Source organism: Gossypium raimondii, chromosome 8 (assembly GCF_025698545.1).
Source record: "Gossypium raimondii isolate GPD5lz chromosome 8, ASM2569854v1, whole genome shotgun sequence".
NCBI lineage: Eukaryota > Viridiplantae > Streptophyta > Magnoliopsida > Malvales > Malvaceae > Gossypium > Gossypium raimondii.
In genome coordinates this window covers 29,114,148-29,186,236 of record NC_068572.1, presented here as the reverse complement: position 1 = coordinate 29,186,236, position 72,089 = coordinate 29,114,148, and the positions used below count along the sequence as shown (strand labels likewise).

The following is a 72,089-nucleotide window of genomic DNA, read 5'->3' as shown; positions in this document are numbered from 1 at the left end:
CAATTTCGCTATACATGCAAAATATGAAAGACAAAAATACAAAAGACATAATAGTGAAATGTGATATTAACTTTATTTATTTATTATCATTCAAATAAATAGAAAACAATTATATGTTTACTGCAATATGGGCACATTTCCTAATAACCAAATCTTATTCTAATGGATGAAACATTCTAAATCATCCCATGGAATCCTGGACAATCATGTTACATACCATGAGAACGCCCAGGTTTGATGGATAGCTTAGACTCCAGATAACCTCTATACATAACGTGAAAATACTCAAATTTGGCGGATACCATAGAATTTAGATAACGTCCATACATAGAGTAGACAAACTCAAGTCTGGCGAACTCTTAGACCACTTATAATTACGAATACGTCAAGTTCTCTGTACTGATGAGCTACTATGACGGATTCACTCTTCAAAAACGCTGCTGAGAACTCATTCAGGAAATACCCCTGAGGCAAAATCATATTTCTCCACAAAGGCAGTTAACCATATTTCGCCTCAATGGCATTACATAATAAGCCACAAAGGCATCACAGATCACGAAGGCATCACAGAATACACCATAAAGGCATCACATAATTGACCTTATCGTACTGCTTTTCTAGAAAGTTCCATGGCCATAATCTTTCCACAAATTTATTTCATGATCAATCATTCTGGTTAGCATTATAGCTACCCCATCGGAGGCTACACAATAAATCTCCATTTTCACATTGATCTGCCTGTCCGGTTAGCAATGTACTTGTCCTACCGGAGGCAACACAAATGGTTCTCTTTCTTACCTTTTTACATAAATCAGAATTATTTGGCATTTTGCATTTAACACTGAACAAAATTACATAGATTTCATTCATACCCTTGATAGAGAAGACAGCAATGCATGAACAACCATTGTAAATTAACATGCATGAGTCAGGTTAAAGACTCACCTAAAACTCACCTTTACCTCGGCTCGAAGTTCCTGTTCTGATAGTCCTACTAGAACCATCAGCAGCAACTGCTTAAAAGATCATAGAACTTCCATTAAAACTCCATTTGTAGACAGTTTTACCAACATATCAATTTCATGTGACCTCGATGTAGGGCCTCTCACTCCCACTCTATTGTTATTATGACTTATAACAACCCTATTCTTCAGAAATCTCAACATGTAGAATTATTGAACTTGCTAGGAGATTGAAACATTCACTACTTAAACCAAACATCCAATCCTAATGAAGAAAAAGAGATTGTTTAGGTTCAGTTCCCCTTTAGTGGATCTTGACAAGTGTCAAATGCATACTGAAATTTTCCCTTAAATGCCTTACCAAAATCGGGAAAAAATTATAAAAGGAAATCCATATGCAAATATTGTTTGACTAGTCAAGTCCATTTAGTTGACTCTTAACCAATGTCACTGCAGGGCCCACTTGCATAGTTTTCGAGTAAACCGAGCGTACCGTACCCCTGGTGATAACTCATATGTGGAATATTTTTAAAAACACTTTAGTCTCCTACAATTTTCTCATACACTTAATAGGCGCTTCTTACTAAGCCAAAACTCTGAGGCATACTTTTCATTTTTCGTACTCTTTCTTCAATTGAAGAATACCTCGAGATGAAAACTTTAGATACTTTCATGAGTGGATACTTTATGTGCCAAACTTTAGCTTGCCCGAAGTCTGTAAAATGGCAGACTATACTACCATAGTACTCTAAAACAAGTAATGTACATGCGTACTGAACCTTTTTCCTAAGTCTGTATATGTTGGGGTGTGACATGATGCCATGGAGTCTTTCATCCATGGTTTTACCCATCATACCTTCCTGCTATAGCATCTTTCATCTATAGTCTTACACCGTATACTTTATACTAGATTGTCACAGCCTCTCTCATATATAGTCTTACACCATATACGGTCCTTACAGTGTTGCCCCGAAGGACTAGTTGATACCGTCGTCGCGGTAAATACCATTCCATAATTTCATTTCCCAATCAAATCCTCTCTCTCTAAGCTTAATTCTTAAACACCGCACTATTCCTTCCGCAAGGTTTGGAGATTCACCCGAGGCGGTAACTAATGGGTTCTTTCCCCATTCCCTTCTTGACTTTATCTAACCCCTTGAGGTTTACCCATAACCATGTAATGCATGCTTATCTCATCTTATTTCATGTTTATGAAACCATGGCATGCCCAAATAGCGTAGACCATAATAGTAGGTTTGGAGTTTGGAACTCACTTGAAACTTCATCGTTCCCATAGCTTATTCCTTCTCTCGAACACCAGAGCTTCCATTCTCCAGAAAATAGCTTACAACAAAAAATCTAATGGTTAAACTTACGTTACATCTTAAAAACTTAAGCTTTCATAGCATGCAGAACCCTTAAATCAGTTCTTGAAACTCCATAGCTTCATTTTTTAACTTTTACGCATACAGAAAGGCTAAGAACCTTACCTATTTTATGGTTTCCCTACTTTTCCAACTTTATTCTTGTGAAGTCTGCTCTATTCTGAACCTTCCATGGTTATTCATTCTTCAAGCTACCGAATAAGATAAAGAACGAGAGAAATTGGACAAGGTTGGAAAGAAAAATTATCCTTGAAAGTCAACTCCCAGTTATTTATAGCCCTTCGTACGCTAGTTCCAATCCTATGAGAGTTGTATAAGGCTAATTATGATGTCTCTCATTTAGAAACTAATTGATTCCATTCTAAACAAACTAAAATTGGACCTCAAGTATGTGCAATCCGGTTTCTAGCTTTCCAGTTTCTTCAATAAGGCTGCCAACTTATGATATTTTTTTCAATTTTGTCCTCCAATTATTTCAAGTTTCTAAGTTAATTGGAAATAGGATGTTACAGAATCATTCCCTGTTTGGTCACATATGGAAAGAACACCCAAAATCTAGGATCCACTCGGATGTAAGCTTAGAGTTTTCGCTTGTTGAAACCAACAAGAAATCATCACCCTTGTCATCGATCAAATTAGCAATAGCTAAATCTTCCTCGTTGCTCTCAGTAGCCCTTTTATTTCATAGTTTGTAATAATCTACCTTGATGTGACCTAACTTCTTACAATTGTCTTGCTTTCTTGATGCTACCAAAACTAAGGCTTACCTATTTGACTTGTTATCCAAAACAAACTCATTGTCGAATTTGTCTTTGCTCAATAGATGACCTTTCACATCCTCGAACGAGAGATTTTCTTTGCCATAAATCAGAGTCTCCTTAAAAGATTTGTATGAAAGGGGTAAAGAGCACAATAATAACATAGCCTAATCTTCATCGTCAATCTAAACCTCAACATTCTTTAAATCATTCAAAAAAGTAATAAATTAACTAATGTGACCTTTAAGGTGCTCACCTTCGTCATGCAAAACGTCTACAACGGTTGTTTCAACACCAATCGATTAGCTAGAGGTTTTGTCAAGTAAAGGGTTTCTAACCTTTTTCACAGGGTGTATGTCGTTTTCTCCATCAACACCTCCTGCAATACATTATTCATGAGGCACAATTGAATTGCAGATATGTCATTCTCATCAAGCTCTTCCCATTTTGACTATTTCATATTTGCGGGTTTCTTCCCTGTAATGACCTTTTTCAAACCATTCTGTATCAGTATTGCCGTCATCTGAACTTACCACAGATTGAAACTTGTGATGTCATCGAACTTCTCAATGTTAAACTTTGTTGCTGCCATCTCTGAACGGGTTGAATGCGGAAATCGACGAAGCTCTGATACTAGTTTGTTGGGGATAAACCTGATTAAGCAACGAACAAGTAAAATAACAAAGAAATTGAAAAGATCGAACACAAATATGTTACGTAGAAAAACTCCTCTAAAAAGGATAAAAAACCATGGGCAAAGATAATTTCACTATAATGGAAAAAACGAAGAGTACAAGGATGGAGATAGAACTAAATTCCGAAACTTGAAATAAGAACTCTTAAAATGTAAATACAAAATTCTATGAAAGCTCGTAAAAGCTAATACCTAAATGTGTAATGTGTTTAATCTTTCTAGGGCAGAAAAGTTTCTATTTATAGGCTAAATTCGTAGGTCAAATAATATTAAAATAATCTACACTAATCAGAGTTTGACTGAAATAAATACTCAGAGTTTAACTAGGAGAAGAAAACCGAGAAAATTTCATGACATATCACCAAATGGCGATGTCCCCTGTCATGTCGTCGGGACGTCGTTTATGCTTCTCCCCTGTTTTCGTCCTAACGACATCGCTCTCTGTTTGTGCCCAAATTTGATTGAAATGCAAGACATACTTTACAGAGGCTTCTTGAGCAGAATGTGATTTCTCTCTTGTTTAGCTTTTTTCTCGCTCCGTTTTTTCTAAACTTCTTTTCTCTCTCTTGAACACGAAACCTTGCATAAGCTTTTTTTATTAAAAAAATATTAAAAAGCATTAAAAATAATATTAAAAACATTATAGATAATTTAAAAGTCATTTAAAATGGAATTTATTAACTCAAAACTAAATAAGAATTACTTGAAAACAATACAATGTGAAGGAATTAAAGCTAAAAAAGTATAACAAATATTGGCTGCTCACATGTCTACTTCAATGAACAAATGATTCAATCCCTGGTGGTACTTTAAATTAACTTCTAGTTGTAGTAGAAGCCAATGTTGTCAAACCTGTCGGGTGGATACCACTTTTGGAAATGATAGTAGATACGTTTAATCATTCTGGCCAAGACAGCAAATTCACAACAAATTATCACAGAAGCTTATGAAATCTTGGTGGATTCGTTAACACATGCCGACATAAACTTATCTGTAGCTGAAGCTCCTATTTTAAAGTTATCGTATTTGGATGGATCATGTCTGAGAGAGGCTACTTAGTCAACTTGAATATGAGTCATTATTTTCAATATAAAGAATGAGATATTTTAAAAGTTCATTCATCAGAGAAATAATAATAAATATGCAATAAATCATGAATAATCAAGATTATTTCCATTAATAAACTATTAAACTAAGAGGAAAACTAATCTGATCAGAAAAAATTAACAGTGTAAAATATGGGCTCATCAGATAAATAATAAAACAACCAACAATAATATATATTTTTAAAAATAAAGTTAATATAAATCCTTTGAAAATAACGATTTTGATTTCCGAAGAATTTGTTTGGAATATTTTTCGATTAACATTTTGTTTGAATGATATTTTGTTTTGAATTTTGAAATTTTTAAAATTATCATTTATAGAGAAACTTTTTATTCTGAGAAACAAAAATAGAGAAACTTTTCAACAGCAGAACATTTTATTTGAACTTTTGTAAATGTAAACATTTTGAAAATTTTTATTTAAATTTTATAGATTTTTGAATTTTAACTTTTTTGGAAAACTTTTAGCTTTTAAAATTTTATATATATATATATATATATATATAAATTCTTATGATTTCTATAAATTCAATAGCTGTGGATTTACACGTGTCTATATTTTTCCACCGTCCTATTTGTTTCTTCTTTTTCCATCTCAACGTTTATTAATTAACAGAAATAGTTAATGCTATATTTTAATTTCGAATAGTTAATGCCATATTTACTTGCCTATAGTTAATGCTGATTTTTTTTTGAATTTTTAATATTTTATAATTATTTGTTGACATGATTTATAAGACAAATAGTGACATATCAAGATGAAGTACACATTAATTACAACGCGAGACATCGCTAAAAATTTAATGTTTCACTCAATATTTCTCTTAAAAGTAAATGGACTCTTTTAAAAGATTAATGGTTAAATTTAACTTAAAATAATAATAAATATCAAATTAACAAAATATGTAAACATTGAGAGCTAAATTTACCATTATAATTACGTAGTATACAAAGAATGAAGCTTATAGTAATTTATTTTACTAATAAAGAAATCCATTTCTGTAGTCGTTTATCAAATAAATAAATTGCAATTGGGGAAGAGCAATAAAATTTAGATGTAAGGAAGAAAATGCATTTGATTATTAAACATGTTATTTGTTATTGTTTTAATAACAATTTTGACCAAAATTATAATAGTAGCATTCGGTCAAAATGTAATATATAAGTTTAATTGAAATGTTACATACAGAATGTATCAAAGAATTTAATTAATTAGTTGTATTATTATGGGATAAATGTTAAAATTATAAATTAATTTTAATTTAATGTATAATATTTAATATAATACCGAGAGAATGTAAGATTGATTAAAAAAGAGTCACAGTAAAAAATGTAAAAAAATATTTAAAATCCAAACGTAAAAATCTTATTTCGAAGTTCAATATTATTTGATTTAATAATAATAAGTTTAGATAACATAAACTAGAGGTAGGCCTCATAATGATTAGAATAAGGGCATTAAAGTTATTGTAAATACTAGAGATTGAAACACAGAAATCCAACTCAGAATGTCCAGTTTCCGTGAGATTCCATTTTGGGTGATTTTCAGAGGATGAGAACTCTTAGTCCTTTCCTTCCCCTTCTGATTTTGGCATTTGTGTTAGCAACACTCCATACTTCCAGTTGTCGGCAAATCACCGGGCCTCCCTACCACCAAACGCAACCCAACTTAAGAAGCAAGTACGAGGCTGTTCACGGCGTCTCACATCTACTTGTCCCCGGAGGACCAAGCCCACTGCACAACTGATCACTATTCTTCATTCTTCTCCTCCCTTTCCGTGCCAAAATTTCTGGAATCAGTATTGAAAAGAATGTTTCAATGTGCATGGTATATGCAATAAGCACAGGTTTTGTCTGCCACAGACTGAAAGAACGTATTTCAATAGTACTTCTATATGAATGTTTCAAATTAGAATAAGATCATCACGAAACTAGGCAAAGACAACAATAAGTAACTAGTGCAGCCTGATCAATTGGCGACATCCATATTTAAAACTCAAAATATGAATTTTTTAACAGTATAAGCATAAAAATAAAAAATATTTTCTTATTAGTGTCGTCGATATGTCAGGCGGCACCTTATTATTTTTAATAAAATATTTTTTAAGCAGAAAAAAAATCTCTAATATAATAAAATTTATCGCGTATTGAAATCTGGACTCGTGACTAATTTATTATATCAATTTTTTTCTTTTCAACTTTAATTTTAAAAAATATATAATATAAATATTATATTTATTATTATAAAAAGGGGTTGGGTTGGTCCCCAACCCCCACGCATCTAAGTTAAAAAAAAAACAAAAGAGTTTGAAGCTGCTGCTGTTAAGGTCCCCCTCCGTTTAGCCCCAGGTAAGGTTTGTTTTAATTTATTTTTAGTATAACTAGTTATTTTAATAATAGTTTAGTATTATTAAAGCATGTGATTTTATTAAAATGTTTGTACTTATTTATTATCAAAACAAAAGTATGTTATAATTCTTTTTAGTATAATTAGTTATATTAGTAGATGTTTAGTATTAAGGTATGATATTTGTGGGCAAAACACTAAAAAAAAACCTATTTTTTAAAAAATTTATCGGAATGGGCCCGGTAATAAATTAATTACCGGAATGACCCAATTCCCAAAGCGCCCACGTCGGTAGCGATGTCGAGGGCGCGTGGTGAAAACGCTTCCTCAAGGAAGCGCTTTGCCTACGTGGACCAAAAGCGCGCCTTCAAGGACACATTTTCCTGCCACGTAAGCGCTCCCCTGGGGACACGTTTTGCCTGCGCGTGAACAGTACCAACGGCTATTTTTTTGACCGTTGGTGACTCCCCAACTGTAAAAAAAAACTATAAAACCCCCCATTTCATTTTTTTTCACAACTAAATCCTTTCTCTAATATTCTCTCTAATATTCTCTCAAATTCCTCTCAATTCCTCTCAAATTCCTCTCAAATTCCTATTTAAAAGAGCTTTAATCTTTTAATTATTTTTAAAAAAGTTTTAAATTTTATTTTTTTGAATTTTTTTAAATTGTAAAAATTTGTACGAATTTAGCAATGACCGGAGAATTGATTCGTCTTGATGACAAACACATATTCGTCGAACAAACGAAAATGGTAAGTGTTAAATTTAATTTTTAAATATTATTTAAGATTTTTTTATTTATGTAATTTTAAATAATTATTAATTTTTTATTTTTTATAAAAGTCTATATAGATCAGATATTGCAATGCTATATCCGTAATATGCATGGCCCTCCATCACCGTTAGTAGAGAATTACCTGCGGGAAGCGGGTTTTTGGCACATGGCGACAGTAGGCCGGGGATGCAAGTTGGACCTGAAACTTATCAGTGCGTTGATTGAGAGGTGGAGACCCGAGATGCACACATTCCATCTTCCATGTGGAGAGTGCACTATCACTTTAGAAGATGTCAATCTGCAATTGGGATTATCGGTGGACGGGTACCCAGTCACCGGGTTTGTTCAATCTGGCGATTGGGGAGCGGTATGCTACGAGCTTTTGGGCGCTATTCCAGAGAATATTAACGGAGGTCGAATCGAGATGGGCTGGTTACGAGACACATTCCCGGATCTGGATGATGATTCAACCGAACTAGAAAGAATCCGATATGCTCAGGCATACATTATTCAGATAATTGGAGGTTATCTGATGCTGGACTTGTCACGGAACCTCGTACATCTAAGATGGCTGCTGAAACTCGTTGATTTTAGAGCAGCTGGTGAATTGAGTTGGGGGTATGCTGTTTTGGCCATATTGTACTGAGAGATGTGCGGGGCAACGCAACCAAGTAAAGTGAAAATCGGAGGTTGTCTGTCACTACTGCAGTCATGGGCACGGTTTCACTTTCCATTTTTACGTCCTCGAGTGGACCACTCATATACATTCCCACTTATAACGAGGTAAATTTTATATTAGATTTTACAATTATTAAGTAGATTAAAACTATAATAGTATGCTAAAAATTTATTTAATTAGGTGGAATCATCCAGCAAGTTATGCTGGATTGCCTAGCTCTCTTGAAGATATACGGCTTCTATTAGACCAACAGTCGGAAGCACAAGTAAGTATTAAATAAAATTGACATTTCATCATGAGCTAGTCGATTGGTATTTAGTATTATGTATTATGTATTATGTATATAACTAATATACGCATCATGTTTATATAGTTTCAATGGACACCATACGAGGATTCGACAATTCGCATATACCTCTCGAACACCAGTCACAACTGCATCATTTGGCGATGTAAATTGTACATATAACTCAATATAGGGTGCTCCACTAGCGAGATGAGTCTGCACCATTGCCTCCAAGCTACGAGCACCTTTTATGTCAAACGAGTCATATGTCACCGGATCAACAGAAGAACAAAATCGATACGTAATAGATAGAACTTTCATTAGCGCCGTTCTGAATATTTTACGCCTAATTCTTTTACGAAGTTCTGTCAAATCTATGTTCTGGTTAAAAACCAGTCGCACTGTATTCTCCGATAAAAAACAACACCGTTCTCGGTGTGGCAAACCTCACCACCATAGTAAATAACAACACTAATACGTTCACTTATCTTCAATTTCTATCCTTCTTAGCCTCTCTAAATTTTTTTTCTGGAACTTATGCAATATGAGGGAAAATTTTGCCTTATTTATAGCCTCAGGCCATGCGCTACTGTAGCAAAAGTGCATCCACGTGGGAGCTTTTTTCAGGGGTTACTGTAGCAAAAGCGCGTCCACGTGGGAGCTTCTTTCAGTACTTCTGCTGACAAAGCATCTTGCTTAAAGCGTTTTTGACATTGTTTGCTCAGAAACGTCTACTCGAAATTATTTTTTCAGGGGCTACTGTAGCAAAAGCGTGTCCACGTGGGAGCTTCTTTCAGTACTTCTACTGACAAAGCATCCTGATTAAAGCGTTTTTGACACTGTTTGCTCAGAAACGTCTACTCGAAATTATTTTTTCAAGGGTTACAGTAGTAAAAGCACATCCACGTGGGAGCTTTTTTCAGTACTTCTGCTGACAAAGCATCATTCTTAAAGCATTTTTAACACTGTTTGCTCAGAAACGTCTACTCGAAATTATTTTCTCAGGACCTACTGTAGCAAAAGCGCGTCCACGTGGGAGGTTCTTTAAATTAACAAATATATTAAATTAAGTAACCTTAAACGCCAAAGCCTAATTTATTTGAGTTTTTACTTAAAAACCCTAAACACTAAACCCTAAACTAATTTTTTAAAAAATTATAATTAATTTACTCAAGTAACCCTGAACCCTAATTTACTTGATTTTTCCTTTAAAACCCTTAACTCTAAACCTTAATCTAATTTTTAAATTTTTTTAATTAAATTACTCAAGTAACCCTAAACCCTAATTTAATTGATTTTTTCTTAAAAAACAATAAACATGAAAACTAATCCAATTTTGAAAAATTTATAATTAATTTAATTGACAAGCCCTAAACCCTAATCCCTTATTTATTTAATTTTTCCTCTTAAACTCTGAACTTAAAAACACAAAAACCCTAAAAACCCTAACCCTAACCCTAAACCAATAACCCAAAACCCACCGTAGGAGACACGGGCAAAACGCTTCCTCAGGGACTTGTTTTTCTGCTACGTCCCCTGACATCGCGCTGACGTGGACGCGCTTTCGCGGAAATGGGGCCATTCCGGTAAATAATTATATTTCGGGCCTATTTCGGTAAATTTTTAAAAAAATTGGGCTTTTATAAGTAATTTGCCCGATATTTGTGTTAAAAGGTTAGTACTAATTATTTTGTATCTTTGATTTTTTATATTACAAACACTTGGATGGTCCCTCCCTCCCTCCCCACAGATTAAGGTGTCCCAAAAAAACAAGCATATATTTTTTCTAATAGTATAATTATTATTAATCGTTTAGAATTGTGTTAAAAGTTTAATTTTTCTATAATAATATGTTAACTTTGAAAAAAAATTTAGAATTGTGTTAGTTTAGATATTTGTAATAGTACTATATATTTTTATTTGTTAGTATAGTTAATTTTGTATTGGTTGTAAAAGTGCACTATATATTGTTTAATTGTTAGTACTATTAAAATTGTGTTACTTTAGATATTTCTAATAATACTATATATTGTGTTAAGTCGAATATTAAAGAAAATTTAAATTGTTTTTGTAGATATCAATATGAGTTCTTTAATTACTATAGAAGATCACACAGTTAGAACGATCCATTTACCGGTAAGAGAATGTTCTAATGTTGTACGTATTTTTTTGGCATAGTTGCACGCAATTTTATATTTAATTGTGAGATCTTAACCAATTTTGTAATATAACTAGGGTCTGTACCGCGTGTTAAGGCCACGTGGCCATGGTCCGAGCTACCAATCGGATGCACGGATTATGTCCTACTTAGATGCTACGAGATTTGGATCAGTGGCATTAATCCATGTGTTTGAGTTGAGGGACGACTTAATACCGTCACTAATTGAGCAGTGGTGCCCAAAGACACACACCTTTCATTTACTGTGTAGGGAATACACCATCACACTGGAAGATGTCGCAATGAAATTAGGGCTCCCCGTGGACGGTGATGCGGTAACCGATTCAAGCGACATAGCAAATCTTGCGGCTCTCTGCTATTCTTTGCTTGGACGCTCTCCTAATGATGGTACCGATAAATTTAAGGGTTTAAAAATTTCGTGGCTAAAGGAAAATTTTGAAACATTATCGGATTATGCGACCAAGATGAAGAAGATACAGACTGCTCAAGCCTATATACTACAACTTATAGGGGTACTTGTGCTGGACTCCAATAATAATAGGGTCCACTGGATGTACCTACCTTTACTTAGTAATTTGCAAGGTGCCTATTCATATAGTTGGGGTTCGACAGTACTAGCTACGCTATATCGTGAACTTTGTCGGGCGACAAAGCACAAAATTGTCGATATAGGTGATTGTCTGATACTGCTACAATCTTGGGCGCTATACAGGATGTCATTTTTGGCATCATTGGGTCACCAAGTACATGTGTTCCCACTTGTGAATAGGTAAAAAACAGTTAAACTTGGATTAAGATATTTTTTTCATGAAAATATTTTCTAACAAATTTGGTTTATATTTTTAGATGGTATACTTGTCCAAACATTAGGAAGTTGGAAACACTCATTGTATACCGATAAATAATCGAGGCATACGCTGAGGATGGGGTAATTTAATTTTAAATCCCTAAATTATATTAGTGTTATGTAATTAGTTTTTTTATTAAATTACGTTGTAATTATTATTTTAATCATGTGTTTAATTGTGCAGTTCGTGTGGATACCGTATATCGCGTCGAATGTTGCTTCCGTCATTCCTCATTATCTAGAGCATATGCAATTGTGTGGTGTGTTAACGCACCCATTATCAAGTTTCAAATGGTGGAGTGATATGCCGGAGATCGAGTGCTTTGTCAATTCAGGTGTCATCAACATATTCCGGACATTCCTATACAATTGGGAAAAGATGTCCACAGAATTGGTAAGAAGGGGAAACATGCAAAGAATTGGGCATTAGAGCCTTAAATTAAATAATAATTTGAGAACCTTAAATTAGTTCTCAAGTAATTTCTATACTATAGGAGAAAACATATTCATTTTTTTAATACGACCCATTTCTCTAACTTCATCATTTTCATTCATTTTTGTTCATTTGGTTCTACTTGCAATTCATTTCTGGTTTCAATGAGTTAGTGGAGGGATCGATTGGACATATGTAGTTAGGGCTCTGATAGTTTATGATTAAGTTCCAGCTTTTTGCCTATTAACTATAAACTTATTCAGTCACGAAGTCATTTCATTATAGTATCATGACAGAGCTCTCCTTAATTGCATACCATTACGAAAGCAACTTAATCAATGTTTGTCCAAGGACCTTGTCATATGCATGTTACCCTAATAGGATATCCTTAATCTTTTCAGGAAAAATTCATTCTCCTAATATGATCCTATTTTTTCACACTATTAAGTTCATGTGTGAAGCTATTAATGCATTTATTCAAAATATAACAAAAACTTACTTCAAAAAAATTTAAAACCAAATGTTAACACTAATGCAAAAACTAATAAAATGACTTTAAATGCCACTTGAAAACAAGCTCCTTAAAAGTGAAAATGGCCTAATTTATCATATCAAATTACAACATATCACTAAGCCGCCGCCACCAGCAACTTAGTAGAGATATACTTAAAAGGAGAACATTGATAGCATGATTGGCCATTATGGTCAACACATGACTATCTTTGGCCAGGTAGTGAACCATTACATTGCTACGCCTAGCCTCAACTTACCTTCATGACCACCTACTCTGGTTATTCTTTGTATTCCTACTCAATTGGATATGAGTGACAATACACCACCTTCGCTACCTCAAGCTTATGTGGGATCATCCTCTTCGGTACTAGGAGGGGAGACATCAATGCCTCAAGAACAACCTTCCTAGTTACACCATTTGTCCAAGCATATACAATAGCTACAAGAGCTACTCTTGGATGAACCTCCTCCTACTAATGAGCTTAAGAGAAGAAAGCTTAAAAAGGTTGTTGAAGAAGAAGTTAAGGAGGAGTAGGAGGAGGATGAGTGACCTTTTTCACTTAGTGCTTGAACATTCTTACCTTTCATTTTATATTGTCTTTCCTAGTAGATTAGTTAGTACTTTTATTTCTTTTTAGTTATTTGCTTTAGGCTGCATTTGTTTCACTGAAAATAGATTAATTTTCTAGAAAGTTTGATATTTTCTAGTGTTTGGACAATTCTACGTAAATTATTTTTCGTTGTTAGACGAATTTTCTTGAAATCGTTTTCTAAAAGTTGTTCTTAGTATAACAAACACAACATAAATATGTGTTAAAAAAATTCTAGTAGCATTTTCTTTTGACAATCAAAATTTATTTTGTAATAAGAAAAAATATTATAATAATTAATATCATATATAAACTTAATAATCAACAATGCCTAATTAAAACTTAATTTAAACTACATATATTACATATATGAGAGTGGATAGTGATTCATTAGAGTTGAAAGGGATAAATGAACTAGTATTGTGGCGATGGTGCAGCTTGATTTGCAGTTTACTTAAGGTCAATGGAGGAAAGGGTGGACAAAAAGGATTTCTTTAATATTTTTAGGGTTTTGTACCAATTTCCTTGCAATTTTCTTTTTAGATTCTATTGTAAATACTTAGGTTAATTAGATTTCTAGTAGCTTTGTGTTGTATTTTCTTATATACCAATCACAATTGGACTTATAGAGCAAGTGTAGGAAGATTGTACCTCGGGCAAAACTTCAATTTGAGATCACCATTATTGAGCATTTTTAAACTCAAATCTTTGGTTTTTCCTGCGCTTATTTGATGATGTTGATACGATGGACCTATTTGTAATGGTTGTATTAGAAAGGATTAAGAAGGAGCGGAAATAGCAGCTAATGAGTAATGTGACAAATCGACAAATGCTATGAGCCTAATAACATAAGCCCATTTTACAACAATGGTTAGACCCTTTCCTGATTATTTTCAATGGGCTTAACTCATTAATAAGACCATTTTCATTAACCTTTTCACACCCTTCCCTCTCCCTACCCACAATCGAATTTGCCGCCGGGGAAACAAACGGTTCGACTCGGAGAGGGAGAGATGGTAATGTCACCTGTGGTTAACACGTACCCTTTGTCCAGCTACACCTTTGGTACCAAAGAGCCGAAGATGGAGAAGGACACGTCCGTCGCCGATCGCCTTGCTCGCATGAAAGTCAAGTAATTCATTTTTTCACTTTCTTCATTTTATTCCTTGTATAATTTCATATTTTTCCAGGATTTTTAAAAACCCTAGATAAACCCCAATTTCCCTTTTGGCTCCTGAGAATGCTGACTTGAAGTTGGGTTTTCATGTGCTTAGGGTTCCTTTGTACTATTCTGTTTCAGAAATATGGAAAAGAAAATGAGGAAAAAAGGGCTAATTTTGAATTGCTTTGTGTTGGACTGTTCGAATTAGTTGAGTCGGTGGTCTTCGAAACCCTAGCTGCTTCTCGTTTCTTAGATCATGTTGGGATCTGGGGGCAATATGTAGTTCAAAACCTATTTACTGGTAAAAACCATATAACATTTGAACTGAGATTTTGATTTTGTTTCTCGTATTTTAGACGATGTAAAAGTATTGACTTGGTTTTTGGGTAAGCAAAAGCAAGAAAACCCTTTTTCAAAAAAGAAAACAGGTGCCAATTACTTGAAGAATTTATCATGGATGTCATTAGATTACTTACAGATTGACATGTTGAAACTTTCCTTTACGAGCTTAAGTTAGTAATCGATTTTTTTTATTGGAGTTGCAGTTACATGAAAGAGGGCATGAGAACTAGCGTTGAAGCAATTTTATTGGTATGTAACTGTACCTCTGTTTAGCCATTACATCATAATAACCAACAAGATTTAACCTTATAATGTTTATGCTTCTCTCTCTTTTGCAAAAATGTGTGGTAATGGCTTTCACTCCCACTTTTCTATACACAGTAGTTAGCTCGTACATGTGTTTACATATGACCATGATAGTCAACCTGGAAGAAATTTACAACTATCTTATGTGTATAAAGAGGAATTACATCCTAATACATGAAGGGCCCCTTTTATACGGAATTTATATGTATATTTTAATTATCATTGTCTATGATAATATCTAAAGGAATTAGCATTCTCTTTGGCATTATGAGTTTATCTTGTACTTTTGCTGAACTTACTACTTACCATAATTTTTGTGTGGTTTACAAAAAGTTGGCTTCTAATGATGACCATTTTAATGTTTTTTTATTTTCCCCTTCGATTGCTTATACTACCTTCTCATGCAGGTCCAAGAACATAATCATCCTCACATTCTTCTTCTGCAAATTGGGAACACATTCTGCAAACTTCCTGGTGGACGACTGAAGCCTGGAGAGAATGGTATCATCTTTTAACTATTTTCATATTATGTTGTTCTCCTTACATCGTTTCTGCTGTGCTATTTTGGAGATTCTGTGTCCTTTGTAATACCTTTGCTCTTATGTTTGTTTGGCTTCAGAGATTGAGGGTTTGAAAAGGAAGCTGACCAGCAAGCTTGGCGCTAATTCACCTGCTCTTGTGCCAGACTGGCAGGTACAGATTTTTGTAACTATCTTACTATGATGACTAGTCATGTTTCCTAACAATTTCCATTGATCATTGTAATGGTGTAGCTTGGAAACATTTTCTTTAATTCACATTTCTTTCTGTTCCTTGTTATCTTGTTTCAGATTGGTGAGTGTGTGGCCATCTGGTGGAGGCCCAACTTTGAGACCATAATGTATCCATATTGTCCTCCCCACATCACAAAACCTAAGGTATCGTGTAGATATTGTTGATCTTTTTGTTACTTGATGTTTCTATTTATGACCTGCCCTGTCCTTTCTCAACCTCTGTTATTGATATGATTGCAGGAATGCAAGAAGCTTTTCCTTGTCCATTTGTCTGAGAAAGAGTACTTTGCAGTACCAAAAAATTTGAAACTTCTTGCTGTACCATTGTTTGAGCTTTATGACAATGTTCAGGTAGGCAGTAACCTAATTTTAGTCCATTCTTCAACGGATTTAAGTTTTTAATGTTGTATTGGTTGAGTTGATGAAAATGCGTCTTGATTACAAGATTTCAAAAGTATGGTAAAGGGTAAATGGAAATGAAGAATGGGTGTGTGGCAAATTGCCCGTGGTAGATCATATTATTCATCTGTTTCTTCTCTGAAATTATGTCTGCTTCTAACTGCTAACTTGGTTACCTCTGTCACTTAAATTTCCTTGTTGCTTTTGTCTGAATTTCTACTGCAAGTTGATGAAATGATAAACGGTGGTTTTGCTGCTTGTATTCATTCTAACAAACAGAAGTTAAATGTTGAACAGAGATACGGACCCGTAATATCAACCATTCCGCAGCAGCTCTCTAGATTCCAGTTCAACATGATTACTACATAACTGTGGCGTGGATGTGAAGAGTGAACCTTATCCTTACCTCCCGAGAAAACTTGGAAGGCTGTAGGGTGATGGTATTGAATGAGAGATTTTTTGTGTTACTTGGGGGATACCAAAGTTGACTTGTACGTGACACTTACTTAAACCTTATTCCTAATATCTAGTTAGCTCATGTAGGTCTTTCATTAACAGTGCATTTACAAATATAAAATAACATTATATTTTTTTTATTAAGTTCAATATATAAATGGCTAAAATGATAATTAAACACCTGTAAACAATGCTTATTGGATGGCCCACCCAATTAACTTAATCATCGGTAAAATATTAAATGGGACATTGGATGGTTTTCAGGTTTTTATCCTTCAATTTTTCTAGCAGTGTATAATATTCAATTTATAACTTTTAGCTTACATTTCTAAAAATTGAATATTAAATATCACTATATTATTATGATAACTATAATTGTTGAATCTTGGAACCTATTTATTTCACAATTTTAATCTTACTATACAATTATTTATGAATGTTGCACGTTTTATATTTAATTTTTAAATATTATATTTTAATTATAGTATTTAACATAAAATAATATTTCTTATTTAAAATATTTATATATAGTTCAAATATATTAACTTATCAATTCAAATATTATAATACATTTTTAAAATGATAATTAAAGCATTTTAATATATTCAACATACAATCTAGTTTACTATATATAATTATTCAAAAAACTAATTAATATAATTAACTTTAATATTAATTAAGTGATAGTTAAGATGTTTAACATTCGATTCAAGTAATAACTCTATTTTGCATCAATAAAATTAGCACAAATTTTCTTAAATTTTAAAAATAAACTAATAATTTTAAATTATATTTATCACAATTTTTCCTATATTTTATACTTAGGCTCTACTTGTTTCATTGAAATGGCTTTTGGAAAATATTTTTTGAAAATGAAAAAGTTAATATTTTTAGTGTTATCCATGTAAAATATTTTCCGTTGTTTGGTGATTTCTGAAAATATTTCATAAAAGTTGTTTTCAATGAAACAAACATACATTTGAGATTTTCTTATCTTTTCATTGTTTAATTGAGTTTTTTAATATCTATAAATTTATATTTTACATTGATCTTTGTAAGACAAACATGCCATAAATATATTTGTTATAAAATGTTATAGTGCAATTTTCTTTTAACAATCAATTTATTTTATAATAAGGAAATATTTTGTAATAATCAATTTCATATATAAACTTAATAATAAATAATGCTTAATTAAAACTTAATTTAAATTGTATATATTACATATATGAGAGTACATATTGACACATTAGAATTATAAAGGATAAATGAAGCTAAACATTATTTAAAAGATACTCATATTTATATAATTAAAATATTTATATTTTTATACTTGGTTAAAATATGTCATAAGTCTTTGTAATTTTCAATAAATTTGAAATTTAGTCTATGTACTTTTATTTTGGATTAGTCCTACTTTTAAATATCAAAATTCAAGTTCAGTTATTAGCATTATTAAAACTATTTTGTTAAATTCATGTTAATTATAACTTCATTTTTAGTTACATGAATACCGAGTATTTTTTATTTAAAATGTGACATCAACAAAATTAACAAAAAAGTTTTAACAATGTGAACAATTGGACTTGATTTTCAAATTTGAAAAGTAGAGGACTAAATTCTTGAAAATAAAAATACATGGACTAAATTTCAAAGTTGTGAAGAGTACATAGACTTATGGCATATTTTAACCTTTATACTACAAAAAATTATTATTGCTATATTTATAATATTGTAATAAATATTTATTATTAAAATATTAATATTGAATATTTTTCAATAATATATGAATAATAATATTTAAATTTATTATTGAAATAAAAATGAATTATTAAATAATTTATTAAAATAATAAATTATATTAATAATTTATTATATGATTAGATATAGATAATTAAATATGTATGTTTAATAATATTGAAAATTATAATATTTTATTAATTTTAAATATTTTAAAAATAAAAATTTATTATTAATATAATAATATTAAGTTTGACTTAAGTTAATTTTTATATAAAAATAAAATCACTCATAAAGGAGCTATTTTTTGAAAAATTATTTACGTTTTTCAAAAGGGTAAGTCATTCTACAAGAAAAAAAACTTATTTTCCGTTGACTAAACTGTTCTCCATGAAACAAACACAGGAAATGCAGAAAACATTTTACGGCAGCAAATTTCAGTGAAACAAATGAAGCCTTAGAGTTGTATTCAAGTAATGTAACGGCCCAAAAGTTAGTGGTGTCGGATCGGGGGAGGGGTGTAACAAGTAATAACTTTATTTTAAAATTAGCACAACTTTTGTAACTAATAATTGTAATTTAAGTTCTAATTATTTGTAAATGTGTAATTATTACAACTTTCATTAAATTATAATTATTTTTAAATGTATAATTATCACAACTTCTATTCCATTTCAACTTTTTTAGCTAATAATTCTAAATTTCGATTGAGTCTTAGCTTGACTGGCATCGGCATTGTTGTCAATGTAGGAGGACGTGTGTTCGAGTGTGTTGAAGTGCGTTATCCTCCTATTTAAGGGTTGGAGAGGGGATATGGGTAGTTCTAGACATTATCAAAAAGAGCAGATATGATAATAAATGTGAATTTTTTTAATATTATGGAAAATAAAATGTATTCTCGTCAATTCAAATTTTTTTTCAAAATCATGATTTTATATATATTATAAATAAAATGTATAATTTAAAATTGCCAATGAAACTTTGCCTTAATTGGAAAAGGTAAAGGTCTTGGCTTTTGAGTACCTAAGTTTGAGATTCACTATGCGCAATTATATATATGGGTCTCCGAGTTCCACCATATGTTGTCGTGTATAGGTTTTAATTCAGTTAGTTCTAATTTCAGTTGTTCCAATTCTTAGTCAATCTGTATTGTAATTGTTTAAATCTATACTTCGCTCTAGTTCTTTGTCTGTCTATGTTGTAATAATTTGATTTTATACATTTGTAACACCCCATACCCAACCTAGATGTTATGGTTGGATCAAGGAGATTACATCGTACAAGCAAGAGATACAAACGTTTAGCTTAGAAAGAAACCAACTTCAATGAACATAAAATTTAATTGAACAACTCTTTTGAAAACCCAATGATTTTCCGAAATCACAACTTAATTGGATTGTGTAAAATCAAAACCAATTTACTTGAAAACATTTGTGTACAAAAATATTTTGGGAGAATCTCAATTAGCCTTGCAACAGAAAACCTTATAACTTTTTGTATATAAAATCGCGGTTCATTTTTAGTTATCATAAATTAAACACTCTTGGATGTTTAAAACCTTTGCGTAAAAAAATATGAAAATAATGCTAACGAACTAACCAAAAATTAAAAGAAAATTCACAACAAAATCTAAAAACCCAAAACAGTCCAAAATGTCCATAATGTACAAATAAAAAGAAAAGTCCATAGTGTGTAATCTAAACCATGAAACCTAAGCTCCAGAGTCACCGTCCATTTCTAGGTCGAAGGATTACCTGAAACAAAGCATACAGATCATGAGCTTTAAGCCTAGTATGCAAGATGATCCATATTTTAAGTACATTTATAAACGTATAACAGAACATTTCATAGCATATCTTTCCAAATATTTCATAACGTATCAAAATTTATATGGATTGTATCTTATCATATCATAACATTTCGTGTTATATCGAATAGTAGTATAACATATCAGATCAAATCAGACCATAGCATAACATATCATATCCTACCCCCATCCGCTACACATCATCTCCGTCCAACCAATCACACCATATAGGACTACAAGAGTCCATCCATCCAATCACACCAATATGTGGCAGTGTGCCACGCATATATTTGCAGCTGAGCTGCCATACATAGATTTACGGTCTAGCCGTCATAATTGCAGTATAAACTGCCATATAAAAGTTCCTTCGTCATATCACATCATGCCCCGGAAACACATGCATATCATAATCAAATATCACACATACTTATATCACACAACATATAGCTAGCATATACACATATTTTCATATAGATCATAACATAGTTTATGGTTCATTTATAAATTATCCTACCTAGCATACCTTTAAGTTTATTCATATGTAATTACGTACTAAACTTAAGCTTTTCCGACCTTGTATGATGTTTATGGACCTAAATTTCAAGTCTCTTAAACGCCTTCAATCAAGCTTAAAAACTAGCCAAAATGGCCTACAAGGCCCCGAAAGCTAGCCCGTGTGGTCCACACGGTTTGCAAAATTTCATATGGCCATGTGCTCTACACGGGCTACATAAACACACACGGCCTGACACACGGCCTGTCACATGGCTGTGTAGCACTAGGCAGTTTTGAAAACAACCCCCTATTTCATGATTTATCAAATTTCTAATGAATTTTAAGGTCGTTTTTGTAATACCCCTAACCCGTATCCGTCGTTAGATTAAGGTTATGGAGTATCACCAATCAATTGAAAACTTTAAACATCACAACATTCAATAATTTCAAAAAAAATCATAAACCATTTATTTTTCATATATATTTCATCCCTAAACCGAGCCCTCGAGGCCCTAAAAATCGTTTGGGAGCAATTCGAGACTAATTTGAAACAAAATAAAAAAATCAAGAAAAAGAAGCAAAATTTGAAAATAGGGGACGTACGGCCGTGTGGAACCTCCCAAACTGTGTAACTTTCGAACAAGGGACACACGGCCGTGTCCCAACCCGTGTCTTCATTGGTGTAACTCTCTGAGTAGTGTCACACGGCTATGTCACACGCCCGTGTGCCAGGCTGTGTAACTCTTTAAGTTACCCCACATGCCCGTGTGCGAGGCCGTGTGTTAGGCCGTGTAACTAATTGACTTGCATACAAAAGATCCTCAGATGACACACAAGCGTGTCGCAAGGCCGACTGCCTCACATGCCTAAGTCATACACCTGTGTCTCGGGCCGTGTGAACCCAAAATGATCCATTTCTAACTCAATTTCACTCCCTTATTGAATAAGTACCTACACACTTTCGAAAACACATATGGAAGATGCAATTCAACTTCAAACACACTCAAACCTAATCATACAATCATTCTATGTATCAAACATTTATCAACATTGACACCTCAATATGTTTCATCACTATTCATTCCCAACTTGTAACCACAAACACATTCCTCTATATAAACAACATCCATTTCATTACAAGCTTAAGTTATCTCATAGCATATCATGTCATACTATGACCTATCAAACATATTTAGGTAACAAATAGGAGATCACAAGTTCAAATGCACAACACATCACAACATATTACTCAAAAGCTAGGCATTCGACATAACAATACATAGGGTCCTAATACATGCCATATACCAAAACTGATAAATTTAGTCTACCAAGATTTCTGGATAGTGTGATTCCTAGTGTTGACCCGACCTTCTTAACCTTCAAAATGTGATCTACAAAATGTACAAATTACAAGTAAGCTTAAATGAAGCTTAGTAAGTTCGTTTAGAAATTAATAAACCTTTCGAATCAACATAGATTTAATCAATATTAAGTGTAGAGATTTCCTATTATACACAACTATAACAGTAATTACAACCAAATTCAGTAGTATAGTATACTCAGTGGGCATTGCTTGATTAAGCTTTTCATCAGTATATCCGTAGATTTATACTCGTTTGAGCTTTACTTAGTATAAAAGTAGAATTTACTCAATTGAACATCATGTAGTATAACAGTAAGATTTGCTCAGTTAAGCCATTCAGTATAACAGTATACTTTGCTCAACTGAGCTTTATTCAGTATAACGGTAAGATTTAACTTGATAGAGCATACTTTCAGTAGATGATACAACATTCATTAAGAGCATATTAACAAGAATGTAAGCATTTAGGAGTATAAATAAACTTACGAACTTACCGGACTGATTTTCAAGAGATTCTAGAGTATATGGACTATTTCGCAGTTTTTTCTTTTCCACAATTATTAGCACGTTCTTGATCTAAAGATAATAATTTCATTCCATCAATTAGAATAACAAAAAAATTTGATCCTTTCATGCAACTAAGTTTTTTGGCAAATTACCTATTTTCCCCTTAACTTTCCATTTTATTCAATTTAGTCCTTAGGCCCTAATCATGCAATTTACTCATTTTTCCTAAACACCCATGATGTCCAAATATTCTATAACTTCATACCAGTCCCTATTTGCAATAATTTTCACGTCAAATACAAATAATTTATCATTTAATCACTTTAGTCCCTAAACATCAAATTCATCAAAAATCACTTTTCAAAATAATCAAATCTATCAACAAAGTTCTATATTTCATCAAAAGCTTTAAGAAACAAATTCATTCATCAATGTCAACTTTTATAACATTTAACAGTTTCACAAATTGGTCATCGATTTAGCTAGACCAAATTGATACGAACTCAAAAACATAAAAATTACTAAAAACGGACATCAATACACTTACCAAATCAAAGCTTAAAATCAAAGTTGAACCCTAGCATTTTATTCCTTTCTTTTCAAAGGAGGCGATGAGAGAATAGTGAATTTCTTTTAATTTTAGGTTTAGTTTAATATATATACTATGACATTTTGTAAATATTTCAACTTTGTTAATTAAGCTTTAATAAATCATTAATTAAGCCTAATTAAACCACTTTATTAAGCATAATCTCAAATCCCACAAACTAATTTTTCATGGTTAAATTTCCTTTTAGTTCCTTGAATTTAATTAACCTTTACAGTTTTTACAATTCAGTCCTTTTTAACTATTAAGCTATCCAAATAATAAAATTTTTCAATCAAAGTTTAATATGACTCTATAGACCCATAAATATAATAATTAAATAATATCTACGAAGTATTTCTTCGAAATTATGGTCTCAAAACCACTGTTTCCTATACCACTGAAAATCAGGTTGTTATAGTTTTCACACACTTGAAGATGTAATTGATCGACCACGCTTCTGAAAATCACAAAACCTACATTTGTTCATTGAATCGCACTAATTAACGAGAAGGAACTTCATAAAAATCATAATCCTCAAACCAAAATTTCAAATTCTAAAACCCAATTTGAGTACTTATCTTTCCGAAACAACACCTAAAATGAAAACTACTCCGTTGGAGCGTCTAACCAAAACACAAGAATAATCGTCACAACTTCAAATGAAACAAACATTATACAATCTCAACCTTGAACAAAGAACGACTAAGAATTCTAATGGCAGAAAATTAACTTGACACTACTTACACTTAGGAAGAAATTATAACTCCACTTCATACGGAACGCTGAAAGATTGGAAAGAAAAAAAGCAAACGTAATGATAAAGAACAAAAATGGCAGCAGAGAAGGAGCAATCTGCACACCCAAAACAAAGGAAAGAAAGAAGAACAAGAACGTCAAAGGAGAGCAAAAAAAAAAAAAAACGTGAAAAGAAAATAAAAGGGAACATGCCAAAAAAGGGGTGAAAATATTATGGGAATAAGGGAGAAGAATAAGGAATAGGATCAAATTAAATTAAATTAGATTTACAACAGATTTAATAGAATTTTAATAAAACTCTAACACCCAACAACACCCCAAAAAAATATTCCACCCTTGCGTATAACAGGATTTAAACTTTAGACCAAGGAGTACGCTGAAGCTTAACCACCGAACCAGCAAACTCATTCTTATTACAACTCAACAAAGAAAATGATTTAAGCTCTAAGGACCAAGCTTAACATAAAGCCATAATTTAATAGAAAAACTCAAAACAAGGGAATCAAACTTGGGACCTAAAACAAACATACAATGCACTTAACTTACGCACCAAAGCACATTATTTGACAAACCAACACATTCAAAAACCCAAAAATTTGGGGCGTTACAATATTATAATTGTTCAGGTATGTAGTTTAATTTAAGATTTAACTCTTTTATACATCATAGTAAGTAATTCTCGTTTATTCTAAAAAATTTTCATATTCTTGTTTTTATACATATAGATTAACATTATATGTATTTTGATTTTATCTATAATATATATAAAAGTATGGGTTTAGAAAATTTTTAAACTAATAAATTTTTTATCTATAATATATCTATTAAGTTCACATTTAAAAACAATTATAATATTTAATTTAGAAATATTTTTTAAATTGAAAGAAAATAGAAGTTGTGGTAATTACACATTTAAAAATAATTAGAATTTAAATTACAATTATTAGTTAAAAGGAATTGTGCTAATTTTAAAATAGAGTTATTACTTGATTAGGACTCCAAGCATAAAATATAGAAAAAAATTGTGATAATTATAATTATAATTTACAATTATTTGTTTAAATTTTTTGACATAAACAAGCGTTGTGCTAATTTTATTGATGTGAAATAGATTTATTACTTGAATATAATTCTAAGTATCTTAATTATAACTTAATTAATATTAAAGTTAATTAGTTATTATTTTGAATAATTTTACTTTGTGTTAATCACATAAAGTAAAACTATATTGTAGGCTGAATATTTTAATTATTATTTAAAACTTTTCTATCATAATATTTGAATTAATAAGTTAATATATTTTAATTAGGATAGTATTTGGTACACTAGCAATATATATTTTTATTCCACAAGCAGTTTTAAAAATTGCCGTGTGTATTTTTAAAAAATATTTATTTTTAAATATTGTACTATACATTTATAGGACACTTGTTAACCTTGTGACTTTGTTTGTGGAGGTAATGTACCAAATATTTTCTCTTTTAAATATACTTAATAATTCAAATAAGAAATATTATTTACTCTAATTACTGTAATTAAAAATATAATATTTTAAAAATTAATTAAATATTTTTATATAAAAACTAATTAAATATTAAATGCATAAAATTACATGTAATGCGTGTGACATTAACAATTGAAAATAATAAAATAACTAGTAATTAGTTGGAATTTACTTTACTTAGAAATGTAAAGCTGAATTAAAATATTTTGCTTTGCGTTTTCTACTTATTCTATTAGCCATGACATTTTTTAACAATAGAAATCGATGAAATTTTTAAGAAAAATGATCAATTTTCTCTTTGATTTAATATATAAGGACTAATTTATCTATTTTTTAGTAAAAAGGTAAAATACAATCGACTCTTAATACAAAAACCTTCATATAATATTTTTGCCAATTTTAATGACAAAAGATAGAGATATGTGCAGGGCTACCTACTCCATCACTTTCTCTAGTGCCCATTCGACTCTTAATTTCTTTATTTTTTATTTTCATGAAAAGTATGTTTATATTTTGATAACTTAACTTTAAAGAGTTATAAAAAAAAATTCATCAAACGTTTCATATAAGTCATTGGACAGTTAAAATTGTTACTGTATGGTCTTTTCTATTCATATTGCTTGCACCAATTAAAAGCTGTCTTTTCCCTTCTCCTCTATAATTTAGATTTTTTTTTCTTGAAGCAATTTTAAACTTTATGAATCTGTAAATCAAAATCCAAACAATTTTTTCTCTGATCTTTGACACTAATCGTTAGATTGACTTGGACATAAGGTATGTTTTTCTAGTCATTAATGAATACTAATCAACCGTACCGAACGTCGAATCATCACTTGAAACTCGTTAGCCGGATATTTTTTTTTAAATTCACAACTTAATAATTTAAGTAAAAACTTTCGAATAATTTAATAACTTAAATGAAAACTTTCAAATAATTTTAAAACTAATTCACCAAAACATAAAATTATTAAGTATACCCAAAAATTAAAATTAAATTGGGGTTGAGCTTCAATGGGCTCGCTAGTGTCGGTAACTACCACTCTTCCTTTTAATTAGATCAGCAGTTTGATACAAATAAATTATTACATCAACATTAGGTGAATGAAGATTGAATATGACGACTTTTGTTGACCTTTTTAATGTCTCTAATTAGCTACAGTTTTAATATAATGCTGTGCTGCATGTGTCACATTATTTTTTAATCTCATGTATAATATAATTCATTAGAACCTTAAAATTATTGCAAGACAGTAAATTTGAATGTTCCACTTTTATGGGCAATAATAATAATAATAATAATAATAATAATAATAATAATAATAATAATAATAATAATTCTCTTCAAATAATACTACCTTAAACAATAAATATAGGTATATTTTTAAGGTTTATCGTATGATATCTTACTGAAATTAAATTTTACTTTAGCAACGCATTCTTTTTATTCTAATAATGAAAATGATATTTTATTATACCTTGATTTATTTATAGTGTATATGGAGTTTACTTTAGTAGTATATATATAGAGAGAGTTTCACTATTTTTTTATATATAATGTTTATAACTATTCATAACTAGAAGCATAAACACATTTCAACATGCTCGGACATCATTTTCTTACTTTGATAATAATGTCAATGCAAACCAAATTATGATTCAGTCTATTTTTTTTATAGTTTTCTAATATTTAATAAGTTGTTATTTGACAGGCCAAACTTTTAACTCTAAAAAAATCACCTTTTAATTGGTATTTAGAATAATAAAAACTAAATAAACGATATTTTTCATCCCTTTATTTAATTTAACAAATCTCATGCATATTTAAGTATTGGTTAATATGCTTTTAGTCTTTATTTTATGCTCAAGTTATAGATAGTCATTGTATTCTAATTTGGTCCAATTTAATTCATGTAACATCCTAAACTCGACTTAGATGTCATGGCCAAGTCTGGAGGAGTTGCATTAGTTTGTTTAAGAAAAACCCAGAAGTTTAATCCTAGCTTTTGAAGTCGTGCAATCTGAAATTATCATTTTTAACCAAAATACTCGCGTGTTATTTTGGAAATTACAAAGAGAACTTATTCATTTAACAGAGAAAAACCTTAGTTTGTACTTGTTTAAAAGATTTTGCTTCCAGAGTGTGTTTCGAAAACATAAGTGTGGCAAAACCCTTACGTATATTGGTCAAATCTTTTGCTCAAAAACACTTAACTTACAATAAAATCACTTAATAACTTATTTGGTTTCGAAATGAGAATTTCAGAGATTTAATTGATAAAAAAAAGTGATCTTAATAATTGAAAACATGCAGTTCGCCAATTGGTATATTTTGAAACATTCGTTAGATATTTTCATAAAACCCATTTTGAAATTGCTGCAGAAAATCCTTAGCTTTTTTTTTGTTTTTCGAAAATCGAAATCAATTTTGTTAACTCGTGTGATTTTTTGGTTTTACATTAAAAAAACCCAAAAATCGACGAACAAAACAAAAACCAAAAATAAAGTTTAAAAATAAATTACAGTCCCAAAAGTCCATAAAGGTTAATAATGTAACTATCATACTTAGTTAACCGAGAAATCAATCCGAGCTCTCGCACGCCATTCAGTCCTAAGTCAAACGATTACCTGAAACATATTAAACAAACGAGTGAGTTTGATACTCAGTGTGTGACTTAACCCACAAACATAATTTCTTATGAGTTTTGCATATACAATAATCAAATCGAAATTTTGTATCATATTACATATCAGAGCATATCTTGTAATGTAACAGAGCTTATCATATCACATTTTTAGAAACATATATCAGAACGAAATTTTTATAATGTTATATTTCAGAAACACATATATCATATCAGAATATCATGTTAGACCGGAACAAATATAGACACAGATCCTACCCCCATTCGCTACACACCAACTCCAACTAGCCAATACCAAATAGGACTATAAGAGTCCATCCATCCAATCACACCAAAATGTGGCGATGTGCCACTCATAAATATGTAGCTGAGCTGCCATATAGGAATTTGCGGTCTAGCCGCCATATATTTGCAGTAAAAACTGTCATATAACACTTCCTCCATCATATCATAACCCACCCCATTGTACATGCAAAATCACAATAACATATGTTCATATTACATAGTCAAATAGAAAAGCTTATCAGAACAGATAGCATATTATGTATAACACACATGGTTTACAATATAGTCATGCTTAATTCACGTACCTACTTATAGCAAATCATAACGCATTATTATACTTATCAGAACTTATTTAACACACCTACTACACTTATCCATGTTTGTTTACTGAATCTTACGTTTTTCTGGGCCTACATAATGCCCATGGATCCAATTACTGAGTCCCTTAATCAGACCTCAGAATTGGCTCAAAAGGCCCACATGAGCTACAAGATTTCACACGGCTGTGTGCCCCACACGGCCTACCCATAGGGGTTGCAAAATCACACTCAGTCTACCACATGGCAATGTGGTGTTGGGCAGTTTCGAAAACAACCCCTATTTCGTATTTTTCTCGAGTTTCAAGCGATAAATCGGCTAGTTTCACATAGGTGATGGCAGATTTGATCAGTTGCTCTAGAGGAACGCACGAATCCTACAATCGTTCATCAAACCACACTAATTAGTCCTCAAAAACCTATCCAATATAACACACTTTTACCAAAGTTTCTAGCCTTTAAATTTGAAATTTAAGTTCTTACCACTCAAAAAGCAACGTCCAAATTGAGAATTACTTCGAGAATTACTCCACTAGAGGTATTCGATTTTCACAACCTTCGCCTAAACAAAATCATGAAAACACTTAACAAAGTATAGAACAAAAACTAAAACTAAAACTCAACCTTGAAAATTGAACGAGTTAAAGCTAACAATAACAGAAAAATAATCATCGAAACTTACGCCTTTATTGTCTTCTGATCGAAAACAGAGAGTCAAACGTAATTCATACGACGAACCACTAGCAACAAGAATTAACAAAAGGAAAGAAAGAAACCTCCAAGAAATAAACAGTGAAGAAAAGAAAAGAGAGCAAAGAAAGGGAAAAAAAAAACTGACGCGAACAGAGGGTGAGGGAAATGTGGGAACTTTGGGGAAAAAATAATAAAATAAAATTCCCTATCATTATTTATTTAAAAACTGCCTACTTTCCCCCACTCCATCCCACTAATTTTAATTAGTTACCCTTATCAGAATTTTTCCCAGAATTTAAAACAAAAATAATTCTCATTTAGGCATGTAAGGATTCAAACACAGGACTAAAGAATAGGCTAACACCTTACCACTAAACCAGCAAACTCATTCTATCAAAATTTGTGCAGAAATAAGATTTAAATCAAAAGACTAGGGATATGAGTTGAGCTAAAAATTAACAAAATTCATGGAATATGATTCAAACCCAGAACCTCGCGCACACAACCCCAACACCTACCCACTGAACCAAATTATCTCACTTAACATAATTTCACAATCTTAACTCAAAAATCAGAACGCGACCAATTTTAAATTTTAATAACCTAATTTCTTCTAACTCGATTTTCAGGATGTGATAGTTCATATATTTTTTGAATTTTGAAGTTCCAATCATGACTCAAAAAGTAGCAGTTAATTAAACCCATTAGATTAAATTTTGTTATTGGTCTTTTATTATGCGTAAGTAATAGATTTAGTCCATATCCGCCAATTTGATCATTTTAGTTATATATATATATATTTTAAATTTTGAAATCTTAACAATTAAATCCATTAACTAAAATGATGTAGCTTTTTATGTGTATTATGTGAAAATAACAAGCTAATATAACATTACACATTTTAGTATTTTTACTACATAAGATTTTAACTTAATAGATTTAATGGATTTTGTTTAAGTGAGGAAAAAAATTCAAAATCTAAAATTATAAGGACTAAAAATAATCAAATTAGAGTGTAAGAATTAAATATGCAACTTACCGAATAATTGTACATTAATGAAAACTGCATAAGAAAATAAAAAGAGTTTCAGTCAATAATAATTGAAACTAGAAGTATCTGTTATTGCATAGGTGCATGAAATTAGTGTATTATACGTATATGTTATGTGGGTACGTGCATGCAATTGGAAATTTTGCATAGAAATAAAATAAATAGCTCTTCTAACTCCAAATTAAAGAAATATATACCCATAATTAGTTATTCTCTCCTATTCTAATTAAAGGCTTTTTATCTTTTAAAAAGAGAAAAAAAAAAAAAAAAAAGGAGGTGAAAGGGTTGACATGAGCAATTGTGTAAGTTACTAGGGAGGTCTCGTCATCATCTTTTTTCTTAATATATATAGAGATATAAATCAAAGTGTGATTCGAGAACGCTGACTTAAGCAATAATGGTATAATTTAGCAGTTGGCATGAGATGAAATGGATTAAATTCAAACAATAAAATTTTATTTGTTTAAAGAATTTTGTGGGAATCACACTTCTGTTAAGATCTCCCAGCTAGGCGAACCATCAAGCTATAGCTACCAACAAAAAGATTCTTCAAGCCTTGAAAATAAAAAAGTGTATGATGCCAAAGGCGGATGGTTTGACAAACTATCGGGCATTCTATGGGCCCTCCAAACGACATCTCATTCTGGCACGGCTGAAACATCTTTCAATCTGATGCTTGGTTCCGAAGCTGTGATACCTGCAGTATCATCAGGCTCTTCACTATGAAGACCAAACCAAAGAAATTTGATTCAAGGAAAACTTGGACTTCCTCGAAGAAACCAGGGATCAAGTTGCACTCCGTTTGGCTGTTCGTGCTCAACAAATGGTCAATTTTACAAGACTCAAGTCCACAGCGATTAGTATTCGATGGGAGATCTAGTTATGAGGAATGCAGAAGTATGCCAGCCAGCATGACGAAAAGGAAAATATTGGGAAGGTCCATATCGGGTATCTTGCGTGGTTGGATTTGGGCCTAGCGCATAGAACATGCAAAATTTTTGTCTAAGACAATATAACAAATGAAATATAAAATATTTTTGCCGATGAGGTTTTGCGGTGGAGGGTTTTATGCGTATGTCATGAATAAGTTGTTTCTTTTTCGATTATTTGTGTATTATATTTTATATTAGTTTGATGGTATATTGTAGTTAGTCAGAGGTATTTGCATATATTTTTAAAATACACAAATATTTGATCTGAAACCAAGCAAACAAAAAAATGTGGTAGAGAGGTTGTAAGTGAAAATGGCATGACATACGTAATCATTGGTTGGCATCGTTTCATTTGTTGTCGGCATTCCAATATTATTCTCTATTCCTATAAACTTTCATATTAATAGATTTCTTTCATTTCACCAACCATTATTAAAATATTTTTGGGCTAAAATTTAAAGCGAAGTACATCTTGGCGTTCAATTATATAATGTACCATTTAAGAGGCATGTCAATTAAACTAATCAAATTCAATACAAGTTGAAACACGACAAAATAATGGGATAAACTTTATATGGAGTAATTTATAAAATAAGATTAATCTCATTACAACAATTTTTTAAATTAATTAATTTGATAATAAATGAAAGGTATGTTGTCAAATTTAGCCCTCAACGTTTACAATTTCTTGTCAATTTGACCTTTATTCTTTTTTTTTTTTAGCTAAATTTGACCCTCAACCTTTCAAAAAAAGTCAAATCGTTTTTTAACGAAAATGCTGACTAAAACATTAATTTATTTAACAATATTGGTGTGATAACTTGCATGGCAATCCATGCTTATTTTCATTCTGATATGGCATTATTTGTCTTAAATGTCATGTCAACAAATAATTTTAAATATTTAAAATTCAAAAAATTATGAAAAGTTCATAAAAAAATAGCATGAAGTACATGTAGATTGTCATTTGAGTTGTTATGTTTAAAATTTTTACATTATAGTCAGTTTTTCCGTTAAAAAATAACAATTTAACTCGTTTTGGAGAGTTGATGGTCAAAATTAAACTTTTCTTTTAAAAGGTTGAGGGTCAAATTTAGCTAAACAAATAATGATCAAATTGACAAGATATAAACCTTGAGGGCTAAATTTGCCTTTATGCCTAAATGAAATGAATAACTAAATGAAGTTGTCTTCTAATAGTTCTAATTTAAGTAGCCTTAAATCAATTAATTGTTTGACATGAACAGAAAAATAAAACCCTTAAAATTCACACAACTTTACATTAATACAAGTCACACATGAAACAGTGGATTTTGCCATGCATTGCATTAGCACCGTTTCATATTCTATTATCATTAATGGTGAACCTGGAAAGAAGGTTTGACCCACTAGAGGTTTACGACAAGGGGATCCTTTGAGTCCCTATTTATTTTTGTTATGTGGTGAATGTATCTCATCCCTTATGAGATTGGCAACACAAGAGGGCTTACTGGAAGGTGCAAAGGTATGTAATCGAGGGCCTCTTATTTCTCATTTAATGTTTGCAGATGATAGCATTTTGTTTAGGGATGCTATGAATAGAGGGGCTCATATCATTAAGAGTATTCTTTGTGAGTTTGAAGTATGTTTTGAGCAATGTGTTAATTTTGATAAATCATTTATTTATTATAGCTCTAATGACTCAGACTAGAATAGAATGTTAGTATCCTAGATTCTTAATGTTCGAAGCTCTTCGGATTCTTTGTATTCCCCTTTTACGTATCCCAGATGATGACAACATTGTATGGCGAGGCGAGGCCAAGCTTTGGGTGAATATTTGATGCGTAGTGGGTACAAATTACTTTTACAAGGTATTCATACACCTACTCCTAACTACATTCAAGATGTTTACATATCTTTTTACAAAAAGCTTTTGCTTATAAATCTGCCTCCCAAATTAAAAATTACAAACTGGAGAATTTCTCAAAAAATTATTCCTACTTTTAATAATCTACACTATAAAAGATTGATTGGATCCTCAAGATGCCTCATTGATTGGATCCTCAAGATGCCTCGGATGCTCTGGTGAAACAGAAATTATAGAACATGTTTTTCAAGACTGCCCCACTACAAAAGGAGATTTGGAAACAGTTAAACTTTGCTTGGCCTCAACAATATCAAACTTAGAATATAAGGACTGGATGACATTTATTTTTGAAAATAACTCAGTTTATCAGTGCATAATGGTAGCTTGTATCATATGGGTGATATGGACTACTAGAAACAAAATAGCACATGAAGGAGATCGACCCATAGCTTTAGCTACAACTAGTTTTATTTTAAATTATCTATAGGAGTTGATGGGTTAAATAAGAAATTACCTGCCTGAAGGGTGGAGTTTGAATAATGGAGGCTGCTGGAAAGTCCATATAAGAAAATCAATTTTGACGCTGCTTTTCATATATAAAGGAAAAGATCATGTTCGGGAATTGTAATAAGAGACTCAAACGGGATGGTTTTGGGATCCAAAATTATCTTGAATGACCACATACCTACAACGTTTACTGCAAAAGCACTTGCATGTTTTTAGGCAATTCAAATGGGTCTGTAACACCCTATACCTGACCTGATCAATCGGTTCGGGTATTGAATGTCACAATTAACCCAATTAACTTAACCAAATTTATAAAATTGGTTCATTCATGTACTTACACAATATTAAATTCTAACTCATATCTTACTAGAAATAAATCTTTACAAATTTAATACCATATTAAATCTAACAGATATTTACAATTTTAAATGAAGACTTATATACAAATATTTCCAACTCAATCCCTGAGGCGTGGCCTCAAAGGGGGCCTCTCTTTACGCATGATACAACTACCGCGCCCTTTGCACAAAGTTAGCCATGTCTAGCTTGGTCCACTCACATTGACTTTAATAATTTTGATCCTGCAACCAAGGCAGTTCAATCATAAGTTTAGATGAACTTAGTGATATTCTATGAACTATAAGTACCATATTTCTGAAAACAAGATAAAAACACATAATTTAAAACTCCCTGAGCATCTTAGGGTGTCCCACCGGTTTGTTGGTGTGACCAAAGCCTTAGAATCTTTGAGCCGATCGTTTGGCAGGCTTAGTCTCTAGTTTAAACATAGATGCGCTTTTCCAAATATTAACTTCTTCTGGGATTTGACCCTGTATCGCTTCCTCACTGACATCCATATTAACCTTCATAGTGTGTCTCCTTAAAGATAGTCACATATGCAAGTCATTTAGATTGTTGTCTTCTACTAACGGGCTTGCCTTTGTAATCGCCTCAATGGTGGATCCTTGATATGATCTAATCATTCCATACGAAACTCATTATATGATTACCATATTACCCTGACAACTATCTTCCTTTGACTTATCCCTAGCATAAACCCTTTCTTAAGGGAACCCAATTCCACTATCTTCACCTGTAGTCTTGTAAATGACATTTAGCTGCTCAGTAAACACCCTTTCTTTACGGACTTGTACTATGTAGGACAGCCCTGTAGGATCTTTCCCTTTAAAAACATTTTGCTAAGACATTTCTAGTAGAAGATAGCCCCGAGAGGTTTATCTCTCTCTCAAGTTTCCCCTTGGCAGATTTTCTACAACGAATAGTCAATTTGGGACTCACCTTGCTAGAATAGGCCTGACAGGCCTCCTCGCCTTTAGTTAAATCCCGGTGGATTCTTTATTTAAGAAATTTCGTGGCGAACTTACCCTTCTCAGGTTGCCTCTTACTCGCAAACCCTTAGGACTAGAATCCAATTATTCATCTCACTATTGTACCCAATACCAGTTTACTCGCCAAATACTAGCGAACTCATCTAGTCGAACACTTAAATACTTCCAAGGGAATATCCATTCCATTACATTTATTGCGTTAAACCCGCTTATACCAATTCCTCACAATCATCGAAATCTAGCAGATTCCCTTATTGACATATCTGCATTTCAAATGTTTCTATCAAACTATTTTCTTCTCGTAATTTGGTGGATTCTCTTACTAACCTATTTCTCCGTGTTGCCAGACACGCCAAGATCATTTTATTATGCTACTCATCGTGAGCCAATCCATGATTTACTTTTTTTTGTGTCTTGACAACTTCCTGGTTTAACATCTTGACAGACTTTATAGGCAGCATAGCCCAACTATGGTCTTATGCAATACGACAACACCATGTTTACTGTTCTGGCGGGCTTTATATATTATCATGGTCTAGTTATGGTCTTACACAATATGATTCTGAGGAATTAATAAACCTATTTCGAGGAATCAATAAACCTCTTCCGAGGTCACCTTGAAATACCTATAAACTATTTCCACAATGTCACCTCGAAGGACTAGTTGAGAACCATCGTCACGGTGTCACTCCATAGTGTTGATTGATTGTCGACACGGTCTGGCTCTAGCAAGCCAGTCGATAATTGCCATCGCAGTGTCGCTCTATAAAGTCGATAGATTGTCATCACAGTGTTGCTCTAGCATGCCAGTTGATACCATTCTATAATACCGCCACACTCCCTTGTATCCCCTTATCAATTTGCTCATTCCTCCAATTCGCCAATTATTCCTATCTTCATCTCCTCGCCTAAGTAAATTTCCTCTGTACTCCACATACCATATGAACATGTATTTTAAACAATACATTGTACTAGTTACTATAACATACAATATGTCATTTATCTATTTGTTAATTCATAACCATATAACCGTCAAGAAATAAACTTGCAAGAGTATACACTCACAATATTATGCATTCACAGCCTACTCAACCTCTATGTTCATACACAAACATGTTCTTAGACGCAACTCAAAGAAGACACGAACATGGCTCAAACAAGCAACAAAACATCATCGATCACCCAAAAGTAGAGTATAAAAACTCACATTGCCTCTTTTATCGTCGTCAACTTAGCTTGTCCAAACGCTAGAGCCTCATTCATCCTAACAGCTAAAAATGACAACCATTTATCGATTAAATCGAAGGTATTCAAACCTTAAAGCCTAGAACCCGGTTTACAGAAATTTATTAAGAGTCTTCACCCTTATTTCTCTAATTCACGAGCCTAGAAAGATAAGAAAGCTTACCAGTTTCTCAATTTCTCTGCTTCCAGACTTCAATTCGCATTATTTCTGTTTCATGCAGAGCTCTTTTAACTTCTCCCCTTCTTTAGAAAAACCAAAGAAGACGATGCAAATGAGAAAAAATTGTAAACAGAATTGTGAAGATCTTTTTTTTTTTTGCATGAATGTCCATTCTCTCTCAAATATATATAACTCCCTTACACGGTCTCTTGACCTTTATCAGCCTACCACCGGTAATCATTGTGTCTTCCACATACGGAACCAACCGGTTCCATCCTAACCAAACTAGAATTTAAGCCCAACTAATTGCTTATCAGTCACTAAAATTTTTAAATTTCCCACTAGAGCTCACCATCTTATCATTCTATTCAAATAAATCCTAACTTTCCTTTAAATTTGGGGCATAAGTGAAAATCGGGTGTGATAGGGTCTGAATCTAGGTTTCTAGGAGGTAGAAATTGATGGAGATGCACTCTCGGTAATAAAAAAGCTACAAAAAGACAAAGAAGATAGATTTGAAATTAGTTCCCGCATAAAAAATTTGAAAATACTTTGCACATGTTATAAATTATGCTTTTTAGGCATGCATCGAGAAAGGCAAATGGAGTAGCGCATTCTTTAGTTACAGAAGGTATTAAAAGAGACGATTCAACTTTTCTATTAAATGATTTTTCTCCTTTTTTTGGTTGCGGCGATGGAAAACAATTGGTGGTGGGTGGATCTGCCAAATTAAGCTGTGACGCTTGCCGGATTTAGAAGATAGTCTCTGAAATCATTTGATCTTCAAGAGACAAAGGACAATTTTTCGAAGCTAGGTTTTTGTTCTTTTCATATGCTTCAAGAAAGTTATTTAGCCCGATTTTAGCTGAATTTATTTTTTAATGAGTTAACTGTTTCTTTTTCCCATGTAATTGACAGCCTTCATTTATTGTATACTTTGTAAGTTGTTTTTTATTTAATAAAACCCCAACTGTTTCCACTAAAAAAAGTCACACATGAAACAAACTTACTTGTAGTAAAATTTTAATAATAGCACATTTATTTTTAAATATATACAATCATATATTGAAAATTTTATATTAATAGGATAAGAAAAATAAATAAAAATATTCGCGTGTGAATAGACGGAATAATTAACAAATATGGTGACCGAAATACAATTTTTTTCATGGGTTTTATTCACAATGCAAAAAAAAAGCAAAAACTATCGACTGACTTGAGGATGGGGATGGTCAGATGATGGTGGGAGATGAAGGGATTGAACAAATTGCATGTCGGTATTTTTCGGAGTTGTTCACTTCACAATGTGGAGAAGATAGTATGAGGCTCCTTTCAAGTATTCTGATTCATGTTACTGAAGGCAAGAACAATTTCTTGAGATCTAGATTTACTGAGGAGGAGATAGTGGCGGTCGTAACAGCTCTTTTTTGGTAAAATTAGAATAGTGGTTTCAGGACCACAAATACGTTTTCGAAAGAAAAAATTATTTTTATATTATTTTATGGTCTATAGTATGATATTAATGTCGTATAAAAAAATTTCGTAAAAAATTTTTACCGATTACATGTTTAATTTGATAAAGGACCAAATTGTACAAAGTGCAAAAGTTGAGTTCTAATACCTAAAAGGTTTAAATAGCTATGGAATTCAAAATTTAAGGTCCTTATATGGAAAATAGACCATTAAAAATTCTTAGTGGTTAAGGATGATGATTCATCCATGGAAAATAAAATAAGGAAAATGATGAAATTGGAAAGTGAAATAATAAAAGATAATAAATGATAAAAAAGTAAAAAAATATCATCTTTCTTAAATTAAAAGCATGGAAACCCTAGCCATGGAAACTTAAGCTCAAGCCAACTTATTTTTTTTATTAGGTAAGTATTCTTGCCCGTTTTTAATGATTTTTATATTTCTGAGATCGTAATAGCTTAATCTAGCTATCTCGAGGATTAATTTGCAAAGTTATCAAGGTACTAGGGTTTTTCCATGGATGAACATAGATGAATTATGAAGTTTTATGGTAGAAAATGAAAGGTTGTTAATAGATAAACAACTTTTGTAAAGGGAATTTTGATGAAATTATGATTTAGGGACTAAATTGAAAAGATGTAAATTTTATGGAAAAATTCTAAATTTTATGAAGTACATGGGCTGTAAATTTTACATGTAAAAATTTTCTCAGCTTGGAATAAGGATTAAATTGCATAAATTTCATTTTCGAGCCTAGGGACGAAATCGTCATTAATTAAAAATTTAGAGGCAAAATGGTAATTTTGCCTAAGATGTGAATTGAATTGAAATGAACATGAATTGATGTTAAATTCTTTCATATAGATTCGGATAGACCAAAATCGGAGTTAGAACGAGAAAAAGAAAAAATGTCGGATTTCTAGATTTTACGTACATGATAATTTGCCGAGGTAAGTTCATGTAACTAAATTATGTATATTTATATGTTTGAATTGAGTGTTGTAGATGTGTGGATTGTATAAATGTCTTATGTATGAAAATCAATTACATATCTGATAATACCTGATAAACATTAAGTCTCGTTTGAATAAATGAAATTCGATGGATATAGGATTTTTCGTATTTGTTGTAGTCCTGCATGTGTTGCGGACACACCACAACTCTGACGAGCATCCTGTTATAAACCCTCTCGAGCTTCTCGTTATATGGTTCCTGCAAGCATCCTGATCGATAGTGATTCTGCATGTGTTACGGACTACAGCAGCTCTTTGTAAGCGTCCTATTATATGATCTGTTGTGATCTTGCATATATTGTGGACACAAATGCAGCTCTTTGTGAGCGTCCTGATATAGGCTCTTTGTGAGCTTCCTGATATGGCTCGCTTGAACTTCCTATTATATGACTATCCGGAGCTCCCTGATAATAACTCCTTAGAGTTACCTGTTAAGCTCAATGAGCTTCATGTTTTAAACTCTTATGAGTTTCCTGTTATAGCCCGGATAAACTTCCTGTTGCATGGCTCACATGAGCATCCTGTTCTATGACTCGAGAGAGTTCTTCCTGATTATGTACCCTAATGGGTACCCCTGAATATGAGTTGACGGATTACAGTTTTGTACACTTCGAGTGTACTACCTGTGTATCCATCGATGTTTTCAATGATTCAATGGGCAAAATCCTGACATGAGAAAATATGAACATGAAATTAATTAATACAGGTATCTGTCTGAAATACATGAAAATGATGATACATGATATATGGAAAATACGAGATGATAATTATGAACATGGAATTTGTTTGATGAATATGTTCATCCATGATTATAAATTTGTACATCTTAAGTGTATTACCCGTGTGACACTGACATTTAAAATGATTTAATGGGCAAAGTTCCGACATGAAATAATCTGAACTCGAGACGAATTATTATGAAAATGTATTTGAAATATAAGGATATGATTTGTATATGTTATATGAATACATGATGTGGAAAGTATATGTACATGGAAATCTAATTATTGTTGAGCCCATACATGTTTCTTGATATTTATATGAAATATATGACTAACAAGGGTAATGATGATATGTGTTAGGGCTCGTGATCAAGTTCATTGAATGGGCCTTGTATGTTTATATTAAATTTAAATGAGTGGCAAGTTAATTACCATGTTATACGAACTTACTAAACATTTCAAGCTTACTCTATTTTATTTTTTCCCTGTTTTATAGTAATTTGGAGGCTTGTTGGATTAGAAGCTTGGCAGAGATCACTCACACTATCCATCAGCCCATTTTGGTATATATATATGGTAAATCAATTATGGTTATATTGGCATGTATAGGTTAAATTGACCAAATGATGACATATTAATATTTGGTTGTAATTAGCCATTGGAATGGCTAATGATGGTATGTTTTGATGTATATGTGTATGAGACTATATTATGTTCATATGTGTTGAATGCTTGAGTTGATATACATATTAGGTATAAATATGCTTAAATGAATATTTGACCAATTTGGTAAGTTGGTCACTTGAAAATATAGGATGATATGTCATGCATAAGAATTGGTTTTGGTTTGATTTAAATGTTTTGAATTGGTTTGGAAACGTGTTAAAATGTTAATGTTGGTGCAAGACAAATTTGGGTGAGAAATAAGGCTTCGAAATAGTCTTATTTTGTCCACACGGGCGTGTGTCTTAGTCGTGTGTGACACACAGCCATGCGCACGATCGTGTGGTTTGGCCGTGTGTCCCCTGCATCTTAAAATTTAAGAAATAAAATGCTTTGAATTACTCACACGGGCAGAGACACGGGCCTGTGTCTCACTCGTGTGTGTCACATTGTATAGTACACGGGCGTGTGACTTAGCCGTGTGACCCCTGCACTTAATTTTTGGAAATTAAATTGTCCACACGGCCTAGCACATAGACATGTGGCTGGCCATGTGACCCAAGTCAGAAGTTACACGGGTATGGACATAGGCTGGGACCCAGCTGTGTACCTCACATCGAATGCCCACACGGCCTGACCACACGAGCGTGTGTCCCCTGTACCTAGGAAAAATTTTGAAATTTTGCGAAAAATTTCATGAGTTTTTGGTTTAGTCCCGACTTGTTTCAAATGTATAAATTGGACCTCGAGGGTTTATTTAAGGGACAGTATGATTGAATATGATTGGTTTCGGATATGGATAGTAAATAACATGAATTAATTTTATTTGTTCTATAAACTTCGGTAATGCTTCGTAACCCTATTCATGCGACTGATATAGGTTAGGGGTGTTACAGCGACAATTCGTAGTATGCACCCTACGAAGGCACCTGTGAAAGATGGCATGACGGCTTTTTTACCAAAAATTCTAGTATATAATTGGTACAAATGCTAGTAAGTATTGCTATGATATATTGAATAATGGCAGATCTTTGGTAGAGATCAATTATACTAATATAGTGTTTATTTCAAAGCAGTCTGATCCTGTTAATATGACGCATTTTAGATAGATTAGCCTTTATAATATTTTGTTTTAAATAATTTCCAAAGCAATTGGTCATAGATTATAGATAATCATGCCGTATTGTGTTAATGAGGTGTAAAGTACATTTGTATCGAGGAGGTTGATTGCAGATAATGTATTAATGGCTTCCGAATTACTGCATTCTTTCAAGAAGAAAAAAGGTGGACGAAAAGGATATTTTGCGTTCAATGTGGATATAAGCAATGGGTATGATAGAGTGGGGTGGCATTTGGTTGAAGAGGTAATGCTTAAGATGGGTTTTGTTAAGGCACAAGTTAATTTGGTAATGCAATGTGTAGAGTCTATCAAGTACTCAGTGGTTTTGAATGGTGTACCAAGAGGGCAAATCTCCCCTTCTAGATGACTTCGGCAAGGTGACCCATTGAGCCTTTTCCTATTTCTTTTCTGAAGTGAGAAATTATCAGCTTTATTATGATCATCTTGTCAAGAAGGTTTAGTGAAGGGAGTGAAAGCGAGTCGCTCAAGACCTATAGTATCACACTTATTTTTTTGCAGATAATAGTTTGATTTTTAGGGGTGCATCTTTAATTGGGGTAGTAAATGTGAAAATACCTTGAAAGAATATGCGAGTTGTTCTGGGCAACTAATTAATTTTAAAAAATCCCCTATTTATTTAGCTTGAATGTTAGTGAAGGAAATCGAAATTTAATAGAAAGAGAGTTAGGAGTGAGAAGTTCTATGGATCCTAAGAAGTATTTAAGGCTGCCGATGGCAGTGGGTCGAAACAGAAAATTAGCTTTTCAAAATATTATGGATCGGATTCGAGGTAAAATAAATGGTTGGTGTAATCTATTGTTATCGCAAGGGGGTAAGCCGATTTTTATCAAAGTAGTTTTGTAAGTAATTCCCACATATGTCATCTCCTGTTTTTTATTGCCAAATTCTTTTTTGTGAGGAAATAAATGTAGTATTCTGTCATTACTTATGGCAAATTTCACAGTTAAATTATGGGATTCATGGGAGGGTGGGGGATTGGATTTCCAAAAACTAATGAAGTTTAATATTGCACTTTTGGCCTAACAGGGGTGGCAATTAGTTTGTAATCCTACCTCATTGGTAGCACATGTATTGAAAGCAAAATACTACGAAAGTAGTGAAATTTTAAAACCTGAGTTAGAGAGTCAACCTTCGACTATATAGAGGAGCATTTGGGCAGCTAAGGGGATCTTGTTGAAAGGGAATAGCTGGAAATTTGGTGATGGAAAATCAATACCAATTTGGGATGTAGCCTGGTTTTTTGGAGACAGACCCTACATAATTACTTCACTACAAGTTAATAAGGTAAATTTTTTGGCTGAACTGATTGATGAACATAGTGGGAAATGGAAGGAGAGTGTAATCATTACCACCTTTAATGAACAAGAATTTAGAAGAATACAGAGTATCCCATTGGTGTAGTATGAGCTATCAAACAGGTTGAGATGGGGTCACGAGAAATCTAGAGAGTATACGGTGTGCAATGGGTATCGGCTCTTGTTTCGAGGCTTTCTAGGAACTGAGAATGATTTATACAACGACATAGGTCCAAAGAAACATATATTTTCAGGCAGTTATGGCAAACAAATATGTCATATAAAATGAAAATTACAACATGGAGAATTTTATATAATCATATACCTACTAGATCTAATTTGCATATTAGAAAGCTAGTAAATGATGTTGTATGTTTACGATGTGGAAAGGCGACAAAGACTAGTTCTCATGCTTGTCGAGATTGTCCTTATGCATTTATTGCAATAGCTGGGTATCACGTGGAATTTAAATCAAATCAAAGTATTGAATAGAACTAATTGTAAAAGTACATGTTATGAAGTCAGCTGCATCATGGCCTCCCTATGTCTAGTCGTATAGACAAGTGCAAGCTATCTTGCATCAACTCGGTTAGTGCTTTGACCCGGTGTTCTATGTCTCTGTCCAGCATTACCACCTCTATTCTGACCCTGACCTATTTGAGACTGTTGTCTAGCTCTTTGGTTCTGAGCTCTGCTCTATTTTGGGGCTTGCATTTGCTTATTACGAAGTGGATAATCCTTGATCTTATGATCCAAAGACCTACATTTTAGACATGCGTCCAAATTCCTCAAACACTCTCTTAAATTCCTCTTACCACAAGTAGCACAATTCAGAGTTCTACCTCCATCACCAATGGCTACGTTATTCTGTCGAGGTCTATCGTCTTTGGACCGCTTATTGGGTCGCAGAGCCTGAGCACTAGGACCAACATCTCTCTTAATAAAGACTTTAGTTTATCTTTCCTTTCGCATTCTACACGCTTAACCTTCTCGACTATTAATGTTTTCTCCACCAAAGTTTCAGAAACCCTTTCTTGATGAGGGGTTACCATCACCATCAGTTTATACCCCAATCCATTCTCAAACCTAGCGCACTTATCCTACTTTGTTGCAATCATCCTTGGGAGTAGTAGCTCAGCCTGAAGAAGTCGACTTCATTTTCGGCCACAGACCTATCTCATTGCTTAAGCTTAATGAATTCCAACCTCCGAGCTTCAACATATTTGATACCTACATACTTATTTTGGAAAGCATCTAGAAATTATTCCCATGTCAGCCTCTCCGTCTGAGTACTTCTCATAACAGCCTGCCACCAACGGTAATTCTCATATCTAAGCAGTGATACAGTACCCCTTAATTTTTGCTCAGAGGTACACTCCAAATCATCCAAGATTCTCTCCGTAGCCTCTAACTAGTATTCAGCTATGGTAGGAGTTGTCTCAGAAACGCCTCTAAATAATTTAGCTCCGTTAAACGAAGGCTTTCAGTTATAGTTCCTCGACTACTCTTTCTAGAACAGGCTTCAGCTATTCATTGTACTACCCTAAACATGACTTGTGATACAACATCATCAGTAGGCTCATATTGGTTCTCATCAACAGTAGGTGCGGGTTCAACATGTTCAGCCATTGGATCGGGAGTGCGCATTTGTGACGTAAACGAATCAACTTGGGTCCCTTGACCTTGCTCTCCTTGAGCTCGTATACATCGGGTTCGTACTCGAGTATTCATTTTGCTATCAAATGTATAAGTTTTATATCATTTAAAATCAGCATGTTGATTTGCTTGATAAAACCAAAGTAATGTCTTTGAATTTTTTTGGAATGAAATTATCAGAAACAAAATAGCTTTGAAAAGTCCAAGTTTTGAACATTTGAAGAAAACATTTTACTTTGAAAATGTCGCAGTGGAAAATTTATTAATTCTTATTTGTTGATTAAAAATCGTAGTTTGATTCATTTCATAAATTATTGGATAAGTGGATAAATAGATTTAAGTTTAGTAAAAATGTATTATTGAGTTTGAAATAAAACCATTGGGTCAAAATTGTAATTTTGTTGAAAATCCGTTTTTCATACTGATTTGATAAACCATTTGTTTATAATTATTTTTAAACCAAATCATGTAAAGTATCCAAAATCCAAAATCAATGTCCCATGCTATAGTTTGTAAACAAAAATTAAACAGTCCCAAAAATACCAAATAATAAAGTATAAAAGTTTATACGTAAAATGTCCGAGTACTCCTCCATAAGCCAATCCCATGTCTTAACCTCGTGGGTTGTTTGAAAAGTGAGGAATTTGAAGGGCTAAGCTTTTAAAGCACAATGATAATTCAACATAAAAGAAAATAATATTTAAGCCATACATTTCATAAATATAATAACACTTGTATTTCAACATAATTTCACATATGGCAAGGTGCATAAGAATGTTGATGTAGAGCTTTTTCAGAAATCAGTAAAAGTTTTTCAAAAGCATTCCTACCCATCTCCAGTACACACCAATAAAGAGTTTTCCCAAAATTCGTCCATCTAATAACACTCCACATTGTGGCCAAGCCACTGTATATTGTAGTCAAGTTGCACGTTGTGGTCAAGCCACTGAATACCATAAACAAGCTGCTTATTATGGTTAAACCACTGAATAGCGTTGTGGCCAAGCCACTCAATATCGCAGACAAACTGCACGTTAGCCACTCAATATTGCAGTAAAACTACCAAAGTCATCCTCCTTTCATAATCATCCCAACCCCATGCATGTGATATGACATATGAACAGTATTTTTAGTGGGCATGCTTAACATGCGAATCAGATTTATAATCAATACAGCCAGTATGCTTAACATTTGAATCGGATTTAATTAGTACAGTGAGCATGCTTAACATGCGAATCATATATCAATTATCATAACAGTGGCATGTTTTTTTTATATTTCTCTTCTTCTTCTTTTTCTTCTTCTTCTTCTTCTTCTTCTTATTTTTCTTCTTCTTCTTTGCTTCTTATGTTTCTTTTACTGCCCAACCTAGCTTGGGGTCATTTACACAGTGGAATAATAGGGCAACTAGGTCAGCTTTTCATTACATTTGTAACGAAAAATGGTTAGTAGGATTGATTTGTTATTTTTTAAAACTTGAGTGACTGAATTGAAAGTTAAGTGACTGTTAATATAATTTACCTTTAATTTAATTAATATGTGTTTTATTTTTATATATCTATTAGACAATGGGCATAACCAATGATCTCAAAAGAAAAAAATCCTCAAGACTTTGTATTTTAAAATCAAGTTTATCATGATTTTAGGTTTTTTTAGTCTAATTATTTTATAGGATAAATATGTTTGAAGAAATTCCGTAAACCTTATTGAATCTATTTATTAAGAAAATTTTATATAAAAAGTAATTATACTCTTGTTATTATTTATCTATGTATTTTCTATTTAATTTATTTATTTCTTTATTTCAATCACAAATAATAAAAATTTAATTACATTTTGAAGTTCTATAAAATTAAATGTATTTGACTTTTTCATAAAAATTATGTTTGACATCAATGAAATTAAATAATTTATATTTATATTTAATTCACTTATATATTAATGATAAGATGAATTTATTAAACTTTTTATGTAAATTAATTAGTTATCATTGTTTTAGAAGGTTCTAATAAAAAATTGATTAAAATAAAAATAAAAAAATCATGTGAAAGTTAATATTATAATTAAAATACATTTTAAATGTTTAACTTTATTTGCATAAAATTATTTAAAATTTAAGTAAAATAGAAAACTAAAAAATATAATTATCATTGATAACAATTATTTAAAAAGTAAACTTACTGCTAATATGGCCTTAGCTTAATCGCAAGGTAATTAACGCGAAAGAATTTTAAAATCTTAAAATTGAGTTTCATTTTGTGTATGTGGGTTTTAATCTATATTTATTTTGGTTAATATCTCACCATATTTGAGCATTATATCGATTTATTTTGTTATAGGTATTGTTATAGTTATTCGGATATATTATGTGTAACTATACATGGAACTTCAAAAAAAAAAAAACTTATATATATTAATTGAAAAATACATTATGTTTGATATATGATTATATTAGAACATAATATATTTTAGGATAATGTCGTATTTGGTACTGTACTTTCATAATATTTCCAATGTGGTACTTATAATTTGAAAATGCCCAATGTGATACTTGTACCTTGAAAATTTTCAATGCGGTACTGAACTATCAATATGTGCTTTATTATGGCACCTGATGTTAACACATTTATTGAATTACTAAACCAATAAATGAAAATTTGAAATGTAGTTTTTTTCCCAAATCTTCAAGTCCACATGGTTAATATAAAATTAAGTGAGAACCTAAATAAAACAAAAAAAATTAAATTAAATTAAAATAAAAACTAAACATATGATTAATAAAAAAAGTAAATACTAAACTTATATAAACAAAAACGTTCTCTTTTCCATTTAAGTAAATGGCCATATTCTCCAAAGAGCTTTCCATTTCAAATAATATTTTAATTGGTTTTATAATATTTTTTAATATCCATGAAAGATATTTTTGTATTTACTTATTTTTATTAACCATATGTTTAATTATTTTTTAATTTAATTTAATTCATATTATATTATTTAGTTTTTTCGCAATATTATATTATCTTTGTGGATTGATTATTTAGAAAAATTACGTGTCAAATTTTTATTGGCTGATTTAACAATTCATTAACGATGTTAATACCATATACCATAATAAAACACATATTGATAGTTCAAGCACCAAATTAGACATTTTAAGAAAATACAAATACTATAATAAAGCACATATTGATAGTTCGGTATCAAATTAAATATTTCAAAGTACAAGTACCATATTAAACATTTTATAAAAGTACATGTGCCAAATATTATTTATCCTTATAATTTATAATTTAATTCAATAATAGTTAAAATATTATATTGCAATTGTAACTATATGTATAACTTTAAAAAGCCTAGCATATATTATGTTTAATACATAATTATATTAAAACTTAATATGATTTATAATTAATTTAATTTTGTTGGTGTAGTGGAAAACATTCATAAAATAATTTCTTATACTTATATATATTAATTGAAAACTACATATGATTATATTAGAATACTAGTTTATTATACATGCCATGCATGAGCTAATTTTATTTATTTAATATATAAACAAAAATTTTAGTTAATTAAAATATTTTTAAATAAAATAAATAAATTATATTATAATTTAATACTATTATTAATAAATTTTAATATAAAAAGACATTATTAAATTTTAACTTAATAATCAGATATTTTAGAAAGATTTTTTTATTAAACCTAGGGTGTTTGGTATGAATTCCTTAGAGGTGATCATAGGCCCGGTCGGGTTCGGGTTGGGCTTAACCAAAAAATTATGCATGTTTGTTAGGTCCAGGCCCGGTCCGACCCGAAAAATGGGCCTAAAAATTTGTCCAAGCCCAGCCCGGATAAAAATGCTAAAATTCGAGCCCGACCCGACCTGCCCATATTATTATTTTTATATTATATTAGTTTTTACATAATTTTTAAAAATATATAATACATCAAAAATACTAAAAAAATTAAAATATTTCCGAACAAATTGAAAATAAATTTTAAAAAATATGTATACTTAAATAATACTAAGATAGATGCAACTTAACAAGAAAATGTCTCTAAAATAATAATAAAATTAACAGTAAAATAAGTGTTACACAATATCTAAACAATAACAACGAAATAGTAGCAACATAATATAGAAAATTGTAACAAAATAGGGAGAAAACAACAAGAAAATATCATTAAAATAACAAAAAAATAGCAGTTTTTTCTTTTGTAATTTTGTGAATTTAGGCCGGGCTCGAGCCAAAAATGTCTTACCCGAGGCCTGACCCATTTTTAAAACAAGTCCTATTTTTTTGCCCAAGCCCATTTTTCGGGTCAATATTTTTATCCAAATCCTCCCACTTTTCGGGCGAGCCTTTGGGTCGGGTGGCCCGGCTTATGGGCAAGTCTAGAATTCATAAGGAAAACAATATTTTCTTTTGAACTATGTTACACTACAGTAATAGTCACCCAATTATGGAATGTTACAAAATAATCATTTAATTATTAGTAAATTGTTTATTGTTCACTCAACTATGAAAAGTTACAAAATGGTCACTTAACTATTTAATTATGTCTTTTTTGTCACCCAACTATATTAAAATTTGTAGGTGTTTCCATTTTTACGTTAGTTTGTTAGGATCGAAAAGACAAAATTGAATAATTGAGTGATAATTTTGTAACTTTTATAGTTAGATGACCAAAATGAAAAAGAAAATCTATAATTGGGTAACCTCGTTTATAGTTTACCCTTTAAATTATTATTATAAATAAATTCCACAAGACAACCAGATTTTTGGAAATAATTCCATTTATGAATTATGATAATTTTTAAACTTATTTTATACAAATAAAAATAATTCCAGTTTGGCATAGTAATATATAAAGATTAAATTAATCATTTTAATTAAGTACAAAATGAATTATTCAATTTCATCATACTGTTTGTTTTTTGTCTTCTGGTTTTACATTGATCAGTAGAGATCATTAAAGTAATAAAAAAACACGTGCATTTGTAGCTCAGACTTAAGTGGTCCAACCAATACATAATTAAAGACCTTGTAGTTGTAGGTTAGGTATGAGAAAGTCAATAAGATAGTATTTGTTTCATAAGGTTTTCTTTTTTTGTTTAACGTTTTGGGTGGGCTATTTATTGCTTTTGCTGCTTCTCATACCGACTTCCCGCCTTTCTCTCTTCTTTGTAATAAGTCAAGAAATGGGTTGCAGGCCATGTGAGAAGCCAAAAGCTAAGCACAGGAAGGGGTTATGGTCACCTGAAGAAGACCTAAAGCTCAAAAACTCTGTCCTCAAACATGGCCATTTTTGCTGGAGCTCTGTTCCCATCAATGCAGGTCTGTTTTCTTGTATTCGTATTAACTTCCCTGCAATATTTGTGTAGCTCATGCTTATCACCACCACTATTAATTTGACTTGTTAGAAGCATTCCTTAGCCAATGAATCTGAACCTAAGGTGGTACACTTATTTATTTTATGTGTAATGGTCATGGGATTAAACTTTTTCTACTTTGGTTTGGCTGTCAGTGTCAGTCCAAAATATTCAAGAAATTTCTTGAGTTAAAGACAGCGACTGTTTCTTTCATCGTACCCTGTCCCTGTAAAGTGCAAGTGAGAGAGGGTGATGATGAGTGAAATGACGAAAATAGGGTATGAATTAATATGATAGATGCATGGATATCCAGGATTGCAGAGGAATGGGAAGAGCTGCAGACTAAGGTGGATTAATTACTTGAGGCCTGGATTAAAACGAGGGATGTTTACTCCCCAAGAGGACGACGCTATCCTCTCCCTTCATCATTTGTTAGGCAACAAGTACGTACACTTGTCATTAATTGTGAAGAATTATTATATATATATCCTCAGTTTTACAAGGAACTAACAAAGATGTCTGGTCTTTTTATTGAATAGATGGTCCCGAATTGCACAAAATTTGCCTGGAAGAACAGATAATGAGATTAAGAACTACGGCATTCTTATCTGAAGTAAAGGATCGCAAAAGTTGAAAATGTGGAAGCTCAACACACATCTTCAACCTCAGAATCTAGTGTACTCCCTCAAAACCTTACGGACCAATCGGCAAGCTTTGCTACTGATCAAGCTGTTCCAATGCATTTTGACTTGCCCCAACGAAGCCCACTGCCGAAGCTTTTATTCGCAGAATGGCTATCGCTTGATGAGGAAGGTGGAAGTAAGCAAGCGGCTTACTCTGATGGATATAATCAACTTCCAGCTTCCAGGATCCTTTCATGAATGGTTTTGTATTCAATGAGGGAGGATTTGGCACCGATCTTCAGGATCTGCTAAACGATGCCTCAGTAAACCAATTGTTCAAGTTTGAATCCCAGATTTCAGGGAACGACTTTATTGGTTCTAAGTGGGAATAATAAAGACAGATGTACTGGTTCTTTCTTTCTTTTTTTGTTCAAAACATATTAGTGATTTCAGTATGAATAATGAGGGAATGTACATACAAGGCCAAATCTCCATGGGTGCTACCTTGTGTTTTTTTATTATCAAAAGTACAGATTCAAGATTCTCAATTTCTTTGTTTTAACAGGAAAACTTTAATATTTCTGAAATTTTCATTTAGCTTTTTGTCCTATAAGAAGTGTTTTTATGTGACAAAAAAGGAACTTTATGGTTTCATTGACCTTCTAAAAGAACTCAATCGCAGCACAGTGGGAGTAGTTATGTGGAAGGGGTCAAACTTTGGCTTTTTAACTCTTTTTTGTTTCAAGGAGTACAATTATTACCTTCCTATACTAAAATACATTCTGATAGGATCCACTAGAGAAAAACTCATGCATACCAGTGAAAATCCGAGAGGCTCAGCCATCCTAACATTAACCATATCTGATCAGGCCAAGCTGCCTACTTTTAAGGAATAACTGATCATCAAATATACAGGAAGGTCATAGAAAAAGATGTTGCAAGAGTTTGAGTTTTAAAATGGGTAGGATCGATCGTAGAGGAAGTAGACAAGCTTAGTTAGCCCAAATATTTCAGTAGGTTATGGGCCCATGTTGCTGACAGTTTGTTCGTATGTATCTATTACTTGCTTAGTAAGCTGTCAGTTCGTTCATGAATTTCCCTATGCAAAATTTCGGTAAAGTATCATGAATATCTTGTACTTAAGGGAGGATTGCATTTCGATTTCTCTACAGAAAAAATAGATAAAGTATTCATTATACATTTTGAAATGCGCAAATAAGCCTCAACACGTGGAATATTAATTAAATGGTTAATTATTAATTTAATCCACGAACTATAGTTAAAATATTATTTTAATTTTCTTTTAATTTTTCTTAATAATAATTCTAAAAATTCTAAAATGTGTAACTATAAATTATTAAAATATCAAAACAATATTAAAAATTATGTTAAAAATTCAACAAATTTAGCCCTCAATGTTCACAACACTTGTTATTTTAGTTCTAATTCTAAAAATTCAATAAATTTGACCCTTAATATTTACAAAATTTATCAATTTAGTCCTAACTCTAAAAATAAAATAAAAAATAAAAACAATAATCATTTTTAGCCCTCTATAACCCATTGACTAACCCATGCAAAATATTTAAAAAAAAAAGGAGTACACTCTTTCAAATTACTTGCAAAAGAACTCTAAAAGTTGGGATAAAATACAAAAAAATTAGGGTAAACTACACCAATTGTCCCTAAACTTTGTTTAAAATTACATTTCAATCACCCAACTTTCAAAAGTTACATAATAATCATTAACGTTATCGAATTGTTTTATTTTGGTCACTTGTCTGTTAGCTACTATTAAGAGGATGATGTGACACATGAATTTAAATAGTTAATTACTAATTTAGCCCTTGAACTATAGCTAAAGTTTTGTTTTGATACTTTAAAAAATTTAACCATAATTCTAAAAAATCTTAAAAATTACAGTAAATTTATTTTTAAAATTATTAAAATATTTTTAAAAATAAATCCACTATCAATTTGGTTTATTGTAAATATGTTTTTCTTTAGTTTGATTGTATTTCAACACTCATAAAACCATGATTTTATTGAAATGAGTATTTTAGAATTGCATTGAGAGCGTTTTCAACATATAAGATTAATGTCTCATTGCATTAAATAATTATCATCAAATCGAGAATTTTAGTGAAATGAAAAAGTCTCCCCATTGTTGAAAGATAGCTCCATTTAAAAAATAAAACACATCATGATTCACTAAAAAAGAGTTTTCTTAAATGTAAGTTTTGACTTTAATAAAACTTAATTTGATTTTGTTTTAATGAAAATTTGGCTTTGATTTCTTAAGGAAAAAAGATAACAAAAGATAAAATGGCGACAAAGAAGATGAAGACAAGAAGCTCCTTTCGCCGCTTCTCCACCTCTAGAGACATGTTGATGGTTTTGGGGGTTTTATTTTAAATTAAAATGTCACTTTTTATCTTTTATTTTTGCCCTTAAATTTAAAACATTATTTTCTAAAATTTCAAAACCCATGGAATTCTTGTTCAGAACCTAGAAATTTATATTAAAATTTTCAAAACCTAAAATTTGTTAAACCTAGTAACTTAAAGAATAAAACTTCTTAGTGTATTAAACAATAAGATCTTCAAATAAGAAAGTTTGTAATAGCTCAGGGGATGCGTAAATGAGTAATTGCAATTTTACAATAGTGATAACACACCATCAGGTGATACGAAAGAATAGGAGATACGAAGATGAGCAACTACTAAAGTAAAACAAAGTAAACATTAAATAAATTTCACTGTACCTTTTACTCGGAAGAATGAGCAATGAATATGAAACTAAGCATTAATGAATGCATGAGAAATTTGAAAGAGAGTAATCAAACTTTTAGTCCTTTTTTTTTCTTCTTCAATCAAGTTTTTATTTATTTTTGGCTTCAATCAAACATGGGAAATCTTTTTCATTTTTCTAGGTTTTGTAAAATAGGGAAGAAAGTCTTATAAAAAGATGATGATTTCTGGGTAGATCTAATCATGGGCTAGGCCGATTTCAAGTTAGGCCGATGCAAAATTTTAGGCTTGTTTTTAGGCCTGAGCCCAACTCGAAAAATGAGCTCAAAATTTTGCCTAAGCCTGACCTAGATAAAAAATGCTAAACTCAAGCTTGACCCGCCCGTATTAAAAAATTTTATGTTTTTTTTATATAAAGACAGCTTTAAAAAATATAATACATCAAATGCACTAAAAACATTAAAATAAATGTTTCCCAATAAATTAAAAATATATTTAAAAAATTTTTATACTTAAATAACACTAAGATAGTTGAAACTTAGCAAATAAATGCCTCTAAATTAGTAGAAAAATCAACAATAAAGTAAGAGTTATACAATATCCAAACAATAACAACAAAATAGTATCAAAACAACAACAAACGTCTGGGACAAATTTTTTTAGCCAAATTCGGGTCGGACCTGAGCCAAAAAATTCTTATTCGATGCTCGGCCCGTTTAGAAAAAGAGCCTTATTTTTTGTCCAAGCTAATTTTTCAAGCCTATATTTTTTCCTAAACCTTCCCACTTTTTGGGTGGGATTTTGGGCCTGGGCGAGTGGCTCGGCTCATGATCAAGTCTATTTCTAGGTTTCGACTCGAAAGATTGATAGATTTTTTAAAGTTTTTTTTTTGTAAAACTTTTAGATTTTTTACACATATTTTTAATTTTTTTTAATTTTTTTATTTATAAATTTAATTTTTAAAAATAATTTTTAATAATTTATATTTATTTTTAAGATTATTAAATTTTTAGAATTATTGTCAAATTTTTTTTAAAAAAATCAAAATGATATTTTATGTAACCTCCCCAACTCGGCCTAGACGGTAGACCTGAATTCGGGAGATTACATTAACCACTGAAGTGGCTCAGTCTTTGATGCAGTAGTAAACCAACTAAAAATTCGACAAAGGCAAGTGCACCTATCAATTAATAGTATAGCTACGGTGAACACAGATATCGTTCCCACGAAGACTAAAAGTACTAGTAATTACCATCTTTCTATTATTTAACTGACAAATTGGAGAGTTCGATTAAAATATAATTAACTAAATTATTTAATTAAAGAACACAAGAAAGAACAAATAAGAAAAATAAATGATTAACAACCAAGAAGCAAAACAATACCCAGGAAAGAATCCACATAGATTTTTTCATCTATCTTTATCAATCTGAATTAAACAATTTTTTCACTTAGTATCTTAATCCATAGAAATCCCTAAATTATGCTAATATCTCTTTCAAGACTAAAAGAAACTGACTCTATGTTGATTAATTGAAATTTCTTTCTAATTAAAACCCCTATTGTTGCATTAACTCGATCTATGGATCCCCCTGTTAGATTTGACTCTAATTCGGTAGATTTATGTCGTCCTATTTCTAGGATTGCATGTAACTCCACTCAATTATGTTAGATCTACTCTTAAACAGGGACTTTTCATTCTTCTATTCAAGCACATCAACATGGATTAATAGTCCAAAAATATTAAACCAAGAATTAAGCACACAAAATTGAGAACAAGATCCAAGTATTTATTGCGGAAAACAGAAATCGAAAGACAGAATCCATCTTAGGGTTTATCTCCATAGGTATTTAGAAAATTAGCTCATGATAGCAAATAAAAACATCTCAAAGACAGTATAACCACAAGAAAAAAGAAAACTCATAATAAACTTCAAAAAAAAATCAAAAGGAGACCTTTAATCTTGATGGAAATTTTCTTTAAATTCGACTTCAATGGTGTTTTTCGAGTTGTTTTCTCCAATATCTCTGACGGCTTACTCTCCTCTTCTTATATTTGGTATACATAGGTCTTAGAATGCCCGAAAACCCTAAAAATTGTGTTTTTTTTCGCATTTTCGGAGTTCAGTTCGTAAAATCCACACAGTCTGGCAAATGGCCGTGCGGCAACCTGTGTGGCTCACATAGCTGTGTGTCCAGCTCGTGTGGAATAGCCCAGCCCATATGGCTCCTAAAACTTGCTCCGATTTTTCAATTTTCGCTCGTTTTTTGCTCCTTTTGCTCCTAAATGCTCTCCTAAGTATATAAACATGAATTTAAAAGATTAGGAGCATAAAATTCACCGTTTTAAATCAAATAATCATCCAAAAACGCATTAAGAATTAGGCTAAAACATATTACTTTTGGCATTTATCAAACATCCCCACACTTAAGTGTTTGTTTGTCCTCAAGCAAAACCCACATTCAAGTTAACTTTCTCAATTTGTCATTTTCATCAATAATGTTTCAAGGCAATTCGCAAACAATCATGCAATGGAAATTCAACTAAAAGGACACTAAAGATTCAAGCAATCCAAGAATAAATTTTTAAAGCTAAAAAATGTAGGTGTCTCCCCTTATCAAAATAATTACCTTAAATTCAAAACCAATAAGAATTGACATCCTCGCTAAGATTCACTCAAGCTCTCAAAGTGTTTAGGGTTCATGAAATATGCACTCAACCGTTGAACAAAAAATGTCATTACCATAGGCTTGCTTGAAAATCAAATCTCCACCGCTATAAAATGAGATAACACACCAATCAAGAAGTCTTTAAAATGTTGTAATTAGGTTAAGGGTATGGACAAGGCTTAAATATTAAATGAGAGAGGACTTATGTAGTAATTAGACCATAGTGAATATAGATGGATGGTTAAGGGCTTATAAATTGTTAAAATGTATGTTTGTTAAAAGGGTAAAATTGTAATTAAATAAAGCTAAACTAATGAATAATAAAATCAAAATTTATCATCATCTTCTCTAATGGTTCTTCCACCAAAAATTAAAAGAGAATTCTCCATTTGGAGCTTGAAGGGTTTGGTCATAGTTCCCTTTTGCATGTAAGTCCATTTTGAGCTTATTTATTGTAATTTTTATGTTTGTGAGATCGTTGCAACTAAGTCCAACTAACCTGAACCTTTGTTTTCAAAACTGTTAAAGATTTCAAATTTGATCATTGATGAATCTTTGTTATTCTTGATGTTAATTGATGAAATTGAAGTATTAGTTGTCTATTAGAATTGGTTTATTAAGTGATTTTTATAGTTTTAATTAAAGGATTAAATTGATAAAATATTTAAAATTTCATGGAATTTTTATGACTTGTGAATAATTTTGGACTGTTCTAGCATAGGAAGAAATTTGATTGGCTTGGGAAATTGTGAAATTTGGATAAATTTGAAATTTTGGGATTAGGGACTAATTTGTAATAAGTGTAAAAGTTTAGAAAAATGTGTAAATAATAGAAACTTAAGGGTTTCATGCATTGAATTGAGTTTCTAACATATATGAATTTAATAAATTATATTTAATTACTATATCAATCAAGAACTGAGTCAAAAGATAATAACCGTAGAAAGGGGAAAATTGTGGAGTAGTCCCTGCATATTAACCGAAAGTGGATTGTAGATAAGTTGATAGTATAAATAAATATTTATATTTATTTATAACTTGTGTTAGTATGTTTTGGTTCAATTGTAATTGATGTTGAATTACGTTATTAAGTTCTTAATTTTAAAATGGTTACAAATAAGTACAGGTGAGAAAATGGATATCTGATATTGTTGATCCTTGGGATAATATGGTTATATGATATTTAAATGACTTTAAATGATTGATACCATATGTACGAGTGTGTTTCTAGAAGTGCTTCTGAATTATAATTGTATAAACTTTGTTAAAATGCCCATTTGAACGTAGTAAACGCTTACGATACGACTGACATGCCAATAGGGCTTGAACGCGCGCTTGTACGGATTTGCACTTTGATGCCTCTATCTTCACTTCGATGCCTCTGTTGTGCATCATCGATGCCTTTTGTGTGGTGTAGTTTCCCGAGTATCAGAGTCAAGTTACTATAGTTCATCGGGCTATGTATCGATCTTCTTAAAACTCATTTATTTGTTTAATTTTGTTAGGTAATTATATTACTACTAAATTATAAATGTTTCTATGAAGTTCTTGTTTATAAATGTTAATGATTGTATTGAGAAATTATGGATGATGAATTGGTTATGACTTTTGGAAGGTATCATTTATGATGTAAAAGATTATATACTAATGTAGTGTGATCTTGCATTTTGGATATCAGGAATTAGAAACTTATCTTCTTGTTTATCTATATTGCTTGAGGTAAGTTAAATGGTATATATACTATGAACTTATTAGGCTTCTTAAGCTTATTTGTTCCATTTGTGTCTATTTAATAGTTGGCATTTTCTGAACTGATCGGACGAATCATTTTAGAGCACACACTATCCAACCATCTTCGTAGCTTTTGTTTTTCATTTTGGGATATGGCATGTATATAGGTGTTAAGTTGTTAATATGTGAAGTGTTAAGTTAACTTGTTATAAATAGTTAATGTGGTTGAATCTGGATGTGTACTTATGTTGATATTGGTCAAGTTGATCTTTAGTGCCATATATATATGTTAAGTGGTGATGTTTTGAAATGGTAGTTTTAGTTGTAAATGATCATATCTTTGGTAAATCTTTGGTTGATGGTTTTTGGACATGAATGGCTACCTAATGATAAACCTTATTTCTCAATTGTAACTTTGTTCTTGAATTGAATTGGTGTATAAATTGAGGTGCCTTTTGATGGCATATTTGTTAGACATAGGATGGATAAATATTTGGCATGTAATTTTTATTTTGGATGTGCTTTTAACCATGTGAAATAGGCTAGATATGGTATGTCTTATTGTGCAAGAAATGGTGCTTAATTTGGCTTGATTTAGGGGTTAAAAATGGAGCACACGACTTGGAACACGAGCTGTTACACGGCTGTGTGCCACACACAGTCACCCCACACGATTATATGTATTTATTGTTTTAGGTGCAGGTTTCACACGGTCTGAGACATGGTCTGCAACATGGCCGTGTGTCTCAAGTTAGTTTGTTGCATGGTTTGGCACACGGCTTGCGACACGACCATGTGACCCAACTTCGGAAACACACACGATTTCACACACGGGCTGGGACACAACTGTGTGTCCAGACTTCGAATGTTCACATGGTTTGGGCTACGTCACACGGCCTGGCCACGCGGCCATGTGAACCCTGTTTTCTTAAATTTTCATGTTTTTCTAAAATGTTCTGATTTGTTTTGATTTGGTCCCAGATTGTTCATAAACTGATTTTAGGGTCATGTAGGCTCGATTTAAGGTCCATAAGTATAATATTTGCCATTATTAGATTCAATTGATATATGTTAATATTTAATTTGTATAATTTTTTCTGTTCGGAGGTTAAATTTTCTATTTTGATCAGCAATACTCTGTAACCCTAATTTAACAACTTAGACGGGATAGGGGTGTTACAATTGCTTTCAGCTTCATAGAAATTAGTTTAGTTGGATTCAAATGACATCTTTTATCTATATGAAAAGCATAACCAATTCGAGTCAGGAGACATCACACTATCATAGGTTATAAAATGACATGTATTTCTAGACTCTATACCTGATACATTCAGTCCAAGAATCGACTAAATCGTAACTCTGATACCATCAAATGTAACACCCCTAACTCGTCTCTGTTGTCAAATTAAGGTTATGGAGTATTACGACAAATAATAACTCTCAATACATCATAAAAACAAATCAAATATTAACTATTCATAATGAATTATCATTCATGGCATTCATACTAAAACGAGCTTTAAATTGAGTATATGAAACCTAAAAATCAATTTGGAAACAATTTGGGACTGATCTTAAACAAAATAGAAAAATATAGAAAAAAAAACTGAAAATAGGAGTCTCATAGTCGTGTGACTCAGGGACATGGTCATGTGACCGGACCGTGTACAATTTGAAAATAGGGTCACATGGCTGTGTTGCTAGGCCATGTAACAACTTGTGATCGTATGGGAAAAACTTGAACCAAAATTAAATAGGCCACATAGCCGTGTGGAGTAACTGTGTGTAGCACACGACCGTGTGACAGCTCATCTCCCAGGCCGTGTACACCTAAAATGACTTCTAAAAAAAGAAAAATCGCCATTCATTTTTTTTGTACCAAGCCAAAAAAATTCCAACCATTTTCATACATTCAAAACACATTCAAACATGCTTAAAATATACCAAAACATTCAACCTAAGTGTCTAACCAATATGCCGTCATTAACACCACAATTCAAAATCAATCTAAACTCATATTCAATAATCACAAGTTCTTACTTATAATCGTACTAAACATTCCTTTCTTTCACATTCATTTTACCAAGTCATCAACACCTTTAAAAAAAAACATGAACTAAATACCAAAAGCACTTATATAGACATATATAAGCCAAAACCAAAGATCACATCTATAACACCCCTAACCCGTATCTGACGTCGGAACATGGTTACGGAGCATTACTAGACTTATAACTCAATTAAACAAACATCTCATGTACAATTCACATTCAAATAAATAACCATTCAAATTCATTCATATAGTCCCTAATACGAGCCCTTAAGACCCAAAATAAACATTAAAATGGTTCGGGACTAAACTGAGTATTCAAGGAATTTTTAGGAAACCATGAAAAATTTTCAAAGGTACAGGGGATACACGCCCATGTGGCTAGGCCGTGTGGGCATTCGAAATGGTGCCACACGCCCATGTCCTTGCCCATGTCCTAGCCCGTGCCCAAACTAGTGAGCATACTGACTTGGGTCACACGGCCAGACCACACGCCAGTGTGCCAGGCCGTGTGAAAACTGGAGGGTATACTGACTTGAACCACACGGCCAAGCCACTGACTTATTTTCTAAAGAAGTATCAGGGGACACACGGCCATGTCACCTGGTCGTGTGTCACACACGGCTGAGACACACCCTCGTGTCTCTACCCGTATGGAAAAAAATAGGTCATTTTCCAATTCATATTTCTCACTCAAATTTGTATCAACCTAAACATGACAATTTGCATACAACCATGGCATAATTAGACATTCAAAACCAACCAATATCAAGCTTATAACTTGTTAAAACATCACATACAATTATGATACCAATAGACACCTCAAATAGCCAATTTAAAACTTGTCAATTATGCCTCCAAAGTATACCTAAACGGTCAAACACATATATGATCAATGTGCCTAAACTTATCATGCATGCCACTTATCCATTTCAACCATTTGGTACCCAAAATACCAATTCACAAAAAAAAAACAAAATTCACATGGCCAAAAAAAAAAATTCACATGGCCACCATACACCACATACACAAAGGCTATTTACATATTTATATAACAAAAATATGTTCACAAAGCAAGCCAACATAAATGGCTAAAGCACAACAAAACATATAAGCTACCATTAGTCCAAAATGACCTATACATGCCATTTAACCCAAAATATAAAGTCCAAAGTACCAAAATAGTGTTTGATAGTGTGATGAGATCCCCGACTTCCAATCCGAACATGCTTTTGAAACACTATAAAACATGGAAAAATAAATAGAGTAAGTAATTAAGCTTAGTAAGTTCGTATAACACAAAATTAAACTTACCATTTAACCACAATTTAGGTAAGTAACTCAAAGTATAACACAATTCAATTTGTCCAAAGCCTATCACATACTCAATAACCATGTTAGCCATATATTCATATAAAAACCGAGAATCATGTTTGAATTCAACAATTATTAAATTTCATGTACATGTAACATTTATACCGTGTATCCGTATATCATATATAGATCATATCCATGTAAATACCTATACTAGTTCGTATCAAACTTGTATAATCTCATAATAACACTATGCCCCTTGAACCACTTAGAATATCGTTAGATACGCGAGTGGTACACACGAGGTGTACTGAACTGTAATCTGTCAATTCTTGTACATGTATGCTCATACGAGTGATAAACGGTAAGCTCCTCCGAGCTGAATAACGGTAATCTCATACGAGATGAGTATCAGTAAGCTCATAAGAGCTAGAATAGGTAACCCTAATGACATGTCATTTGTACCCTACGAATTTCTAAGGTTCAAACGAGGCTCGGTATTCTTTGTATATCGTCGGTTATGATAATTATACATAATAATTAAACCATTCACATGCATATATTTCAATTAAAGCATATAAATATGCAATTTAATTACGCAAACTTACCTTAAACTCGTACGACGGAAATACGATTGTTTAATCCTCGACTTTATCTTTCCCCCGATCTAATTCCGTATATTGTTTTTCTTGATCTATATAATCAAATTTAACCAATTTAATCTTTATTCTATTCTATTCAATTCAAAATTCATGTTATGGAAAAATTACCATTTTGCCCCTATACTTTTGATTTCTTTTCAATTTAGTTCCTAGGCTTGTAAAATGAAATTCATGCAATTTTATCTACATCTAAGCCTAGTCAAATTTAATAAATTCTCATAGCAGCCCATACATTTCACAATTTCACATATTTACCACACAATTTTTACATTTATCAATTTAACCTCTATATGATAATTTCATTAAAATCACTTAACAAAAGTTGTTTATTTAACATCAAAGATTCATTTTCTTTCATTAAACTTCAAGAAAAATTAAAATTATCTCATGGAAAAACCCTAGTCTTTCAACCATATTGCAAATTAGTCCTTTATTTAGCTAGCTTAAGCTACAACTATCCCGAAAACATAAAAATAAACAAAAACGGGACAAGATAACACTTACATGCAAGGGATTTTCTTTGCAGATTTTTCAAGCCCTCCAAAGCTCTAAGTAGCTGAAATTTTTGTCGACAAAAGAAACATGAAGATGACCATTTTGCTTTGTTTTTTTTTAATTTAACTTTAATTACCTTTACCTAACTTTAAAAATTACTCAATTACCAAGACATGCACATCCACTAACTCATTTAATTGTCTAATTACCATATAAGGACCTCAACTTTAAGGTTCTATAGCTATTTAACACCTTTAGCTAATAGAACACAACTTTTGCACTTTACACGATTTAGTCCTTTTTCACAAATTGAGCATACAAACGGTAAAATTTCTTAACGAGATTTTTTTACTATAATACTATCATGCTGTAGATGTTAAAATAATATTAAAATAAATTTTTTGACCTCAGATTTGTGGTCCCGAAACCACTATTCCGATTTCACTGAAAACGAGCTGTTACAACATCCACAAGTATACTTAAACCAAAGTTTAAACAACATTATCATAACAAAAGAACTTAAAAGCTCCTAGTACATTTCATTCATAACCCAACTTCAAAATGATTAAACTTCTACCTAGTTGAAGAATGGATAGTGTGAATGCTCTGACTTGCTTCCAACTGACTGAGATTTCTGATGATCTAAAAGGAAAGAAAACAACTAGTGTAAGCAACCAGTGCTTAGTAAGCTCATATAAGGTAAACTTAAACTTATCGAATATGTATTTATTCAAACCATTCATGCATAGATTCAGTCATTAGATCATGAGCATATATTTCTTTCCTATAAAACACAAACCTTATAAGGTTAGTAAGTGCAACAATGAAACCTACAATCTCAACATATCATGGAACATGTTATACTAAACATGTCAAATATACATTTCATTAATCACATCTCCAATAAGCATCACTCTTTCATTTCAAAGCATTCATACCAACATTTTTCCATTTTATCTATCAAGATCATATAACATTTCATATAAAGAAGTTCATTCATTTAAGCCTTTATTACCCGTTGAACCAAATGAAATAACATCGAATACTTGGGAAAATGCTCACCCAAGTTGTGACTGTAACCATCTATGCTCACATGAGTTGTGAAATGGGCCTACTCACACGAGTTGTGGGTTGGGATGTTAGGCTATACGATGCTGCTCATACGAGCTGTAGAGAACCCACAACAAATGCAGGACCTCAACCATCAGTAGGATATCTACGAAAAGCACCCGAAAATGTAAATAACCCCTAATAACATGTCATTTGTATCCTAAGTATTCACGAGGTTCATACAGGCCACATTACATATTCGAATAATTTAATTTAATTTCCATTATACCATTTCAAGCACACATCCATGTATTTCACATTTTCCAAGCATAATCATCAATTTAATCAACATCGCAATTTAGTCCAGAATCACTAATCAACATATATCATTCAATTTAACTATACCTAACATGAATAATAATTAAAATGTTATCAAAAGAAACAATTAATAGGTTTAAACAATATATGAACTTATCTAAATAAAAATGGTTACGAACACGACGCCGACAGCTATTCTGCTAACTTTACTTTTCTACGATTTATGTCTGGTTGATTTGTTTCTTGATCATGCATGAAGAACAAGGCTTGGAAGAATGATCTTTAAGCTACAATGGTGATTTTTTGGTCAAAACAAAGAAAGGAAGAAAATGCTAGAATTTTCCCTATTTGATTATGTAATAATTTAATTAATTACCAAATTACCCTTAAGAATTAACTTAACAATTAACAAAACAATGTCCATAACTGTCCATTATCTATCTATATGGTATATTTACCATTTAAGTCCATTAATTCACATTTCTATAGCAATTTAACACCTTTAGCAAATAGAAACTAACCTTTGTAGCTTTTATTAATTAGTTCTTTTATATAATTAACTATCTGAACGTTAAAATTTTCTAACCAAATTTTAATACAACCTTGTAATATTCCTATAAATAATAAAATATTGACTCACTTATCAAAATTATGGTCTTGAAACCACTATTTCGACACCAGTAAAAATGGGCTATTATAGAGGGTTTTCTTCTTGAAGAAATAAATGTTTGAAGAGCCATGAAGGCAATTAATTAAAAAGGGAATTAGAAGGGAAACCTTCAAGGGATCATCTACTATGACAAAGAGGATGGTGTATTGTCTTAATGCTGACAAAATCGTCATGAAGTTCCTGCCTCGAAGTGCATTCGCATTAGTGTTGTGGTAATAAGATACGAAAACTCATTAAGTTCTTTAGGACTTACTTGTGTGTTATGCATTGAAGGTAGATAGGGATTTTTGGAAGTTCAATGAAGGACCAAGCCAGAATTCACCACGTATCGGGAAATTTGTTCTTAATTGTAACTTGCATACAGCAGGGTGACCTAGAGGCGGAATCTTAGGGTCTTTGTTGTAAATAAAACTAATGAGTCAAAATATTAGGTGATTATTAATATAAGCTGAAGTCTATTACTGAAATTGATGTATATAAAATTTAAGCTTATCCGACATAGATTCTTGGTAAGATTTAATTTACTTAACAATAAAATCAATTGTATTCCTTGTCTTTATTTGATTTATTATTGTGGATAATAATAATAATGAAAGAACTACTTAGTTCATAAGTTGGGTTGTGACATCCTATAGCTCGGACTCGGCGATCGAGTTGGGTATAAGTTGTTACATCTACTAATATCAAATTCAAATAGTGTATTTTTTAATGCTAAGCATCAAGTTATAATAGTAATATATCTTACGCCATAAAACTTGGACCTAAATGCATATTTAAATTTGGAAAATGTTAGCTAAGTTGATACTTTTTATTGGTAGAGTTGGCAAAATAGGCCTGAGCTGGAAAGCTTGCCATGTTGATCCGAGCCCGTAACGATCCAAGTTCGAGAAAGCCAGAGCCTTTAACATATCAGAGCACGATAAAATTTGAGCCCAATAAAGCCCAAGCCCAACAAAACCTAAGATTGAGAAAGCTTGAGACTTATTTGTCCCAAGCCCGAGATAAATCCGACTTAAAGCCCGAAAAAGCCTGACTTTTATATTGAACAACCATAATAGACATTAATAATTAATATAATTTTATGATATAACTTTAAATATAAATAAATGATAATTCTTTTTTTTTTTTGAAAATGCATTCATAAGTATTGCATATTTATATTAAAATTTTATTAATAGGAAAAATAATTAATAATAATTTTCTATTAAATTATAAAGTAAAATAAATTTTTTAAATATTAATTTAATATAAAATATTTTAATATTATAATTATATATGTATACTAAATATATAAAATTAATAATTATTAAAATATATAAAATTAAACTTTAATGACAATATAATAATATACTATATAACTATGATCAAAATTGAAATCGAAATTGATTATTTAACTTAACCGATTTACTAAGCTAGTATATTACTAATACATAAAATAATATTATAATATATAACTATTACTAAAAATATTAATACATATATAACTATTACTATAATATTAGATTATAATAAAAAAACACTACACCAAAATAGGTCTTTAGCGGCGTTTTTTTAGGCCTTTAGCGGCGCTTTTTAACGCCACTAAAGGTATTTGCGGCGCTTGTGGAAGCGCCGCAAAAAAGGCCGCTAACGAAAACGTCGCAAACAGTTGCAGCGTTTACAAACAAAAACGCCGCTAAAGATCATGTTCTTTAGCGGCACTTTTGTACAAAAATGCCACTATTTTTGGGATTTTTTTATATTAAATTTTTCATTTTTTCAGCCCTCTTGTAGCAACAAATCAAAAACAACCAGATCTAAACTAGCCAAAAGCAATAAATTTATATAATATTTCAAATTAAATGAATAAAATAATATTAATATCAATAAATAAAAGTGAATTCATATTATTTTTGCAAAAATGTTAAAAGGTAAAAAGATAAAAATATTTATGCAATACACTATGACTGCGGAAGTTGCGACTGAAACATCTTCATCATACTCTGAAGCTGATGCTGGAGTTCGTCGTACTTTCTACTCTGCTCTGCTTCTCTCGATGCCGCATCAGCTTTAAGTTGTAGCTGGAGTTCTTCATATTTCTTTTGAACCTCTGCTTCTCTCGCTGCAGCCTCTACTTCCTTCGCTTCCGCCTCTGCTTTAAGTTGTAGCTAGAGTTCTTCATATTTCCTTTGAACCTCAGCTGTGGTCGCTTGCATCTGAGTCATCTGGTCTTTTAACCTCGAACTTGACTTGAGCCGACTCCACGAAGCCATGTATTCTTTGAAATGGATCCAAAATATTGGGTTGGGCTAACAAAAGATCCTTGAAATCGAACCGACCATACCTTTCGGGACCCAAAACTTGATAATAATCCGGTTATCAATGTCTTGGGATGAACAGAACTATCACTAGAAGCAATCGCCAGTACTCGCCTTTTATCCTTTAGTTTTTCCTAATAAATAAATCACATAGTTAGGAGCATAATATATATTAAAAAGCATATGCAACATAACAATAGTCGCATTACAAGCAATGAATTAAACAATTAGAAAATAAACAAATCGTATTAAGTAAACGTACCATTATTTCACCAGCTTCAGGAGTCATGGGAGATCCATCTTTCTTCCTATGTGTAATTTCAAAAAGTTGAAGGAGTCAAACTTTTTGACGGGACGACAGTTCCTACAATATAGTAGTAAAAATATTATTTAATGGAAAGTTATACATATTTGACAATATTAAAAAATTAAAAATACCTCCGCCTCAGCTACACATGCAAAACTTTCGACCCGGCTATGTGAGTGAATTTTTGTTTCTGCCTGCTGCTTTTTCCAACTTGTTCACGATCCTACGTTATGAAATTTTTAGTACGTAAATAGTAAATACTATAAACAAAAATAATTACAATAGTTTGGAAGTACGTCATACCTCGCCTTTCTTCGTACCTCGCCTTTCTTCGAATGCCAAAATCTAACCGCATCTTCCCATTGGTACCTCAACATAACCGGCGGGACATTTTGCAATTTCTCATCGAGGGTTGTTTTTATCTTACAATAATTTTTCTTTAAAGTACTTTTATTGTCTCTCCATCTTTTTCCCAATGCCTTCTTTACATAAGCATCCGAGACCTCTAAAGCAAACCTCGCCTACAAAATACACAAGTTAATAAAGTAAATATAAATGAAACTATTTCTCAAGCATTACAGATGACATTAACATTTTGTTACCTTAATATTATCGAGGGCTTAGTTTTTGTTGCTATCGGGCATTTGATGCCATGACTCGTAGTTGATAGGCAACATATTCGCATTTCGTGCTAAAATGCCCATGTATCCAGCTAAAAGTCGAGCTTCTGATCCAATAGGCTGACCAAAACTGTTTCGTCCAACTTTGACACGCTCGACTGGATCTAACTCGTATAACTCTCTAAGTAGCGTACGTCCTCGACCTCTGCGCGTCCCACCATTTTCAGCTACAAATGGTATATTATAATATAATAATTTGAAAAGTAAATCAATTATAAGTCAACACGCATGTAAATCAAATGTAAAATTACTTTGAACTTTTGTAGGATCCTCAGGTGTAATCAGAACATTCGAAGATCCAATTGCTGTCTGTTGTTCAGTACTATTTGTTTCTATCGAGTTTGGATCATTTTGAGCAATGCTTCCCCTTAGAATTTTTCTTCTAGGCATTTTATCTGCAATACACATAAAATAGTTGAAAAATTAATAACTAATTACAACAATAATAGCACATATAAAATAGTTGAAATATATAATAAGACCAAGATTTAAATTATGATATTACATATAATTAAACAATCGTAAAATCTTACTACATCATTATTCGTAAATATCTTCATCCGTATCCTGACGAACCCATTGAAATTGTACACTAGTACTAGGGATATTATCGTTTAAGTTTTGTTCTGGAAAGGGCAAAGTTTCTGATCTGTCGTCGATGTTATCTCTACTTCCACTGCCCATGTCAAACAAGTCTCTAGGGATGTTACGGATTACAACGTACCAACCCTCATCAGTTGGATCTTTTGAGTAAAAAACTTGTTTGACTTGAGATGAGAATACATACGGCTCATCTATCAGTTGTTGTCCTGTGTGAATCAATCGGTCAAATTTCACCATTGTAAAACCAAATTGATCTTGCTTAATTCCACGAGCTGTATTAACATCGGCCCAATCACCTTGAAATAAGACAACTTTCCATTTGCCGTAGTAATCCAACTCAATTATGTCAGTAAGATGTCCGAAATATTCCACATTTCCCTCGACAGGATTATTGTCCCTAGCACTAGCATAACTTGTAATTGCAGAATTAACAACTATTCCACAATTTTGCGTTCTCCTCAACCTCTCGTGATATTTTGTATGAAATCTGAATCCGTTGATGAGGAATGCACTATATCTTTTAACCACTCGATTTGGACCTTGGGAGAGCCATTTAACTTCATCGTTTACGTTCTTCCCACTCCAAACCTATTGAATGGAAAGTAAACTGAGTAATTAAAAATGTTATGAGAAAACATTAGTATTTGTAAGCGGAAGCTCCAACTGCATACCGTTTGGCTTAACCATTCATAAAAATATTCTGTAAACAACTTATTGATATCTCGATGTTGTGTTCTTCGGGAGCGCGAACGAGATCTCAATATTTTTTTGTACTCACTATGTTAAAAAAAAGTTCAATTTGTTAGAAGATAAACAATTTTTAGTTTGATAAATATTTATCAAATTTGTAGAACTTACTTCCGTAAAGGTTCCATTGATTCGTGGTGAAACAGAACATATCGATGTTCTTGTACCCACGATAAATGATCTAATTCTGTAATTTCAACTTTACCGATTGGTTCTCCAAAACTTTGGAACAAATAAGTATCAGCTAAGTTATGGTCCGTGAGTCCAGCATTCCTATTTGGTCTGTTCAACCTTGTTTCGACATCTTCCAAATATCTTGAGCAGAAGGTCATACATTCCTCTGCCAAGTAGCCTTCAGCAATCGATCCTTCTGGATATCGCTTGTTGCGGCAGTAAGACTTTAATTTGGATAGGAACCTAAACACAATATACAACATTATCAAAAGTTGTAACTAAAGGCATAAAGGTGAATGAAGGAAAATTTTAAAAATTTTAATTAACACCTTTCTATGGGATACATCCATCGATAGAAAACGGGTCCGCCAAGAATTGCTTCGTGCGGGAGATGGATTATCAAGTGAACCATAATGGTGAAGAAGGAAGGTGGGAAGATTTTTTCCATGTTGCATAAAGTCAAAGCGGCTCGATCCTGTACCTTCTGAAGTTCTTGAACATCCAAAACTTTGCCACAAATGGCTTTCATTATATTGGATAGTTCAATTATATAAGACGTCACCTTCTTGGACATACAACATCGTAGAGCGACTGGCAGTAAATCTTGCATCAAGATGTGATAGTCATGTGATTTTAGCGAATATAATCTTCGATCTTTAACACTAACACATCGAGATATATTTGATGCATACGCATCTGGAACCTTTATATCCTTCAACACCATGCAAAACAGTTCTTTCTCCGTCTTGGACATTGAGAAAATAGAAGGCGACAACTGATATTTCCCATTCGGAAGTGGATTCGGATGAAGATCAGGTCGAATTCCCATCTGAACTAAATCAAGTCGACTCTGAAGATTGTCTTTTGATTTTCCGTCTACATTCAAAATTGTACCGACAATGTTCTCGCAGACATTTTTCTCAATATGCATAACATCAAGATTGTGTCGTAATAGGTGGTGCTCCCAATAAGGCAACTCAAAAAAAAAATACTTCTTTTTTTCCACAAGTCCGCCTCATTAAGATCATCCTCTTTATCGGAGTCATCATCAGCTTCATCATTTGATCTTCTATTTCTTTGCGTGTTTGGCGGTTGGTTCATCTTCCTATAAATGAAATTCATATCTTCCAACATGAACAGGATTTCAGAGCCACTGGTCTGCGAAGGAGCTTCTCTGAACTCTTCAGTGCCGTCAAATACAGAACTCTGAAATCTAAATCTATGATTTTCCGGTAACCACCGACGATGCCCCATGTAAGAGAACTTCCCATTGTACAACCATTGCGAACATGTTGTGCAGCACAACAAGGACACGCATAACGACCCTTGGTACTCCAACTAGATAATTTGGCATAAGCGGGAAAGTCATTAATAGTCCACATCAAAGCTGCACATAAATTAAAGTTCTCCTTTCTCAGCACATCGTATGTCTCGACACCAGCCCATAATTGTTTTAACTCTTCAATAAGTGGCTGTAAATAAATGTCGATATCATTCCTGGGCCCTTTCTCTCCAGGGATAATCATAGATAAGATAAGGGAAGATTGCTTCATGCAAATCTACGGAGGCAGATTGTAAGGAACAAGCACTGCTGGCCAAGTATTGTACGCAGTGCTCATGATCTTGAAAGGATTAAATCCATCAGATGCTAGCCCAAGCCTCACGCTCCTAGGATCACTTGCAAAGCCTAGAAATTTATTGTCAAATGATTTCCAAGCTAAAGAATCTGACGGATGCCTTAGTAATCCATCATCGGTTCGTCCATCATGGTGCCATGTCATTGACTCCGCTGTCTTCAACAACATGAAAAGCCTTTGAAGCCTTGGTATCAGGGGAAAATACCGTAAAATCTTGACTGGCTTCTTTCTCCACTGTGCATCATTTTCGTCGTCGTTCCCATCTTCTGTGTTTCTACTAATCCAACGGGATTGGCCGCATACATGACAACACTGTTGGTTTTTTTGATTGCCCCAATACAACATGCAGTCATTTAGGCAACTATGGATTTTGTTATACCCAAGGCCTAAATCTTTTATCATTTTCTTCATATCTTTGCATGACTGAGGGATTTTTGCAAACGGAAACATTTCTCTCAAAAACTCTAACAGCATTGTCAACGAGTTTCCGGTCCACCCTCCCAAACATTTTAACTGAAAAAGACGAACACAGAATGACATTTTTGAAAATTTTGATCCCTCATACAATTCTTCGTTCATGTCATTAAGTAGCACGTAGAACTTCGCCGCTTCTCCATTCGGCTCTTCATGAGGTACACTACTGCCCGGTTCGGTAAATGCAGTTCCACCAATATTACAATCATTAGATGCCACAAAATCCGCTGGAACGACCGCACACCATGATTGTGCATATTAAACGCATCCCGCAACGTACCTTCCATGTCATCCCCTCTTTCAGACTGATGGTAATTAGCAGTACCAGGATAAGATACATCCATCCTTGAAGAGGAAGTACTAGGCGGGCATTCTCCATGAAAAAGCCATTGCTTATAACCCCGAACAAACCCATCAACAATTAGATGCTCGTATACAACCTCACAATAATGCCAGTTTATGTTGACACACTTCTTACACGGGCAAAGAATCATGTTCTCTTGGCTTGCGTATTGAAATGCAAAATTTAGAAAACTCTGCACTCCATTTCGATAACCGTCGCTAACTCTTGACAAATTCATCCAAGAACGGTCCATTTCTTAATTCTTGAAGTCTGACATTGACAATAAATTGCACAGGTTTAGGATTTAGGAATAAGTTATGTAAGTTATGTAAGTTGTGTAAGTTGTGGATTATGAAACTTATGTAAGTT

The 72,089-nt window shown here is 32.1% G+C and overlaps 1 protein-coding gene, 1 long non-coding RNA gene and 1 pseudogene across 2 annotated transcripts; 2 read left to right on the top strand and 1 right to left on the bottom strand.

Annotated features, from left to right (window-relative positions):
* The first annotated feature begins 14,484 nt into the window (after positions 1 to 14,484).
* On the top strand, positions 14,485 to 17,134 carry LOC105791174 (pre-mRNA cleavage factor Im 25 kDa subunit 2). The gene is made up of 7 exons (XM_012619124.2): positions 14,485 to 14,688; positions 15,264 to 15,309; positions 15,774 to 15,867; positions 15,986 to 16,059; positions 16,197 to 16,283; positions 16,380 to 16,490; positions 16,836 to 17,134. The coding sequence occupies exons 1-7, from the start codon at positions 14,570 to 14,572 to the stop codon at positions 16,905 to 16,907; spliced, it is 603 nt and encodes a 200-aa protein (XP_012474578.1). The 5' UTR covers positions 14,485 to 14,569; the 3' UTR covers positions 16,908 to 17,134.
* An 11,067-nt stretch (positions 17,135 to 28,201) lies between these two features.
* LOC128042895 (uncharacterized) lies at positions 28,202 to 29,802 on the bottom strand. The gene is made up of 4 exons (XR_008198421.1): positions 29,682 to 29,802; positions 29,483 to 29,561; positions 29,081 to 29,376; positions 28,202 to 28,380 (listed from the first exon to the last, which is right to left on the bottom strand). It is a non-coding gene; the product is annotated as an uncharacterized LOC128042895 (long non-coding RNA).
* A 20,136-nt stretch (positions 29,803 to 49,938) lies between these two features.
* On the top strand, positions 49,939 to 51,208 carry LOC105793606 (transcription factor LAF1-like; annotated as a pseudogene).
* The last annotated feature ends 20,881 nt before the right edge of the window (positions 51,209 to 72,089 follow it).

Coding starts and splice junctions, on each gene's coding strand:
- LOC105791174 (XM_012619124.2), top strand. CDS start 14,570: ATGGTAATGTCACCTGTGGTTAACACGTACCCTTTGTCCAGCTACACC. Junction 16,060..16,196: donor CTCTTGTGCCAGACTGGCAG/GTACAGATTTTT, acceptor ATCTTGTTTCAG/ATTGGTGAGTGTGTGGCCAT. Junction 16,284..16,379: donor CCCACATCACAAAACCTAAG/GTATCGTGTAGA, acceptor ATATGATTGCAG/GAATGCAAGAAGCTTTTCCT.